This window comes from Cibotium barometz, chromosome 27 (assembly GCF_041138505.1).
Source record: "Cibotium barometz isolate CiBa-2024 chromosome 27, ASM4113850v1, whole genome shotgun sequence".
Classification (NCBI taxonomy): Eukaryota; Viridiplantae; Streptophyta; class Polypodiopsida; order Cyatheales; family Cibotiaceae; genus Cibotium; species Cibotium barometz.
In genome coordinates this window covers 45806299-45878387 of record NC_141072.1, presented here as the reverse complement: position 1 = coordinate 45878387, position 72089 = coordinate 45806299, and the positions used below count along the sequence as shown (strand labels likewise).

The 72089-nt window shown below is 45.1% G+C and overlaps 1 protein-coding gene across 1 annotated transcript; it reads right to left on the bottom strand.

The window, feature by feature from the left end:
* Window positions 1-13091: 13091 nt before the first annotated feature.
* Window positions 13092-70805, bottom strand: LOC147623445 (transcriptional adapter ADA2-like). The gene is made up of 13 exons (XM_086821606.1): window positions 70607-70805; window positions 69249-69295; window positions 68933-69105; window positions 61572-61637; window positions 61344-61469; window positions 61135-61210; window positions 60982-61051; window positions 60145-60200; window positions 46993-47142; window positions 46581-46815; window positions 27018-27237; window positions 14500-14775; window positions 13092-14080 (listed from the first exon to the last, which is right to left on the bottom strand). The coding sequence occupies exons 1-13, from the start codon at window positions 70648-70650 to the stop codon at window positions 13865-13867; spliced, it is 1755 nt and encodes a 584-aa protein (XP_086677732.1). The 5' UTR covers window positions 70651-70805; the 3' UTR covers window positions 13092-13864.
* Between the last annotated feature and the right edge of the window lie 1284 nt (window positions 70806-72089).

The window sequence follows — 72089 nt, the reverse complement described above, 5'->3', positions numbered from 1 at the left end:
AATTATTCAAAGATTTCTTGATTTGATTTAATTTCACAATTTTGATATTTTTGTATTATTTGCATACCTCATCACAATTATTAGCATGTTTGGCATGGCTTTCAATATTTGGTTTATAATGCATGCTCTATATGTGGGCCTGGATTAGAGACTTGATACTCAATAGCTTTTAAAAAGGTTGTCTATGAGGGCCACAGAAAGTATCTCCCCGACAACCATGAGTTGCGACGACGAGAGAGATTTCTGGGGAGGCCTCCTTGTGTGCTAAACCCAAGTGATTGGAGGAGGGCATGGGAAGTGGATCCATTAGGAGAAATATGGACTCTCCATTTTGTCCCTTAAGGAGTGAATAAAAAAAGATTGGCCTGACCAATAAGAGAGCTGGGATTCTAGATCCATGTAACATGGATCTTTTTGTCATATCTTTACCCAAATATCTTAAGACAATAAAATAATAGAGCCCATATCTTTAAAAAAAATTAGAGAAATGTCAAATTCTATATCTTTCATGTCAGATGTACCTTGTGGTCAGCACATGGAAGTTTGAAAATCGAATTTTATTTTTTTCCATCTTTTATGTTTAACTTTTTACTTTCCCTCCTTTTGAATTTCATTACCTTTCTATTTTTTTCCTTTTTTGACGGAATTCAATTTCGCCATATCTTCTACAACTCTAGTTCTTTCTTCACAAAAATTTACAGTCATCATGTTCTACACCATAGCTTTCTCCTCCTAAAATTTCATCTCACTTGGACAAAACGTATGTGAGTTATACCCATTTTCTCACATGAACTTTCTCCTCTGTACCATAGATAGCTATCTTGATGTGAAGCGGCTTCAAATTCTTGTGAGTAATTATCATATGTTTAGGGTTTGTCTATGTTTTATCTGGATGTGAGTAATAATCATAGGTTTAGAATTTGTTTATGTTTTGTCTTAATGTGTTGCTCTTTATTTTCTCAAGAGAAAGGTTGTGTAAATCAAAGAAGTAAGTTGTTGTTTATTTCTTGTTGTTTTAATCTTTATTTATTGCTTTCAATCTTCTTTGCATAGTATTGATTTGAAGTGGCATAAAATACCACAGTAATGATCATAGGTTTAGGATTTGTTTATGTTTTCTCTTGATACGTTACTGTTTATTTTCACAGGAACAACAAGGTTAGTGAATGAGCAGTAAGTTGTTATTTATTTCTTGTTTTTTTTATATTTATTTATTTATTACAATCTTCTCTGCACAATAATGATTTCAAGTGGCATAAAATACAACAGTAATGATCATAGGTTTAGGGTTTGTCTATGTTTTGTCTTAATGTAAGTAATGATCATAGGTTTAAGATTTGTTAATGTTTTGTCTTGATGTGTTTATGTTTATTTTCATAGGAGCAACAAGATTGTGTAAATCAAAGCAACAAGGCTATGAGCAACAAGGTTGTGTAAATCAAAGCAGTAAGTTGTATTTTATTTCTTGTTGTTTGTTTATTTGTTGCTTACAATCTAACATATATATTTATTAATCATGCACTCTAGCTTTATTAATTTAGATGTCTTCAAGGAGGAGGAATATCATTAATATTCACACAATGGAGGTGTCTGACAAGAGAGATGATGAAGGTAACTGGATCCCTGATCAATATACAGTAAGTTAAATTGGATTTTAATGCGACCAAGTACTCAAGTCAAGCTCAAAGATGTCACAGACCCCAACAAGCAATGGAAAGGTAGAATCATAGAGTTCAAGAGACGCACAAATGGTATGAGTATAATAACAGAGGCTTTCATTCAACATGTTTATATGCACAAAGAGATTTGAGTACATCATGATAACTTAAGTGAACGACATAAGCCTAACAATAAGTTTATATCTCTATGCTTTATGTCCTTCTGCTTTGAGTCCATCCACTCTGCATGTTTTAATACCACCATGTTTGTTGCTTGTGCAGCTTTATATCCATCCACTCTGCATGAATGACAGAATGTAGAATGTTTTAGTGGAAAGCTAAATGTTTTACATGCAGAGATAGGTGCCTTGATCTATGACAACATGAGTGCAAGCGAATTGGCATATCAGAATGTTTACTTTTATGATTCAGTGTATGATGTGGAGAGACATAGTTTGGAGTATATTCCACTACCAACGTTGTCTAGCCAAGGAATGGTATAATCCTAGCTTAGACATGTCAGAAGCATGTAGGGTAAAGATAAAAACTGATCTTCATGCTGCCATGAAACCAGCCACAAGCTATAGAGATGAGCATCTAAGTTAGTTTGTACCATTTGGTTTGTTTGCACATATGTTTGGATCCTATGAAGTAGTTAAGAAAACTAAGATTACTTATCAATGCAAGTGTCCATTTGAGAATTGGACGACTCAGTTACTGGGTGAGTCATGGCATCTCAAGAGAACTCACCATGATGATATCATTGAGTGCAGAATTATTGTGTCAGATGTTACCTTTAGGTAAGATTGCAAAACTACTGTGTCTGTTGATTTGTTGATGGTTTTTTTTCATAAGTACTTCATTGCAAGACACTAATTGTTTATTGTTTATTGTTGAATGTTGATTTTTAATTTTATGTTTTTATGTTGGTTGCTTGTGTTTTATGATAGGTACTTCATTGCAAGACAAACTTTGCTTCAAGTATAGGAGGTGGCGACTTCTACGAGAGGGGAGTGGCTCAGCTTGGACCAAGACATGCGAGATGACACGCAAATATTCTTTGGGAGGGTCATGACTCTTTTAGCGTTAATGTAGAAAGTCATTGGCCCCTTAGTTTTCTGAGAGGCAGAAAATCCAACTCATGTCCACCACCAATGATCCCCCTTGTAATTTTTATTTTAAGTTGGATGGTATGAAGGTTGGGAGTCGAAATGAACATTGCAAAACATGCAAGCAGTATGTTGCTCTCCACACACATCCTTGAAATTGTAGAGTCCATGTAATTCTTATTCTTTCAAGTGAATACTAAAAATTGTTTCTCTAAAAGTGTTGTAAATTTAATTTTATTTCATTTTCATAAATTATAGTGATTTTCTTAAGTCTACTATGTTTTGAACCCATTAATATGTAAGAAAATAAAGATAAGTATAAGTAAGTATAATTATAAATTTAAGTATAAGTATATATTTAAGTATAAACAATAATATAATTAATTATCCTAGAAAATTAAATATGATTTATGATTTCTTATATTTTAATGAAGTGTCATTAATTTTAAGTCTATGGATATAAGTATGAAAATAAATATGACTTTAAGTGTAAATAATAATAAAAGTAACTTTGTAAATAATAAAATATAATAATACTAATAATAATAATAATAATATATAACAAGAAATAGAAGTATAATTTATTATTTATTATATTTTATTAAAGTATCCTTTATTTACTAAAGTATAGACATAAGGTATTAAAATAAATATAAGTTAATAGATATTTTAAGTACAATAATAAACATAAGTATAAATTGCATCCATCCAGTCTTATGAAACCCAAAGTCATGACCCACCACTAGCTTCATTAAGTGCCATCACCTCCTCATAAGTTTTAATGAAATAAATATTACTCTATTAAAATTTTAATAAAATATATATTATTTTATTAAAGTTTTAATGAAATAATATATAACTTAAATTTTTAAGTATAAGTAGGGGTTATTTTCATTCACTTCTATTGCATTCTCTATCTCTCACTTTCTATCCACCTTGCTTGTTGCTCCCTTTACGCCTTCACCATGGCTTCTCATCATGATGCGTTCGCACAGTGGATGAGTGAAACCCATTACAGTCAAATAAGGGACCAGATTTACCCTAGGTTTTGTTAGAGTGTTGAGCTAGAGAATATATTTAGGACTCTAGAGCAGTGCTTGCATTGTTTTGGCGGGATGTGATGATATCACATTTTTAATCCCTAACTCCATTGCTTGGTGGATATCCCTAGAGTTTCTCTTCTCCATAAAGAATAGCGAAAACCATAGAAAGGTTATGCAAAGAGCACTTGCACATGTTCCCCCCCCCTTCCGATCTACCTCTGTGTCTCTCACTTTTGAGAAGGCATACCCGATCAATCTTCATCGAGCGGGATATTGCCTTTGCGATTTATATATTATGCTCTAATTTTGAAGAGGAGAATGATAAAGAGCCAGTGGTGCCTCTTCTCACCTACGAAGAGAAGAAGCCAAAGGAGACAATCCTGGACAAGCAAGAAGACGAGGCACATATCTTGTCTTTGGACTTGTCGACTATCCACCAAGAGACAGCCCATCCTACTGAGAATGCAAAACTTGCATCATTGAGTGTCATCACTATAGATGGTGTTGAGTACTTACTCATGCAAGATATCCTAGAGGTCTTGGATTTGAGGGAGGAAGAGCTCTACTGCCACCTTGTTCTTCGGGATGACCGATATAATGGCACGAGCATGGATGATATCTCTGCAATCATCCACATCCAAGTAAGTGCTACAGAAGCTGCTCCTAAGTATGGTATCTCAGATGCAGATTTTGAGAGACTGCACGAGGAACTCTTTGGATCTCGACCACGCATTGACCTCTCGGACCCTGTACATGGTGAAAGAGCGATCCCTAGGGGGTAGACCTAGATGCATCGAACGGAAAACAGAATGATGAGGCTGAGAAGGTACATAATTTTTTTTTAAATCTTCCAAAAAAAATTTGTGCGGAGCCTCAGGGACCTGAAAACCCCACACATGTAATCTGGGATGCATTAGGACCCTCCAGGCATGCCAGCTGAAGGCTAGCGAGGATGGCCCTGATGCATCCCAGATTACCTTTTCATATTAGTCTTTTGAGACTATTAGAGGACCACTACCTTCTCACCCTACATTAGAATAACCTCTTGAATTGGTAGATGAAGATCTTATGCTTGAGTCTATTAATTGACCATGAGAACATCACTATACACATAAGCAATACTTATGTTAAGTATCTTGTGACTTTCAACTATTATTGCAGATGCCAAGTAGATGCTATAAATTTTTTTTCATCCTTACCAAAATCTCATCCACTCTTACCATTCATATAATTGAGGTCAATTGCAACCTAAGCAAGTGGACATGTTAGTCATAACCTCTGTGGCAACACCCATTATTTTATTTTAAGATATTTTATTTCAATGCACCTTTTATTTATATCATCTACTAAGATTAATATATTTAATCATGTGTGCTGATATGATATCATCAAGATTAATGTGTTTAATCAGCTATGTGCACTGACTAATATTATTTTGGATATAGGTGATGATCGAATTATGTGTTAACCATGGGTGGAACATGTATTGGACCACTATGAGATGTTTTGGAAGACCTGTGAAGATCTTTTATGATTTCATATTTAGACTAAGACTAAGGCCTCGTGTTTTGTACACACCAAATAGTATTTTATACTTTTAGTAGACCCAAGACTTTATATTATTGCTTGCTATATTTTTGTAGAGCTTTTATGCTCAGAAACTCAAAAGCAATTGTGCTTTATTTTTTAGAAGTTATTTTTTTGAAAAGCAAGCTTTTTCTAATATATATAAATATGGATGAGTGGTACAAGGACCACAGTCATCCAAGGGAGATTCAACCCAATCTTATGTTGATGATAATCCCTAATCTATTTTCCATCTCTCTTTGTTTATTAAGGTTTATGCTTTTGATTTGTGTAAGTGTATGTTATGCTCTAATTTTTATGATTGATAATTAGAGTTTCTTCTCCAAGTGTCATAAAGGTCTTGACAATTGAGCTTCATTAGGTGTGAATTAGAGTGAGATAGTAAACTTAAATTCATGCATTCATATGTTTTCATGTATAATTAGAATTAGTAGACTGAAAACATGCAAAGCCAACCAAAAATAATCTAAAAACACTTAACTTAATTACTTGTATGACCATTAGAAAAGAAACTAATCACTCCCCATCAAGTTCAAAACTCTCAAAAAAAGCTTTTAATTTGTGCAAGTGTATGTTATGCTCTAATTTTTATGATTGATAATTAGAGTTTCTTCTCCAAGTGTCATAAAGGTCTTGACAATTGAGCTTCATTAGGTGTGAATTAGAGTGAGATAGTAAACTTAAATTCATGCATTCATATGTTTTCATGTATAATTAGAATTAGTAGATTGAAAACATGCAAAGCCAACCAAAAATAATCTAAAAACACTTAACTTAATTACTTGTATGACCATTAGAAAAGAAACTAATCACTCCCCAGCAAGTTCAAAACTCTCAAAAAAAGCTTTTAATTTGTACAAGTGTATGTTATGCTCTAGTTTTTATGATTGATAATTAGAGTTTCTCCAAGTGTCATAAAGGTCTTGACAATTCAGCTTCATTAGGTGCGGATTAGAGTGAAATAGTAAACTTATATTCATGCATTCATATGTTTTCATGTATTATTAGAATTAGTGGACTGAAAGCATGCAAATTCAACCAAAAATAATCTTAAAACACTTAACTTAATTACTTGTATAACCATTAGAAAAGAAACTAATCACTCCCCATCAAGTTCAAAACTCTCAAAAAACTGCAAAAACCAAGCAAAACCATTTCTTGGGTTAGGACGCATAAGCCCATAGTCTCGTGAACAAAAAAGATGAGTCTATCCATATATGAGCATTGACTTGGACATGTGAGATCTAGGAGTCTGGACATGTGAGAGACATGAGTCTCGAGGTATGAGTCAATAGACATCAACAACATGAGCCTAGAGGTAGGTCAACCTAATAACGTACTAGGCACTAAAAAAAGCCTTGAAGACTTGTAAAGACATGTCAACCCATGTCTTATAAAGATTTTACTATCATATAATCTGTCCTAGCAACAAATTCCAAGAAAAATTCTTTTCCTTTGTAATGATTGGGGTGTTATTACCTAATAATCGCTCACCAACCCCCTGTTAGGCCTATATCATAAAATCCATACCCAAGTAGTTATGTATCATAAAAATCCATACCCAAGAAGGCTTATTTAATGAAAATGAGCCTAGTTCATAGAAAAACACATGAGCCTATAAACGTGGCCCAAAAGTGTAGTGACATGAGTCCAGCTCTCACAAAACCTCTGTACACCTATTTCATACAAAAAAGATGTACGTCCACCAGATGTGACTGAGCCTAGAGACGTGGGCCCACTAGGTGTGATGTGAGTCTATCCGTACATCTATTTCATATAAAAAGCGCATAAGTCCACTAGATGTGAGTCTAGATGCATGAGCCCATAAATGTGAGCCATATACATGAGCCTAATGCCATCCTACCCAAATGTTGAAACTTTTCAAGCATGTGTGTGGGGCATCCCCCTCCACATGCTTGCAAAGCTTTATCACCATTGGACAATCTTTGATATCTCACATAGCACCAAGTGCATATTTTTTTCAAGCCTCCTAGTGCTCTACTAGAGACCTTGAAAAAAAACCATTATTTCCCATGCCATCATACCCAAACATCGTCCATCGGTGATGAAACTTTGTAATCATGTGCAGGGGGTTCTCCCCACATGCTTACAAAGATTGCTCAACATCACACAATGTTTGATGTGTCAAGTAACGCCCAGTGCACATTTTTTAAGTCCTAGTGCTCGAGAGGCCTTAAAAAAGTCCGCTCCTCCCCATGCCATCGTATCGAAACATCATTTGTTTGCTGATGAAACTTTGCAAGAATGTTGGGAGGTGCCCCCCATATGCTCACAAAGTTTGGTCACCATCAGGATGATGTTAAAAGTTCCTAGTGCACATTTTTCAAGTCTCCTAGTGCTCGAGAGACCTTGAAAAATCTCTTTCCCATGCCATCATACCCAAATATCATCCAATTGTCTATTGTTGGTGAGATGAAACTTTGCAAGCATGTGGGGGTGATCTCCCTCACAACATTCACATTTGGGCAATGTTTGATATGTCAAGTACGGCCCAGTGCACATTTTTCAAGTCCCCTAGTACTGGAGATGCCTTGAAAAGTCATGCTCTTCCCCATGCCATCATACCGAAACATCATCCATTAGTGATGAAACTTTGAAAGCATGTTGGGAGGTCCCCCAACATGCTTACAATAGACAATGTTTGATATGTCAAGAAGTATTTTTTAGGTCTCCTAGTGCTTGAGAGGTCTTGAAGAATCTAGTTCTTTTCCATGCCATCATATACGGGAACATCATCCATTGGTGAGATGAAGCTTTGCAAGAACGTGGGAAGTCTCCCTCTCCTCCCCATATGATGCTTCCAAGGTTTGATCAACATCGAAGATGTTTGATACGTCAAGTAGTGCCGAGTGTGCATTTTTCAAGTCTCCTAATGCTCTCAAGAGGGGTTGAAAATTCCCACTCTTCCCATGCTATCATACCCAAACATCATCTAGTGATGATGAAACTTTGCAAACATGTGGGGAGGGTCCCTCCCTCACAATCAGGCGATGTTTGATATATCTAGTAGTGCCCAATGTGTATTTTTCATGTCTCCTAGTGCTCAAGAGGCCTTAAAGAATCCCGCTTTTCTCCATGCCATTGTAGAGATCTAGTCATCAGCACAGCGAGCGAGATTCTCTCATGGTTATCCACTCGAAGCCAAAAATGCAAGCGAGATCTACTCTATACTCGATCAAGGGTGAGCTAGATGGTGAGCATGTGTGGGCATCAAAAGAAAACCCATGATCATTCATCGCATCCTAGTCAAGAATGTACTCAAAAAGAACGTGGAACGTGGAGCACCAAACAAACGAAGGCACAACACGTGGAAGATGGCCATCAATCAGTCGCGTCGCCCCCACCCAAACATCCCATGAGACCACCAAAATAAAGGTGGGGGATGAGGAGATGCTTTACTTGGTTGATGCTTATGTTTTATGAGATATTTCTTCATTGAGGGAACATTATGATGTACAAGTGTGTAGGGGATCACCACCATTAGATGTCGTTTATAGGAGTTATAGTGGTCCATCTCTCACATTTCTATGTGGGATTTCTCCAAGAGAGAGGTCACCATTAGATGTTCATATGAGATATGGTCCATCTCTCACGTTTCTATGTGGGACTTCTCCAAGAGGGCCCAAATAAACAAAATCTGGATTTTCTCGATCCCGTCAAGTCTGGCTAACCAAACATTGCGAGTGTGTGTGTGGTGTACCGCTTTCCACACACTTGCAAAGTTTGGTCACAATCAAATGTCATTCATGTGAGATATGGTATTCCATCTCACGTTTACTACACATGTTTCTCCAAGAGGACCCAAATGCATAAAATATGGGTTTTCATCATGCCCAAACGACATCCAATAATGGCCAAACTTTGTAAGTGTGTGGGGGATACCTATCTCCACACACTTACAAAGTTTAATGACCATAAAATGTCGTTCATGTGAGATATGGTGCTCCATCTCGCATTTTCTACATGGGTTTGTTCAACAGGGGGCCCAAAAACACACAAAATTTGGGTTTTTTGAATCTTGTCATGCTCGAAAAACATGTGACGGTGAGACTAAACTTTGCAAGTGTGTGCGTGATACTCCTCTCCACACACTTACAATGTTTGGTCTCACCATCGGACATTGTTCATGTGGGATATAGTGCTCCATCTCACGTTTTCTACACGGATTTCTCCAAGAGGACCCAAACGCAATATATATATATATATATATATATATATATATATATGGGTTTTCTTGACTCCACCATGCTTGAACGATATTTGATGGGAGGCGACTGAACTTTGTAAGTGTATAGGCATCTCAACATGCTTGAAAATTTTTGCCACCATCAAACATCGTTCATTTGAGATATGGTGCTTCATCTCACGTTTTCTATGTGGCTTTCTCCAATTGGGCCAAAGCGCACAAAATATGGCTTTTCTCAATCTCGTCTTGTCCAAATGATATCCAATGGTGAACCAAACTTTGTGCCTCTCCACACTTGTAAATTTTGTTCACGATCGGATATCTTTCATTTAAGATATGGTGCTCCATCTCATGTCTTCTATGCAGGTTTTTCCAAGAGGGCCCAAACACCCAAAATATGGTTTTTCATGACCCCATCATGCCTCACGATTTTTGAACACTTCAGCCTTGCAAGGTAGGAAGAGGGAGAGGAGAATGTAAGAGTCTTACCGACTGAAGATCTTTACACAAAGTGACGATTTAATCAACCAAGCTTTGTGTCTCCCTCTATGGCACAAAACTTGCCTACATCCATGCTAATCTAGCAAGGTAGAGATACCCACAAGGTCAAAGCAACACCACATGCCAAAAGGTCAGCATTGTCCGGGAATCCAAAATTTCACCACAAGCCGCGGAAGCACTGTAATGCTTCCCTTCTTCTCGCTGACATTGCCATGCTTCAAGCAAGTGGACCGATTAGCCATCAGCTTTTTCAAAGAGAGGCTAAAGAAGCACCTAGATCCATTCGGCCATTTCCCATAAGCCACCCATAGTTTACAGTTTATCAATGTACTTAACTAGACTGGGTGTCCTAAATTGGCCAGCCCCATGAAACATCAACAACCAAATCCCTATCTAAAACCATGTGCAAGAGTCCAAGAAAGCAAACTAAAAAGTATCAAAGAAAGCATAATGTTGTAGTTTTCATCAAAAAAAGCTTCTAAACCGGACCACCTGTTGCCCAATGTCCATGCACACCACCTGCAATATGTACACGGACTCTACACGCTATACACACATAGGCATTAATCATTCATAGTCTTGCATTGAGCCTCATCGTCGACAACCCTTATGGGGTTACCATGGTGGGCACAGCTTGGCCCATGGTACAATCCATTGCCTAGACCTTCCTACAATTAGCAAGAACCTTCCATGGCCTCACCTTCGACTACACCACCCAATGATCCACAATGCCTCTATCCCAAGTACTCGACAATGCCAAATCCCTCCAGCCAATGAGACCGTCCAACTCCATTGCAACTATGAGCACAACCATGCGCAAAGTCCATTGCCATGTCTCAAACAATATAATGGAGTCGAGAAAAGGGATGTCAAGTAAATGTCAAAGAAAGCAACAAAGAGACTTAAAGAAAACAGTTGAGTTGGAGAAGTGTACACACATGGACACACCTTCCACCCATTGCCCATTCATGTCACCTTCAATATTTCACTACCAGTATCACTTTTTTTTTCATTTCTTGCATCTCAAGGCATACACAAACGCATGCACTTGCAACTAACCTCGTCAACACCGACCCTCCAAGTACATCTCAGGATGGGAGAGACCATGGTGCGCATAAGCATGGCCCATGGTAGGACCCATCACGAGGAGAACCCTCGACCTTGCACGTACTTAACGAACTTCAAGGCATGCAACGTCTGCTTCGACTCTAATTCAACACCAATAAAACCTCGCCTTGGCCAACGTATTTACCGCAAAGAAGCTACAAGCATCGTGCTATGGATGCTTGCTTGAATAGGTTTGCTTGTTAAGTCTCCCTCTTCCATTAGCTGCTTCATTCCTCCACTCTTTTTTGTGAGAGAGAACCATCGTGGAGGACTCTCTTTTCGAAGGCATTAGGGAGCTCTTCCTTTACCCCATTGGCAAAGGAGCATTCCAACGTAACAACGGAGTGACAACGCGACGATCGAGCTCTCACATCTACACATGGAAGTTGCATTAACGGTTTGAAGGTAAGACCAACGACACGTGCTTTAGCAAGGCTAAGGTTAGCTCTTGACTTACCATGTCACTAAATCCAACTCCAAAGTACCTATAAACATATGGCCAAAAATTGGTGCTATGAAAGACAAATAACCACCACTTGAAACCAAAGGTGAGAGGTGCATTTACACCATCGTTGCCAAGCATTTCAGTTTCAAAGAGTCAATTTGCCAAGTCTTACACCAAACTTGGGACTCCAACACCATCATTCCTATCGAAAGAGCTCAAAATGGAATAGAACCAAATAACTATAAGTTGATCAACGTGGATCATACAATGTCTAAGATCTATGGCTCTACTCTAGTTTGGTTTGTGGGTAGCCCGATCTTGTAGAGATCCCCATCATGGACTAAGGGTCATTGCTGCAGAAGCACATGCCAAGTCTGACAGAGTTATTACTACTTAGTAGATTTTTTGGAAGGCCTTCAACAGTGTCCAATGTAAGGACCTAGCTGACTTCAGCATCTCGGTTTCACTGGAGGTGCATCAAGCTACTATGGCCTTGTATGGGCAGGTCAATTGACATCTCCAAAACTCTCCAAGGAATGAATGAGGGAATTTGTATCACACAAGGTTGTCCTCTTTCTCCAACCCACATTGGATTGTTTATTGATGAGGTAGCTTATTTGATTGACCAATCTGATGGAACCAGATCTAATTTAGCTCATGCCAGTGCTGTGATTCTTCTTCATGCAAATGATATTGTTTTGAATTGATCTTCCACTGCTAAGGCACTGCAAAAGCATCTTACAGCCCTTATGACCTTTTGTGACCAGAAACACTTCCACAAGTGGTTATATTGGCATAAGTTCACTTATAAAGTGGAGCCTTCAGAAGCAGTTGACACTTACACTTGTCTGGGCACGCCCGCAGTTAACAAGAAAAGCTGTACAAGATCAACTTCGCAAAGGCTATGGTTATTTGGCTAGGTTAGATAGAGACACAATGCTTTCAAGCACACTTTCTAGATTCAGAAATGAACACTATTACTCAAATCCTCAGTTTGACCAACAAACCGCGCAGGAAGATCCTTTTTGGGGACTTGACCTTTCAATGAAAGACTAGAGTAGGATGGGGATGTTATGCAAGCTGACCTGAAGTAAACCATCTGTATCGCCTTTGCTGAAACTGGGACTTCACCACTTGAGCAGATGCTACCTTGCAAAATGTCACTTCTCTTCATCAGATCAGATCTCTTGATGCTGACCACCTCCAGGTGACACTTCCTTAATGCAATTTGCAACTTCTAGGTGGGGATGGTCTTGCAAGATAACCAGATGGTTCCGCTATCTAGGTATCCACATGGACATATCACCACCGTTTCAGAACAGTGCAAATGCCTATCACTAGAACAAATTTCGTATAGCTCTACATCTGTCAAATTTGAATTGAGCCTACACATATCTACAAATATGAGCTTCTACAAACACGCGTTTTCCCATATTTCTTCAAATGGTTTTACCATCATGATTGGTTATATTCAATGGCACATCTCACACTCCATGAGGACAGGCATTGGTCAAATATGAGTCCGCTCACGTTGTCTGACGGTCTAGACAGGGCTTTATGGTGATCCAAAGTTGCAGGCAACCCTCGTCTTGATTGAGAACATAATAGTTCCTTTTGAACCTGCTGGATAAAGGCTTGTCCACAATCTCTTCAATCAAGACAAGGATGCAAGGTCTCTTTTCACTTATGATGTGGACATCAAATTCTGATCTTGAGATTGGCACATCAAGATTAGAGTATGCTGGCATTTTTTCCATTAGCTCACCCTTCAAAGCAATTAATTAAGGCTATTCTGCAAGGTCTTACCTAAGTAGACCCTCACATTAGGCCTCTACTTGGTACGCCAATGCATAGTCACAAGGAATGGGCATTTTTTGACTCGGGAATGTTGGGGATGGCAGCATCTTCCCGTTCCCATTCCCGTCCCATGTCACTCTAGTCACAGGGAATGGCCATTCTCAGTCTTCTCCGTCCCCCTCCCCGTCTCCATTTCGCATCCCATGTGACTATGCGCCAATGTCCTAACATGAACAAGCATGACAGCTCCAGACATACCAGAGACTAAATTGTCACCTTGCATAATTATGAGAAGGCTTTATTATTTTAAGACGATAAAAGAAGTTAGCCTTACTTTTCATCAGGTGGCATAATTGCACCCCTATTTATAAAAGAATTTTCATTTTTCATATTAAGGTGAAAGACTGGCATTACTTTAAGGAAAGAGGCACATCATCACTCTGAATCCAACCCATTTGGAGGAGAAGGTCAAAGACAACATCCACTTTGCTTGGGTATGCTTTGAGCAATTGTTGAGCATCTGACCGCTTGATTTGGCCACTTTTCAAACTCTCTAGCATCAGAACTTCCTTCATCTTGAGATAGCTTGCAGGAAAGATCTTGTTTTTACAGCACAGTTGCTGTTCCTGCAAGACCAGTACTAGTTCATTTTCATAATAACAGAAGGGTGATGAGTGGGTGAGTTATTACCATCACGGGTAATGATTTGCTATAAAGAGCCAATTATTTGATGAGTTGTAACCAAGCAATTAAATCCACAACCATTCATTATAAATGTATGTCATGCCTCCGGTATGCACATGCATGCGTGCGTGTGCGCGAGTGTGCATGGATTGCAAGAAGGCATGTGTATGCATATGCATGTGTGCTCGAGTCTCTCTATGTGGGTGTCTGCTCGTGCGTGTAGGGGTGTGCTCATGCATGTGGGTGTGTGCCAATGCCCCCATATGTACGCAGGCACACACGCGCGCATGTGTGTGTGTGTGCGCGCCTGCGTGCGTGAGAGAGAGAGAGAGGGAGAGAGAGAGAGAGAGAGAGAGATTACTGTTGATGATAACAAGTTGGTCCCTGGAAATCCTGTAATATCAAAGGTGCTCGCATAGTTCCCAATACCGCCCGATGCTATAACTTTGCCCAAAGGATTACCATCACCATCATTCCCCTCTTTGCTTAGATTTTTACTAGAGCGTTGCAGACCCTTTCCACTTGGAAGCGGTGCAGAACCATCCTTAGCTCTCCGTGTGCCTGCCTCTTGCCTTTGTTTCTCAACTTTATATTGTTCTGCTTCTGCTAACGTGTGGCATCCTGCTGATTGACATTCCTGAAAAGAACAAGGTCCACAAATGCAATTGTTGAGTCATGCATATGAACTTTGGGTAAATACATACATGACATGCACATAATTAGGCTCGTCTCTGGAAGGTAATCATCTGATACCACTAAACATGTCCCTTAGCTATGCAAGTACAGGGGACGCCAGGGCTGACCTGTGGAAGTGGAACCTTAGCCCCTGGCTTGGGGGTGGTTCGCAGTCGTGAACCTATAGTTGGGTGGTGAGCTTGCCTGCACCCCTTCTATTTGGTTTGCACTAATCTTATTTTGGCCTATGAATCAGGGTTGATCTATGGGAGGATCTCACACTTGGTATCAACGCCATCCTAATCGCGGAGGTGGAAGCAAAGCAAGGTTTGGGTGTCTTTGGCATCGTAGGAAATTATGTCTCGAAGCCCAAATATTCTTCTTGATGTTGTTTTTATGGTTTGGGCATTGGTGCTTTTATTGTCTTCTGTCACGTATGGTTCTGAGGGTTAGAGGGGCATGAGGAAGAGGGAGTATGCTGAATTCTGGATATGCAAAAACAAGGCCTTGGGTTGTGTGTTGGGATCCATGTGTAGCCGTCTCTCTCAAGAAGCCCACGGATTACATGCATATTGCTTCTCCACAAGACCATATGTACTCTATGTAGAACTGTAAGCATGCAGCCTGCAGACACATAGATAAGGCATGTGTGTAGAGGATTAAGAAGATGCACAAGAGAGCCAAGGAAACCACCATAGCCGGCAGTTCAGCTTTGGCCGGCAGAGAGAGGGAGAAGATGGTGCACAGGTAGGTTCAGCAGGAGACAGCTGTCGGGCAGCAGGACAAAAAAACAGTCGGGCAGAAGAAGGTGCAACGTTTTCTTTATCAAAAGCGTGCGCCAGGGGAGGGTAGTCCCCTCCATGGCTGGCCACTCTCGGAGCGAACTACCTCATACAAGAAGAGAGGGGGTGAAGCCAAACCGGTGGCCTGTAGTGCCAAGTGAAGTTGCTGCCACTGTCTGAGAGGAAGGGACCCTGCTGCCATATGCATAGGAAGGCCCCTTGACGTTTCCGCATGCGGTTGGAACATCCCCATAGCTTTGGAGGGTATGAATGATATATGTCCATATGGCACGGATGGACTCCGTTGGGGGGGTGAGGGCACCCTCAATGGTCTCGCTGCATCGTGCCCGCCGACTGTGCCATCCCATTATGCTGCTAATGATACCCCATCTCTAACGAGTTCCACTGGACCAAGCCTATACTGGAGAGTCGGGGGTGGGGATACACTCTATCCTGCATGTGTGAGCCTCAGGGCTAGGCTACGAATTCTCTCCTCATAGTGGAGGGTGAGCCCTAACTCTATCACCCAGGCGACTACCCCCCAAGTGATGATGCGGGAGGAAGCCAGAGAGGTGGTGAATAGTCGAAGAATCCTCTGCCAGACCTGCTGCACTTTCCGGCAATCCCAAAGGCAATATCGTTTGCGACTCCTGCGGGTGGCTGCATCTAATGCACTGCACTGGACGACCATGAATGGCCAGCCACGTGCCAACTGCTAAACTCCTAAAAGCAACCTACCATAGGAACAAAGCGGTAAACCATGAGACCTCCCAAGGCATCTCCTTGAAGATTTTTGAAAGCGTCTGTGGGACAGTTATCGGCCTGGGAACGTCATAGTCTTCCTCTCGCAATTAGCCAACTGCAGCCTTGCTCTGCTGTCAGCACTTGGGTGGCCATTGGAGGACAGCCGGCACAATGTGCGCGATGCAGCCACCCCATGGAGTGTAGCGGCATTGCCTTTGGAACTACCCCAAAGCACAACAAATTTGGCAAAGGATCCTTCACCTATACACAACAGTGCGTTCCACGCCAAGTACTATCGCTTGGGGGGGCAGTTGCCTTGGTGACTAAGGGGCAGGCCCTGCTTTGCACTACGAGGAGGGAGCAGGTGGGCAGTGTTACATCCCAAGGCTAACTAGGGTTAAGACCTTCACGTTAACCATAGGCCAGGGGTAAGGCATCTTCAGTGGAGGTAACTAGCTTTTATGAGACATGCTATATTTGGCTCCTAATTTATAGGAAGCATATAGAAGGACTTTATGAGTCACCCTGAGGGAGAGCTCTTCAGACCTGGACCATAGTCACAAGAAACGTTTCGAGGTTTTTTTTCGTTTTGAGATTTTTGGGGTTCTGTTTCGAAAGGTTTCGCCCTTCAGCTAAGAAACTGCGAGGTTTCAAAAAATCAATAATTTCATAAAGTATAAATACTTAAAGAACTTATAGTAGCCATCTAAAAACATAGTGTAATGATGAAAAAATAGTCTCTTCTCACCCATCTCAGGGAACCATCCTTATTTTGGTGAGGCATTATGGCAATTTTACTTGATTAGATGCCACAAGTGGTTCAGTCAAGGACTCTTAAGATTGAAGAAGAAAAGGTAGAAATTGGGAAATATTTAAGACATTGAAGAAAGAAAAAGGGGAAAGAAGAGAGGAGAAGAAGAGAAAAGGAGAAGAAGAGGAGAGACGAAGAGAAATGAAGAAGAAAAGGAGAGAAGAAGGGAATGAAGCAAGTAAGAGTAGAGGTGAAAGAAGTGGCAGAAGATGGAAAAGGGTAGGAGGGAGGCAGGAGAAGAAGAGGGAAGAAAGGTGATGTGGAGGCTATGGAAAAAAAACAAAATTAAAAAAATCCCAGAAAAATCAAGGAGAAAAAAAACAAAACCTGAAATTTGGACGAAACTTCGTACTAGAGAGGTTTCGAGGTTTTTAAAAACCGTTTCGAAGTTTCGATGTTTCGAGGTTTCGAAAGCTAGAAACGGGTTTTTTTGTTACTATGCTTGAGACTGCTCTGTGGTAACATCGGGTGGGTGTGTACTGGTTGGTATGGGATGCCAAGAACTTTGCATGTTGAGCCATGTCTATGATGCTAGCCTGATGGCAGTAAGCTAGATGCCTGAGTTTGTGTGTTTTCCTATTTGTTTATGCTTAATCGAGGGGCATGTTAGCCTAGGGGTTTGGCATTTGCATCAGAGCAAGACCTACGGGAATTAAGTGGAGGAAACCCTCCGGAAGGAGAGGAGAAAATCCATCATGCAGATCTTCCTCATTCTAATCTGTGGGCTGCTTTTTGTCTTCCAAGGCCCGGTGGTATGGGACACTTAGGGCGGAGGATGGAGTAGTGTCAAAGGTGAACGGGAAAGATGCCGTGGTTAGATGTGCACAGACAGTTCTCGGAATCGATGCATATCTATTGACATTGGAAAAAGCAGGAGCGTTTGTCGTGTTTGTCTCTGTGTTTCTTGTTCTCTACGAGTCACCATGTCAACATGTTTATGGGTGAAATCCTCGATCTTAGTTATTTTGGTGCTCAAGAGGTTTTATGGCTTCTGGTCATATGAAACAAAGACTGGCCGAGTTCTGCAGAGGGCTATAACCTGTGCGCTTTTGGTTGTGTGCAAGGGTTTGTGCTTTTTGCGACTCTTCTGCATGCTTGCCCTGCGAACAGCACAACCTTTTAGGCTGCCTACGGAGAAGAGAGGGAAGAAAACCCTAACATGGGACCAGTTTCGGAAGATACACGGATGGCTGAGAACTGTAGCGGGCCAAAAACTGTCGTACAGCGCTGACTTTAGAGACACATGATATGGGGCTAACTGTGGCACATGGGTACACAGTCTAGGCCCACACGTGTCAGTTTACAGGGTGCACAGCAGGGCTGGTATGGGTTGCAGGCATGGGCACACTAAATGGGTGACCCGCCATCTGGAAAAAGTATTTGTATGGGGTTTTTTGGGCAACTTTGACCATAAGTAGCCTTTATGCTAAAAAAGGGAAGAAGAAAGCTGAAACGCAAACACCCAGTTATTTTGGGGCTATACTTGCGATTTTGGCTGTTTGCTTGTGTTTTTGGGGGTACAAGCTCATAATAGCCTGCATCCTTGAAGGGTGAGCTGTAAGTCGACCTCTGTGAATTGTATCTACCCTAAAAGCTGAAGCTACAGTACCCTACCCATTCAAGGCAGCCATCTTAAGCCTTCTACACTCTTTGATTCCCTGCACCGTCGCTGAGATTTCTTTATCTTCTACTGCATGGTGGAACAAGAAGTAACTTCAGGGGTACATGTGGATGCTTTTGGTGGCCAGCCTACGACAGTGTCATCTATCTGTTTATAACCTCGTGAGCGATACTACCATGCAGTCCATAGAGGTGCCTCTCGGCCCTCAAGTACCATCTCAATATTTGGGACAGCAAGTTCCTATGGCAAGTTCTGGTCTTGATCCTAATCTTTACTCAGCTTTTTCTGTTGGGAACCAAGGTCTTACCTGTGTGAACCCGCTCTTATGAGTGAGGTAGTATGTTTGTGTGTGAACCACCGCTTAGAGGGATTATAATAATATCTGTGTGTTATGATGCAGTGATGTCACTGCGGCAACCTTTCTAACCTTCAAAGATACATGTACTTCATTGAATCAAAGGCATAACAATCACATCATTAAGTCATGTTCACATAGCTATAGCCATGAAGCTCTTCAAGCCTCCATAGCTTAGGACATTCAACATTTCGTATCAGAGGTCCAAGTTGATACTGCCCAAAATTTTTGTACATGTCAATACAGTCGCCAGCAATCCATACATCCGTACTGAGCAGATATGTACCTGTAGCTATTGTAGTACAGTCATACTACTATGCAACAGCTCCCAAACTTCATCCTGTCACCATGTCAACGCCGCCTTGAAAAAGCAACAACAGTAACCGCTGCCGTCGCTTCCGCCATCAGTGCTGTTGTACCCACGCCTGGCTGCTCCAACATGGCATCTTAAGAATTGTGGGTCCCTAAGCTTGCTGCCAGTCTCCATCTGCCCTTGCATATCAAAGAGAGAAAGAAAGATATATTACACGTCTACTAAAGACCCAATGGGCCTATGGGACCAAAGTGATACAATAATGTCCATGGCATATCTCTGTTAGAAGTCATCTCCTGTCTAGATTTATACACCAGGGCCTTTGTTGTGGGTGTGCCCACCCTTATGAGGTGTTTTATCATTTTTCCTCACTCCCCGCATTTTTCCCCTATTTTTTCTGTGGCTTGGGAGGCAGTTCTAAGCTGGCAGGAGCACTGAGTAGCTGGCCGACTGACCCAACAGCAGTCGTGCACCCCTGTGCTGCTGGCCGACTGGGCATATACAGTCGTGGGCTTCATCCAGTGCTGGCCGACTGATGCTACAGTCATGGAGGTCTTTTCAGCAAGCCGACTGCCTATCTAGGGGCATATAAATAGGCCCCCAGCCCCCATACCACACTTGTACCATATTCGGGATCTTCTTGTGTATATCAGAGCAGAGTTACACGCCTACATCTCTCTCTCTCTTGTGCTGTTTTTCTGCCTGCGTTTTTGCTCTTGTGTTCCCAGATCTGGTCATCATCTCCGCTGCGTATTCTAACAATCTCATCATGGAATGGAAAATAAAACAAAAAGAAAACATAAACATAGCTATCTCACTGGGCTGATACAAAATTGTCCATGGAAACTCATCATGGAATACTAAGAACATAGAAACATGAGAGCAACATCAGCTCCGAGTAGATGCTATACCACTCTCCAAAATATCAAACATGGGGCTAATGAGTATGGCCGAGAGGTCTCCATCAGCTATGTCACGTGGCAAGGTAGCTCGATGGCGGTGGAGCATGCCCTAGATCTGGAGCTCATGAGGTGATTGTGGTCAACGGGAAAGCCGAGGGTGTCGGGCACGCTTAAGTGCAAAGGCTCGGTCCGAGGTAACTCCTCTCGGGTGAGGTAGGTCCAGAGTAGCTCGTGGAGGGTCCACAAGATCCACTATGTTAGTGTCCTCCACCTCCTAGGTCTGGAAGAAACTTGTGATGGTTGACTGGTGAGGGAGGGGGCGGGGAAGGCTGGGACCGAAGCTCTCCCAAGAAGGTGTTCTTGTGTCTGCGGAGCTCAAGCAGGAAGAGGCCTAGGCAACGCTGGTCCTGGATGTCAATGATCCTGGAGAGTGGACCAAATCCCTCATGAAATAGACAGTGAAACCTCCCACGGATCTCATAGTATACTGGGCAACGGCATATGTAATGCTCCTCCGTCTTAACCTTTGTGTGGCATAGTCGGCAGATCCTCTCCTCTTTAGGTCTCCGTATGAGCCTCTCGGCTCTAAAGATGAGCTCAGCTCTACCTGTCTCCACTCTGAGGCGGTGGGATGAAACCCGTATCTAGCCAATCGCAATCCGCATGGCATGGGACATGTAAACACTCGAGTAGCCCGGCTATTGGATGAATCCATCCTCAATGAGTGTGAGGAAGTAATCTTTGTAGAAGTGCATCTTCGTGGGGAGCTCCGGAGGTGTGATCCATGTGCAATGTGTGTAGAGGCTAAGAAGATCTAACCGGATAACCCGGTTGGTATCCTTGTGAGACAGCCAGAGAAAAGGGGAGTTCAAACTGTACCGAAGAGGAGGTAGGCGGTCCATGCGGAGCCCATATACTGAGAACCAAGTGGAAACTAGTGCATACCATACTCCAGAGTGGCCCTCAAGTGCTAGCTGTCTGGAGGACTCCAGGGCAAACCTCGGGTACCTGTGGGGATCCATGTGACTGATGCGATGGAGGTATGTGACTATCTGGAAGAGTGCATCCACTACCATCGGGGCTATAACAAACTCAACCTTGATAATCTGCTTTGGGACTAATGGTTTGCTGCGGATCATACGGGAGAACATCATGACCTAGGGCCTCTCAACTCGCTACCAATCCTCATCACATAAATCTGGCCCCCAGAAGGCTGCTCCATACATCAAGGGTGTCAAAAAGCCACCCTTCATCCTGGGCTCCTGGAAATGAGCCTCGAAGCACTGCCGCTCAAGTAAGCTCAAGGCTGCATATCCCTGCGTCACTCTGGCATGTGTTGCGGGAACCATGGTAAAGCGTGGGCCACTGAAAGTGACACCAAGGTAGACATAGGATGAGACAATCTCCACAGGATTCCCTCTATGTGTGAAGCTCAATCTAGATGTGAAGAGGCAAGAGATATTCAAGACCATTACCTTAGTTTTACCAAGGTTAACATAGAGGTCCCGCTGAGTGCAAAAGTCATGTAAGGCATCCAACTGTCTCTGAAGCCCTTCGGCTGAGTTTGAGAGGAGGACCATGTCATCTGCATAAAGTAGTATGGGGATCAATATGCCTGCCAGTGTGGGACCAACCCCGCCTAATCTGTGAATGAAGCTCGAGATCTCATCAATGTAGAGGCCGAAAAGAGTGGGTGATAGAGGGCACCCCTGTTTCACCCCAATAGTGCTAGAAATCTCCTATGATGTACCTCCTGGGACTCTCACTCGTCCGGTGACAGACTCATAGAGGGCGATGATGCTCCAAACCATGTGAGATGGGACTCCGATCTCCTATAGACGGTATAGGAGGCGGGCTGAGGGTACAGTATCAAAAGCTTTACGGAAATCCACAACGCTGCTGTAAATCCTCTAATGCCGTGCTCTACCCTCCTCGATGATAGCACGGAGGGTGAAGATGTGGTCAAGGGTAGAATAGCTCCTCCGAAAACCAGCCTGTCCTAAGGCTCTGCATCCCTGGCTCTCTGCAAATGAATTGAGCTCCGCCTCTAGCACTGATCCATAGAGTTTGGCCAATGTGTGACCAATCATGATCGTCCTATAATTATTAGGATCAAGTGGATCTCCGGCTTTGAGAATGGGGGTGATGGTGTTGGTGGACCAAGAGGGTGGAAATCCTTCACAAAGGGCTCTATTGAACATGTAGGCTAGTAGGGGCGCCAGGGTATCATCAAAATGCGAGATGTACTCGGCAGTGAGTCCCTCATGATCCTAGACTCACCCTATCGCCTTGAGGACCATGCCCTTTGTGAAGAAGGTGGAGGTGGTGGGACAGGGATCTCGTGGTGGGGGTAGGGGTGGCTGATGGGAAATATGATAGAGGGAGCGTGCATAGGAGTGCCATGTGTCCGGACAGGTGATAGGTGTGGTAAGGCAATGTTCTCGGAGTTTCCTCCAAGCCTCTTTGCAATTCCGCCCTAAGAAAAGTCGGTTTCCGAGCATAGAACTCCCGTTTCTTGCGTGGGGTGAGCCATTGAGAAATCCGTTGCGCTTGGCGCTTCGTGATTTGCCCAATCCGTACCTCATGCTTAAGATGGGAGCGTGTGGCCTGGCATTCATCGTCATACCAACAGTTCTGGGGCATGGAATGGCAAGGTGGCTTGGCGGTAGACCGTCGCGTGCAGATGAAAGAAGCGGTGGCGGATGTGTGGAGTATGGTGGTGAGCTGTGCTGTGAGGGTGGATAGGGAGACAGTAGGTTCCACATCTTGGAGTTGGCGGTAGATGTGGTTGGAGTAAACAAGGTCAAGCTCGTAGTCAAAAAGGACCTCTGAGCTACATGTACCTGCAAAAAAGATCAAAATTCAGCTCTCCACATCAAACATTTTGGTAACAGTCACTTTTATTTTTATAAAGTCCCGCATGTTTATAGAATTTGAAAAAACCTTCAGCAATAGCAATAATAGAGGTACAATAAAATCCATCTAGGGTTTTTTCTTCTTCTCTGCAAGTCTATCTAATCAAAGTAATTACTCTTAATTAATTTGATTAAATTCAAAATTGAGGGTACATGACTTGCATTAAAGTGATGCTCTAGCCTTCTATAGCATCAATTTCAAAAAACACCTTGTTTGAAAAGCCTAATTTTAGAAAACCCTAATTTTTGGGAGGTTGATGCAATTGTTTCCCTCATATTTAGCATGTTCTGATGAAGCACCTAAAATTCAATCTCATGAGAGAAGGCCTTTGGCCTTTTGTCAAAGGGGAAGATAAGATGCCTAAACAAGAAGATGTTGCTCAACGAGCCTGGAAACTAAGGGATCAAAGAGCCTTTGGTCTAATAGTCCTTGGTCTCTCTAATAATTTCATACATCATGTAGCATATCTCTTGACATTCAAAGCGACCTATGAGAAGCTGGATATGCTTTTTTGGAGCACAGGGAAAGAACTCTAAAGCCTCATTGCAGATAGAATTTTGTGGACTTATCCTGCAACCACATGAGACTTCGACGTTCATGTGAACAAAATGAAGTCCCTCATGAACTAGCTTGCTACACTTAAAGCTAAAGTGGAAGAAGATGTGGCCGTAGCCATACTGATCATGTCAATGCCAAATGAGCCTTACGAAAACCTCATCGCCACTTTAAAGAACCTGCCTAGTCTTGCCTTGGAAGGGGACATAACCTCCTTCAAGGAAGAGGTGAAGAAGATGAAGAACAAAGAAGCAAGGGGAGACACCTCCTTCTTCACAAAGAACTTCAAAGGTATGGAATGTTCACTCTATGTTGAGAACAATCATACAAAAAAAGAATTGTTACTCAAAGAAGCCATGCAAACATTGCGGGAAAATAACCACAATGAGAAGAACTGCTTTCACAAAAAAGCAGAGGCCGATATCATGCAAAAGACAAAGCTTTCCACAGAGGAAGAAAACTGTTATTATGATAATTGGGCTTTTAAAAGTCCAAGTTATGTGTTGTTTTTTGTTCAGTTGTGTGCTGTTTTCTGTTGTGAGTGTGTGACCGAATCCTGTGTTGTCTCTACCCTTGGAACCCCATAACTGGCTTGTGAAACTAGAGCCATCTGGTTTATCCTTGACCAGGAAAACTGACATGAGAAACCATGAGCCTAGATTTATCCTTGACACAATATGAGGAAATCCCTTGAGGGGTTTGTTGGAGATCAAGGTCTTACTTGTGTGAAGCCACTCTTATGAGAGAGATAGTATGTTTGTGTGTGAACCACCTCTTAGAGGACTTTTAATAATATCTAGATATTTGTGTGTTATGAAATAAGCAGTGATGCCACTAAGGCAACCCTTGTAACCTATAGAGATACATGTACTTCATTGAATGAATGACATAACAATCACATCATTCAATTGTGTAGTACACTCTTGAGAAATGTCTTCTCTCTCTAACTCTCTCTCCTTGTTGCTGCTCACATAGCTATAGCCATGAAGCTCTTCAAGCCTCCATAGCTTAGGACGTTCAACAACTCACAGCCGTATCATCAATATGTGAGCTATGTGCAACCTTCTTTGCCATTCAGATAGCCATCACACGCTTCTCAACCTCATGCATCTCCTTTTGTGGATTCTTCGCATTCGCTTGATTTACAAAGAGTTGGCAAAACTATGCTTCTAGATTCCCCAAGCTACAACTAGTGATCCTCCTCCTCTGTAGGTTTCCTTCCATCCGAAACCTTTTCCTGGATGTGAGGAGGAGTGTGAGGAACTTTACTTAGAACTCGACCACTTTTTTTGATATGTACAAGTACACTAATGCTCACCGCATTAGTCAAATTTAAATTATGCTACAGCATAAAGCGTTCGCCTAGTAGAAGAACCTCCGCGTGAAACCAACAACATGGGCTGATTTTGAGCATGTGCTGCGAGATAGAAAAACCTCGGACGGTTGTTTAAGTTGAAGATGGGAAAGAAGCTCCTGGACAACTATTCCCAGGAGTTTAAAGATCTAGTGAGCCATTGTAAGGCCCTTGAGGACTCACCACGCACAGATCTTCTCTTGCCTCTAGAGCGCTTCTTGGGATTGCGTTGCGACAACGATTGACCCTCCTCAGATGCTGCAACGTGTCCATGCTTTTTGTCTTTAGAGGATTTTTGGCTCTTGCGTGAGGTATTACCTAGAGGCTCACCACCCCTTTGGACTGCAAGTTTATCATCAAATTTTTTGGCATAACGGTCGATGTCGTCCAGTGAGTGAATATTGTTCCAAAGAACCTCATTCTAATAATCTGGCAGAAGGCCGAATAAATATAGCATATAAGCCAACACATGCGGCGGCGTGAAAGGACAATTCATTCTCCAAGGTTCAGTAACGATGGAACCTTTGCTTCAAGTGCAACTAGCCCGGCCATCACTACAGGGAGTGTCTGAAGAAGAGATCTTTGGGGGGTAAGACCTCGGTACACATTATGGAACTACAAGTAAACTCTTTGATCTCTTCTGTTGAAATTCATCATCTCGATGGTAGTAGTTACAAGAGGTAATCTCCTTCGAGTTGAATGATCTACAAGAAGCCTTAGGATGTGGATTCTATTTAACAACGGCTCTACTCACAATTTTATTTCTTCGTGTTTGGTGCAGACACTCTAGCTACCCACGGTGGCAAGTGATCACCATTATGTGGCCAATCTTGCAAGGGGTACAAAGTTCAAAATGGAAGCATGGGATCGAACAGTGCCTAGGCTAGAAGTCCAGATTCAGAACTACCGAGAGGCTTTGGAATTCCACATCAAGAACCTTAACTCTTCGATCTCTTCTATTGAAATTCATCAGCTCGATAGTAGTAGTAGTAGTAGTAGTAGTAGTTGCCAGGGGTGTCATATTAGTGAGTGTACCTTTGGTCTAAGTGATCTCCTCCGAGCTGAGGGATCTATAGGCAGCCTTCTGAATCCTGATGCAAATTCTATTTAACAACGGCTCTACTCACAATTTTGTTTCCTCGTTTTTTGGTGCAAACACTCCGGCTGTCCACGATGGCAAGTGATCACTTGCAAGGAGTACGCACGTGGAAGTGTGGGATTGAACGGTGCCTAGGCTAGAAGTAGACTACCGGCAGGGTCTGGACTTCCATATTATGAACCTTGACAGGGTGGACATGATCTTGGGATGTCAAGGTTTTCTGATAAGAGCGAGACTCTCATTTGCTCATGACGGTGAATTGTATGGCCCGTGGATTTTGTGATGTAACTCAACTCAGGCTTTCGCCAAGGATCCAAATTCTGAATCATATTGTTGTTTTCATGATCTTTTCAATTCTGAAATTTTGTTAAGATCTTCTTCTTGTGAATGTAATTCCATCTCAAGCAGTGAGCTTTCTAAAGAAGAACAAATTTTGGATGATATTTTAAAAGAGTTTCGTGATGTATTTTCGAGTGAGTTACCAAATGATCCGCCACCCGAGACGGGCATCAATCATGCGATTGCACTATTGCCTAGTAGTGATCCCGTCTCCCGGCAACCGAACAATGTATATGCAAACAAGATACATTCTTCCAATTGGTAGAATGTATATGCAGAGAAGATACATTGAGGAAAAACATGTAGGCAGCATGAGTAAGAAAGTGTTGAAACCTTTACGTACATGTTCTTTTTTATAATTGCACAGAAATTATTAAGAAAGACATTTTAAAAAAAGTTCGTATAAAGGTCACCTGCAAATCTGAGATACGCTGTCTAATCCTTTGCTCTGCACACAGGCCCGCAAGTAACACTTCATGTTCCTCTGTAGAATGATATCGCAGAAACACACGCGCTTGTTGATAAAGTTTTCGCTCTTCTTCAGACCTCTGATTCTCCAACTCCTGCTGCCGCTTCACATCAAGTAACCCTCTCTCTAGAATAAAATCCTTGCGTCGTTTTCTTTCATCCAATCTGTCATCATGAACACAGACACACCCATTAGATGAAATTTTCCACAAATGAAAGAAAGATTGTTTTAAAATTATTTATAGGCCACCATGTCCTAAGGGAAATTGGTGGTCTAGTTAAGCACACTTTGCACGAAATGCATCATGGCTAGGCAAAAAAACCTAGCACACACCATGACATAGCTGACAATGTCCACCTTATATAAATCAAGTCCGGAAACCAACATTTTCAAGATCTTAATGACTGAATGAAAGCAACCGTGACAACTGTGCTTCTGAGGAGATTGTGGTTGGAGACATCTGTTTGTAAAGCACTCCAACCTAGTCCACCCTACTTCGTTTATCATGCACATTGCATTTTATTGATATGTCAACATTGCCGAACATATAATTTAAAAAACACAAGATTGTAGACTTTGTAGTCAGGATAGAGCACTTATCCTTTTCTTCATGCGCAGAGTGATTAGAAATGTTAGGTACAGTATGTATTGTTTACATATGGCACGAGTAAATAGTGATTGAGATAGTGTACGTTAGGCACATTACAAGTACAGAAAGTACTAATTGTTATAAGATACCTGTGACACATAAGGTAGTACATAATGCACACATATGCAAAGAGTACTAAAAGTACTGATAGGGAAAAGGTACATGCAACACATTAGGCATGAACAGTACTGATTGGGATAAGGTGGATTAGGTACAATACAGACATTCACCGTATGCAACTCTCACAAAATTATTCTTTTCCCATTTTAATGGCTGATGGATACTTGTTGATTATTTTTACAAGGCAAGATAAGGTATTCTTATCCTTTGATTGCAGAGCAACCTTAAGCTTGTATTTTGATGCAAAGAACTTACTCTGTTGTAGCGAGGGGATTAGAACAATAGAACAAATTTAGAAAAAGCATAGTGCTTTTACTAACCTTTGTCAAAAGAAATAAAGAGGAAAAGCATACGAGCGTATGCATATGATTCTAAGCCAGCTAGTCCTTAGCTAGAGGCATAAAAGCATTGTAACAAATGGCATGTATCCTATAAAATATGAGATACCTGACAGGAAAGCAACCAGTTCATCTTCCGCTCCCACAACACTGTACCTAGAAATCTGACTTATTTTTAAGAATCATTCTCTTTTCTTCTTTAATGAAAATAAGTTCTTGATGACAAGCCTATTTCAAGAAATCTTTCACAAGAAGATCACTTCCACTCACTAGGAAGTATAAATCTCACCATCTCCATGTAATTGCCCCAAACGGGGTTGAGTATAATCTTGCCACACTTAAATTATTAATACTATTAATTCATTTTCACCTCCTCTACCATATTTGCATGCATATGTGCTTGATCTCTAGCCAACTTTTTGAAGCGCCTTTCTTCCTTATGTCCAAGCTAACTGCATCTGATTCGTTGGCCTTCTTTCTTCCCCTTCCGGTTAACAGACATAGTATAGTCGGGGTTGAATGCTTTTTCAGCTTGCTCTTTAAGCCCCTGTCTTCTTCCACAAGTACTGTAGTTGTAGCTTCCGGGGGGCCCTGGGGTTTTGCAAAACACTTGACCATTAATGCAATTAAACACTGAAATCGGCCACAGTCTTGACACACATCCATCATCACTTTGCATAAAACATAAAAGCTGGAGAAAACATCCACAAATGCTGAAAGTGGAGCTTGCACATGTGACACCTCATAAAGGCCGGAATGGGCCGGAGACTCCCCCCCCCCCCCCCCCCCCCCCCCGAGCATTTTTTTTTTTCCGAGAAAAGATCCTTTCATTAGTTATATAAAAACGCCCGTAGGGCTACAAAAGATCTCTCCTGCTCCTAAGAGAGACAGAGCAGCGAATACAGCATGGCAGCCCGGGAGACTCTCCCTAGGTGCTGCAAAATACAAGCATTAGTACAAAGAACTGAGAGGCTAAATCATACAATAGGGGGGGGGGGGGGGGGGGGGGAAGAGCCAAACAGGTGGCCTGTAGTGCCAACGGGGGGATCCCGTGTGTAAGGTGTAGAAAGGGCCACAGCGCCAAGTGGTGTGAAAGGCCTGGCGCCGTAAGATCGCCTCATCCGAGTCTCCCCGGATGCGGTCGTACTGTCCTCGCAGGGTGTGGATCAACTCCTGCCAAATCCCCCGTACAGTCTCTGCTGGTGGCTCCAATCTCCCCTCAAAGGCCGTAAAGCACCGGGCCCTCCAGGTGAACCAGATGGTGAGGCTGCTGAGGAGCTCCCATCGTAAATCCCTCTCCTGTGTCCAGCTGGCGGACGAGAAATCCGGTGCCGGAACCAGGCGAGGCTGGCCCCTAATAAATCTGATGGCCTGACTGCCCTGCTCCATCTCATAGCCCATAGTAGGCCCTGACGAAGTCGACCAAGCAGCGGCACCCCACGTAAACATACCCTCTTGAGAGAGGGGGGCCAGAATACGCAGCATCCGCAGCCAAATCTGCTGTGCCTGAGGGCAATCCCAAAGGCAATGTCTCTATGTCTCCATAGGGTGGCCGCATCGGACGCAGGCCGCCGGAAGACCGCTGTAAACAAGCCAAGTGCCAACTGCTGAGCCCCTATGGGCGACCAGCCACTGAAAAGTCGAGATCCTGCGGGCCTGTCGACTAGCCCAGAGCCGAGCCCAGAAATCCTCCAGGAACTCCTGTGGGAGTCCCTGTAGTCGCCAATGCCCCGCTGCCGCTGGAGAAACCGTCCTCCTCGCCGTCAAAATATGCCGCCCTAGCCGAACAGTATACTGGAAAAAGGTGATCTCTGTGGCCTCAAGGGATGCATAAGGATCATGCCACTCGTACTTCCCGGGGTCCCACTGTAGCCGAGCCAAGGGGCGCGCTGCATATGCCCATATGCGCCAATCCGGGAGCACATCAGCAGGGTCGGGGTCAATATGCCACTTCCGAGAAGCGGCGGCCACTACCCGAATCCTCTGAAAGGTGCACTCTGTAACCAAAGGCGACTCCACCTCCACTCTCTGGAGTCTGCCCTCATCCTGAATCTCATAGTAGAGGCATCTGCCATCCTCAGTGCAAGCTCTGACAGCAATCAGGATCTCCAACTGTGTAAAGGCTCCCATCCACCGTGGGGCCACTGGCTCGAGAGGCGTGAACCACTCCTCTGTGAGTGCCTCCTGAATATCATCCCTCATAATAAACCCCCCTCTGAAGTGACTCAGCCTCTCCACCTGGATCTCCTCTGGTAGACTGCAGAAAGCCTGCCAGTCTCCAAAACTACGAGCTGGGCCTGCCGCTAAAGGTCCCCAGGCTAGACGAGGCCGAGAACCCAGCATATGACCCTGCTCCGTGCGAACCGCTAGGCTCCAGATGAGCGGCTGTCTGGCCCGCTCCTCAACACAAGAAGGAGGTCGCTGAGAGAGCCCCGGTCTCAGCAGCTCCCAAGCTCTCAGGATACTCAAAGCAAATCTGTCCTCCCATCCTCTACTGAGGCCTGTCCTCCTCATCTCTATGAAGATCCAGCGAATCTCTGGTGCCCAAGTACCCCCTGCTGGGGGTGCCCGAGCCTGCAGCCGCTGCAAGAGGAGCTCTTTCCAAGGCTCAGCGCCTGGAAGCAACCCCCGAACAATAAGCTTCCCCAATAAGGCTCTACTCTGATCGACTGGATCTATAATGCCCAAACCGCCTTGAGCCAGCGGAAGTGTAATAACTGCCCATGCAACCTTTGCCCGAGCTGGCTGACCGTCCCGCACAGACCACAGAAAGTTCCTGATCAGCCTCTGTACCTGGCTGATGCAAGAGCTCGAGAAAATCCAGCAAGACGTAATGTACCACATGGTCGCTAACAGCACCTAATTTGCCACCACCACCCTCCGAGCCAAGGATAGTCGAGCTGTACTCCAATACAATAGCTTCTTCCGAATGCTCAGAAGAAGCGGGGCAATCTGCTGCTCAGGTGACAAATCTAGGCCAATCTGGCATCCCAAATACCGCACTGCTGTGCCTGGAGGAATCCATCTAAAACCGGGGTCCGGGCTCCATGCCGGAGTGGGAGCACTACTGACCCAAAAGGCCACTGTCTTGCGCCAATTGATCAATGCTCCCGAAGCTGCACTAAAAACCTGGAGCGTCTGCTCAGCCCGAATAAGATTGGCCTCATGGCCATGCAAAATTAAGCCCGTGTCGTCTGCAAACTCAGCATCACGCAGGTCCTCCCCCCGGACTGGGAGCTGCAGTCCTCTCAAACCAACCTCTTCTGCCGTCAAATACATACTCATAGCCTCCGCAGAGAAGAGAAAAAGGAAAGGGGCGAGAGGACACCCCTGACGGACTGATCTGGTCAACTCAAAACTCGGCCCCCGTCCTCCTGCAATCAGCACCTGGCTGCGAGCTCTGGAATACAGAGTTGCCACCCCTCTGATCCATCCTGGCTCAAAGCCCAGGCGAAGCATAGTGCCCTCTAAGAAACCCCAATCAACTCGATCGTATGCCTTCTCAAAATCGAGAAGCATCACGACCAAGTCCTCGCCAAGAAATCTAGCTCGGGCCGTCGCCTCCCAGAAAGTAAAGATGTTGTCAAGGATACTGCGCTCCTTGACAAATCCTGTCTGAGTAGCATGAATCAACTCCCCCAAGAAGGGCTGGATCCTCAAACTCAAGGCCTTTGCTAAGACCTTGTAGACAATATTGAGGATCGTAATAGGCCTCCAGGCTCCAATGCCGAATGTCATCTGATACTCCCTCCCCCTTGGGGATAAGATAGATCAAGCCCTTTGAAAAGCTCTGCGGCATCACCCCAGTGTCCAAAACATGCTGAAAGCCCCTGCCGGAGGCCTGGCTCCAAAAGGTCCCAATAGCGCATAAAAAAGGCCGGCGTCAGTCCGTCCTGCCCTGGGCAACTATGTCGCGGCAGGACCCTCAAGGCCTCGGCAAGCTCAATCTCTGACAAAGGCGCACCTAGAACTGTACGCATATGGTCTGTGACCCTCCTCTGCACATGGGCCCACACAGTCTGTCTGCAAACATCTCGATCCTCAGTGGCTGGCTCCGCTGAAAGCAGGTCACTATAAAATGCAGTGGCAATGGCTCTGATCTCCCCGAGCTCAGTAGCTACCGATCCATCCGGTCTCCCAAGCTGGCGGACTCCTGCTCGCGCATGACGGGGTCCAGTGATCTCAAAAAACTCTCCAGTCACTCTATCACCAAGCTGCGTCCACTGAGAGGCCTGACGACGATAGTAAAACTCATGTCTCTGCTCCTCTACCTCTCTAACCTCCTGGCGTGCCTGGCTCAGCTCGGACGCCACCCACTCACATGCAGGCTGCTGCTCCTGAAGGCGCTGTAGCGAAGCAAGGCTGCGTCTCAGCCGTTGCTCCCGCTCGCGAATCTCTCCCAGTCGTGTCAAAGCTGCAGCGTGTAGAAAAGAGCTAAGATCAATGAGTCCCTGGGCACACTGGCCCGCTGCATCCTGGTTAGAGCACTGACTATCATGCCAGATCCTCTCAATGTCCTCAGCGAGACTGGAATCTGTAAGTACCCTCTCTGGGATCCTCACTGCAAGCTGGGCTCCCGTGTCCCCTCCTCCAATGTCAATATAACTGGCGCATGATCTGAAAATGAGGTGCCAGCGAGAATGCCGACGGAGCCCCCTCGCTCCCCTAACCAGTCGCCCACATAAAAGCGATCAATCCGTGATAGATTAGTCCCTCCCTGCCGGCGATCCGACCGAGAGAAACTAAGACTGTCCTGAGACCGGGAGAAAGCCCCATGCTGCCATGCATCGGTGATCCTCAGTGACATGCAAAACCGGTCCCAAGCTGCAAGCTCGGTGCCGTGCACTGTAACATGACTGCCTCCCACCCTATCTGCCGGGTCCTCAAGCATGTTGAAGTCTCCCCCAACACACCAATGTGCGGCCTCTGGCAATGCATCTGTAACCTGAGTCCAGAACTCTGCTCTGGCACTAGCATGATTGGGCGCATAGATGTTGAGCACACCCAATAGCTCATCATGCATCCTCAGAATGACATACTGTGCTCTACCAGGCACAATGATCCCTCGATCCACAATGGCCTGCCGCCATACATCTGCAATGACCATGCATACTCCTCCCTGTCCACCCAAAGGACCAAACCCTGCAGACCAAAAAGTGTCCCATCTACCAGGCATCACCGAACCATATCCGCGGATCCTGCTCTCACCCAAGTGGTGCTCCTGCATCATCAAAATATCAATGCTGCCACCAACCAGGCATCTCTGAAGCTCCTGCCTCAAGCAACCACGATAGCGTATAAAGTGTGCTCCGCCAAGGCCCTGTACATTCCATGAGATGATCCTCATGGATGCCCTGCTGAGGTGGGTGCTTTCTCAGCCGTACGGCGGGCCTTCGCAAGCGGCCTGGATGGAGAGTAGTCCCCATCCGAACGGCTGCGAATCTGCCCACCCGGTGTACTGCAAGAATCCCGGATCAGGCGCCAGTGGCTGTGGCCCATGGCGACTGCCTCCCGCTCTGACAGAGCAACCTCGTGTATACACACATATCCAGGGTCGCGTGCTAAGTCTGCCACTATGCGCACGACCAAATGCCGAATCCTTGAGGTATCCACACTCCCGGGATCCAAGAAAAAATGAGCCAACTCCCAAAGTCGGCCTATCACATCTGTCACCTCCAGATCGCTCATGTGATGAGAAAACTCAACTGCCTGAGTCTTCAAAGTGCTGAGAGCGAGCTCTAGAGTCCACTCCCGGTCGCAAGGGCCACATAGAGGGAACGAGAAGGCCACCGCTGAGTCTAGTGCCTCCTCCCCGCGGGCCGGAGGTATCACTACATGAACTCGGATGGGTGCTGGCTCATGGGGGCCCTCTGCTCCAAAAAGCCGTGTGAAGGTATAATCAAAAGCCTCCGAGCGCTGTCTAATGCCAAGGCGACTCAGCCGACGGCGGATAGATGAAATCCGTGAAGCCCTAATCGGCATAGGTCTCCTCTGTGATGCTCGAGCGAGGTCAGTGCTCAGCGCTCTCCGGACTGCAGGTGAGCGCCAGGGAACTGCCAGGGCCTCCCGGGAAGGTGAGGCGGGCGGAGGGGGAGGAGGGGGAGGCGAGGGAGGTGGAGAGGGAGCCGCTGCCGAAACCGGAGCGGAGACGGGAGGAGGCGATGGTGGAAGCGAGGCGGTGGGAGGGGACGGGGGTGGGGGGGGTGAAGGTGGGGGTGCTGGCATCTCCTGGTCCTTAGACGTCGCCGCGAGGGTCTCCTCCTGGAGGGGAGAAAAGCTGTTCCTCACGGGGACCCAGTGAGGCTGAGACTGTGGCTGCTGCTGCAGCGGTCTCTGGGCGTGCTGCTGTGGCTGTCTCCCTCGGCGGCGCCCCTGTCCAAGCTGCCACTCCGAGGTCTCTGTGGCCTGAGCAGGTGTCCCGGAGGCAGCCTGCCGAGCCGAATCTGTGGGCGGGCCATCAGTAGCATGCTGCTGTGGTGAGGGTCGGGGTCTCCTGCGAGGACAGGCCCTGGCCAGATGACCGACCTGCCTGCAAATGAAGCACTGGTTCGGGAGCCTTGAGAACTCCACTCTCTGATCTATCCACCCCCCCCTATCCTAGGTAGCTGAATGACCTTAGGAAGGGAGGAGATGTCAGACACCAACACTCTGACCGAAGGTAGCCCAGCTGCTCTGGCCACCACTGAAGCTGCTGAGGGGCCCGTCTCTAGTATCGAGCCCACCAATGCTCCGAGCCTGGAGAGGAGCGGAAGATACTCCCGGCGGAGACCAGGGGAACAAACTGTAACATGGAAGAGGCGCTCTCCCTGCTCCGCCGCTGCTGGGTCAAATCCATGCTGCCAAGGTCTGAAGAAAGCCCGAGCACCCCTGATGTCAAGGGGACTCATGGCAAGGACCTTGGCAACGTTCTGGGCGGCCTCGAACTCGATCTGATAATGTCCCCGGCCCAGGAGCTGTACATCCAGGATCTTGCCCACATCTGCAAGAAGACAGGCCTGAAGAAGATCCCTGATCTCCCCTCTACTGGGGCGAGTGCCGACTATACGGCAGATGGTGGAATGAGCCTGGAGGCGTTCCACCTCTGCGGTGAGGCTCGCTTCCTCTTCCGGCGAAAGAGAAAGCCTGATGGGGGTGACCTCAGGGGCGGGCGAGGGGGCTGCGGATGAGTCCCTCTGAGGCGGGGCGGGAGGAGCCTCCATCAGAGTCTGAAGCTGCAGCGAAGGCGAGGCGAAGGCGAGATCCTGCTGGAACCGAGCTGCACACAGAGAGGCGGGGTACGGAGCGAAAAAGGAAAACAAAACCCCACGGGGGGGGCGGAAGCAAGAAAAAGGAAGGAGGGGGGGGTGGGAGAGGGCGAAGGAGAAAAAAAGAAAAAAAACCCAAAAAAAGGGGGAAGGCGGGGGCTGCGCGCAAGAGGGATGGGAGGAGGCGAGCAGGCGGAGGGGGGGGGGATGAGGCGCTGCAGAGGGGAGGGGGGCGTGAAGACAAGGGAGGAGGGGCGAGGAGAGGAAGCGAGCAGAGCAAGGCGGCAAAAAAGGGGGGGGGGCGCAGCAGCGGAAGCAGGCAGGCCCCCCCGAGCATTTTATTACCCAAGGAGAATAATATCATGTACAAGCTTTGAGGGCCTTACTATCTTGGTTGGTACAATAGGTACAATGGCTGGTACATGAGGTACAATGGCTGGTACAACTGATACAATGGTTGTACAACTGGTACAAGGGCTAGCACAGTAAGAACAGTGGCTGGTACAGCCGGTATAGTGGCTGGTACAGTAGGTACAACAAGTACAATGGCTGGTACAATAGGTACAACAAGTACAATGGCTGGTACAGCAAGAACAATGGCTGGTAGGTAGGTACAAGTACAAGGGCTGTTACAACAAGTACAGTTGCCAAAAATCATAATAAAATGATTAAATACCCTTGCCTTCAGTATTTCTTCGCGATGGAAGCCTCCAAAACAATCCCCAACAGTGGGTATTCTTCATGGGCAGCCTTCAAGAGAGAGAGAAAGAGAGTACCCATCATTAGGGCAGCTTATAACGGTGGTAGAGGCTAGTGTACAACAAGAGAGCCTCCCAAATGAAGAGAGGGGCTCCAATTTATAGATTTGGGCCTCCCATGAGCTAAAATGGCAAGAGAAGGCTATAATGACAAGTGTGAGGCCACTTGTCTCACTTTGATCCACTTTCTTGCCACATGTCCCAATCTAAGAGATGGGTTCTCCTCTCTAAATAGCCCATTTGTCATAGGTAATTTGGCAACACTTAGTATCAGCTCAATTCCAGACGTAATGATGAGAATAGAATTTCCATCAGAGTCAGGCCAAAAATAGTAACTCTCCTAAATTGTAGGAGAATGATCATTTGTATTCTAGGATAATCCCCCATTCCCAAAGCTCGTTCTTTCCGAATATTTGGATGTCTTGGAGTCTACAAGACCCCTTTCATACTGGGGAATGTCGAGGCTAGTGACATCAATGAAGTCTTCAAAAGGTATCTCTCAAGCCACTCAGACATAGGTCATAATCTCAAAGTACTTGGAGACGATTTCTATGCCGGATAGAAGGATTGCCTTCTTTTTTTCCCCTTTTTTTTCAACTGGCTTTAGGCCCAAGATCCTCCCGCCGATTTTTCACCACCTGTAGGCGCTTAATTATCCGCCTGTAGGTGATGCCACCGAGGAAGCACCAAGGGGGGTTTTGAACCCAAGACCGCTTGGTCCTACGCAAACACCTTCACCACTTCAGCTATCACCTCATTGGCAGAAGGATTGCCTTCTTATCCTCTTCATCCATATTTACTCCCAAAGCAGAGAGTTGTTGTAGAATAGACCAAACATTTCTTAAGTGTTCTCCCAAAGTATCCTTCATTTTTAGACCAAAAAACTTATGCTTGAGAAAGACTTTGGAATTTGATAATTTTTTTGCCGAAAAGATTTTCCAACTTATCCCATACCTCTTTGGAGCTTTTGTCGAAGTCTATATGATGGATAAGATTGTCAGATAATCCGAGCCCAACGAGTGCTATTGCCATGTCATTGCAATCCTCCCACGTATGGATCTTCTCAGCAATATGGTCGTCTCCAGGTTTCTTGTCTTTGCGGTTGACCACATTCCAAACACCATCTCTCAATATGTCGAGATACACATCTTCGTCAGCCATTTCGGGAAATTCCTTCCATGAATTTCTCCATGGTGAATCCATTCTTGTTTGACTCCATGGAGGTCATTGATGCGGGAACTGCCATGTAAGAAAAATAAAGGCTATGGTGGATGGAGGATATCCGTGCATGCGTGCGTGCGTGCGGGGAGAAAAAGAAAGAAAGAAAGAAAAATATATTAAGCGTCTACTAAAGACCAAATGGGCCTATGAGACCAAAGTAATACAATAATGTCCATGGCATACCTCCTCATGGAACGGAAAATAAAATAGAACAAATCAAAACTATCGCACCAGAGCAATACAAAATTGTCCATGGAAACTTCATCATGGAATACCCACGAGCATGAAACATGAAACATGAGAGGAGTGTAGATGGTATACCAATCTCCAAAATATCAAGCATGGGGCTAATGAGTATGGCAGAGAGCTCTCCCTTAGCTACGTCACGTGCAAAGGTAGTTGGATGGTGATGGAGCATGTCCTAGATCTACTCCTCTCGCACGAGTTGGGTCCACCACAGCCCAAGGTGGGTCCATGTGATCCACTATATGGGTATCCTCCTCTTCCTGAGTACGAAAGAAGCAAGTGATAATTGACTGGCTAGGGAGGGGTCAAGGTGGAGCTCTCTCAAGAAAGTGTCCCTATGCCTGTGCAGCTCGAGCACGAAGAGCCCAAGACAACACTGGTATGGGAAGTCAATGATCTTGCAGAGTGGACCAAATTCCTCATGGTGAAACCTCACGCCATAGATATCATAGTATATTAGGCAGCATCATATGTAATGCTCCTTTGTCTCGACCTCTGTGTGGCATAATCGGCACATACCCTCCTCCTTGGGTCTCCATATGAGCTCGTTGGCACTAAAGACACGATCATCTCTCCTTGTCTCCACTCTAAGGCAACGGGATGAAACGCGTATCTGGCCAATTGCACCGCGCGGGGGGGGGGGGGGGGGGAGAAAGCTGTATTAGCGTCTACTAGAGGCAGAACTCGACCTATGAGACAAATCAATGTACAACTGTCAATGTCTTCTTGATGTCTAGAAAAAAAAAGGACAAAATGAACATGAAATAAACTATGTAAGTACTGAGCTAGTGGGGGGGTGTGATGGATGGAGCACTACTGCTAGAGGCTCAGTATGCAACCTATATGTGTAGGGTATACAAGAATGCAACGCAGATCTGTCTAGCTCCAACTAGTATCATAATGGGGGTGTAATATGTGATACATAGGCGATGGCGAGGCAAAAATACCTCGGAGCATGATCTCCGGGTGTGAGTGTAAGTGAGCTAGCCGCTCCTGGATATGGTGCTGATGTCAAGCCCGTATCTCTGTGATCTCCCTCTGATGTAGTCTGGGAGTCTGGTAGCCTGGTGATCTCGGTCTCCGTCTGCACTGAAGTGTAACCCCCTCCTGTGTCAGGGTAGGCACTGGGATAGATATCTGGAAGAAATCAGTGAGCTGGAGCTGTCACCCACCTCTCCCTGTGGTATGAGTCAGTAGCAGTGTCTCTCTGTGGCGATGTATCTCTAGCAAGAACTGGCCAAATCTACGCTGGTCTGCGGACTCCATGATCTAGCGGAGTGAGGGATGTCCACTGAAGATGGTGGTGTATCTCTCTCTAATGACACTATATGCTCTACATCTGCATACATAATGCTCCTCACTCTCAACCTCCTCCTGGCATAGTCTGCATATCCTATCTGCTCTGGGAATCCGTGCTGCCCTACCTACCTCAATCTCAAGCTGGTGTGATGACACTTTGAGCTGGTCAATCGCCACTCGGGCACCGTGAGGCCTAGGTCTCTGTATGAATCCATCCGTTGAGATACGCATAAACTAATCTCTATAGTATAGCATCTTCGACGGTAGAGGCTGACTGGGTGTAATCCAAGTCTCTTGAGTGTATCGCTGCCATAAATCCTACCGAAGGACTCTATTCCTCTCACTGTGAGAGAGCTGGATGTGTTGTGCATGTATATCATACTGGAAAGGTGGCAAGTGATCTATGTCAAGACCATGTTGAGTGAGCCACTGTATCATCAGTGAATACCATGATCTCCTATCTCCACTCTCTGCGAGCTGCCTCGACGCCTCAAAAGCTCTATGTGAGTCGATCTAATGACATATCTCTCATCCTCTGTATGAAGCAGATCCTCTGGAAGAGGGCCTCTACTAGCATAGGATGTGCAACAAACTCCGTCCGGACAATGTCATGTGGGACAGAGAGTTTGTTGCGGATCATCCGTGAGAGCATGAGAATCTGAGACCATGTGGAGGTGGCGAGCCCAGGTGTCCATACTGCTGTAGCATACATCAAAGCAGGGGTGACTAGTGTGTCAAACAACCACCCCTTCGTGCGGGGCTTTTGGAAGTGTGCTTGGTGACACTGTCTCTCTAGCATGGCCAGACCTGCATACCCTCGTGTGAGTCTATCCCTGGCTACCTGTGCCATAGTAAATCTTCCTGGCGGAGTCGTAAATGTAATCCCCAGGTACACATATGAGTCTACCACCTCTACCTGTCCTCCTGCTAGTGTGAAGATGACATGTCGTCGACCCGGCCCTAAGGTGTGGAAAATCATGGCCTTGGTTTTCCCAAGGTTCACTGTAAGTCCCCTCTGTGTGCAGAAGTCGTCGAGTGCATGGAGATGGTGCCGTAGTCCCATCCGCGACTCAGAGACCAGAATAATATCATCTACATATAGCATAATGTAGACTGTGGTACTTGAGATGTCCCAATGCTTTACGAGATGAGCAAACTCATGTGGTGTACATTAGAGAACATGAACATGTGGGACAGCCGTCCCGTGGCAAAGAGAAAATGCACGAAGAAGAGTCCATAGCCTTAAGGGCTGAACTTACTCGTATGCAGGCTCTTCTTTATGCACAACAAGAAGAATTGAGACTCTACCGCCGCGAGGATCCATTGGTACATGATCGTTTGAGCCAAGAAAGCTGAATCTTATATGGATTATGCAATGGCAACGATTGCTCAAGAGTTGCACATGCAACCGAGGGATGCGACACGCTACGGGTGAAAATGCACCAATATGTGTTGAGGGGCCAGCCATGCCTCATGCTTACAGGGCACATGTATCTATGCCTAATGCATTACCTTTTGTTCCTAAAATGATGCAGTCACAGGGGCTGTCCCAATGGACAAACATGCGGGAAAACATGTTGATATGCAAGCTAATGCATCAAAGGCTCGTGACTTCAAAGACGGAGACAAATCTGTGAAGTTTCACGCATATCATGGGGAATATGATGCATCAAAGGCACTTGCTTTTATTACCCAGTTTGATATTGCTTTTAGTGATGAGGATTTCACTCAGAAATCCATGATCCGGCGTGTAAGCACGTTCATGAAAGGCACTACTGCCCATTGGTGGCTAAAGAGAGGACTGTCCAAAACCTGCAAAATAATGGACGACCACCTAAAAAGGACCAAAACCAAGATAAAAATGATCCAAAGGCTAAAAATAAGTCTACCAAGAAGTGTCCCTTCCAAGTGAGAGACTATGCTCTCACTCCAGAGCAGAAAAAGTAATATATGAGTGATGAGAAATGCTGTACTTGTGGTAGCACTAAGCATATTGCAAATGCTGTACTTGTGGTAGCACTGAGCATATTGCAAATGCATGTCCAAACAAGAAAAAGCGTGATAATGTGAATGCATCAAAGCCCAATGTGCATATGGTTCCGATTGTGCAGAGCAACACTTCACATGATAGCAAAGACAGGGTTGTATGTAAAGCTTGGGGACAGCTTAAGGATCAGCCCGCTTTGTTCATGTTTGATGATTGTGCAACTTAGAACTTCATATCTACATAGATGGCAGTTGCTTTGGGTATTAAAGTGGAGGACATGGATCCTCAAATTGAAGCAGGGGCGCCTTTGTTGGTAGATAAGTGCAGGTTATGCCTATTATTGGCAAGTTGCGCATACACATTCAAGACTATATGGATCATGAGGACTTTCTTGTAGCGCCTTTGAATGGCTGTGGTGTATTGCTTGGAAAGCCTTGGCATACACACATTGATCCCTACAAGGCTTACAAGACCAACAGGATCACCTTCATGAATAAAGGCCGAGAGCATGTGATTGCTGCTGGTGAAGAGAATGATACCATTCCCCTTGTATCTCATGTACAAATTAAGAAAGTAATGAAAAAGAGTGTTGTTGCGTACTTGATTTTTGTATGGGATCATGTTGAAGAAAATAATGTGCATGTAAACACTCTTAGTAATGATAGGCTGAAATTCTTGCAAGCGTACAATGATTGTTTTGCTGATGAGTTACCAAATGAGTTGCCACCTATACGACTGGAAGATAATTGCATTGATCTTGTGCCGGGTAGCTCACCACCTAATAGGCCAACCTATCGTGTAAGTGCATCCCAAAAAGAGAAGATCATGAAGCATGTAAATGAGCTTCTTGAGAAGGGTTTGGTTCAGCAAAGCTCTTCCCCATACTGTTCACCCATCCTCTTGGTTCAAAAGAGAATGGATCTTTTCGTATGTGTGGATTATAGAGCTTTGCATAAGCTTACCATCAAGAATCGGTTTCCCATTCCACGCATAGACAACATCCTTGACAAGTTGGATAGATCGGTATGCTTTAGCCAAGGTGGAAAGGCACGGTGAGGTACACATTCAAGTACGGGTTGAGATTTTGAGGTATAATAATACGTAAGATCCATAAAAAAATAAAAAATATACTATATAGTGTACATATATATACAAAAAAATGAATGAAAAAACAATTCATTTCTAAACATTCAACAACAACACAATTACCAAAATGAGAGCTCCATCTCTCAACATGTTTCCTTCGCTATCATACCCTCAGCTCTGGCTCTACAATGGCAGTGACCCGCAACGGCTAGCACTGCATCAGCATCATCTCTCGCTGCAATGTTTGTATCAATGAGAGGAATGGCTAGTCAGAACCCTCTAGGATCCTCCTTAGGTGTCCTAGCACACTTCACTCAGGGACCGCTTCGTCGGTTCACACTTTACATAAGTCGGCTAAAATTGCCAATAGCGGCCGGCCTAGGTTTTTTTTTGGTCCAAAATGTATTTAAAAACTTCCATGTACTTGCCAATGAGATGATAGCTCAAGTGGTGAAGGTATTTGCCTAGGACCAAGAGGTCTTGGATTCAAAACCCCCCTTGGTGCTTCCTCGGCGGCATCGCTTACGGGTGGATAAATAAACGGCTACTACAGGTGGGCACCTACTACGGACGGTGAAAAAATCGGTAATTACGAGAGAATCTTGGGCCAAAGATCAGTTGGGAAGGTTGGGGGAAAACCAAAAAAAAAAAAAAAACCAAAAAAAAAAACTAATCACGTATGAATCCGTACAGTACCGTACTGTACACTAAAAAGTACCTTATAATAAGGTACGTACATACTGATGCAACCTTGGCTTTAGCCGAATTGATCTCAAGAGTGGGTATCATCAAGTGCGTGTGATGCCTGGGGATGTACATAAATGCCGAATGAACCTGCAATAGTAAGAGCATAATCCAAGAAAACTACAAATCTCATGCACTGATCTCAATTCGGGTCAATTCTAAATTGCATCGACCTTTGCAAGATCCATCCGCACTCCATCTTTGGACACAATATGCCCAAGATAATTTATCTCTGACAAGAAGAACTCACTCTTCTTTGAATTTATGAAGAGTTTATGCTTAAAGAGTTCTTCAAATATAATAGCCAAATGAGCTCTATGCTCTTCTTCGATCTTCGAGAAGACTAGGATGTCATCAAAGAAGACACCTATAAATTTCTTGTATCCACGGAATATGCGATTCATCATTCTATTGAATGTCACCAGGGCATTCATAAGACCAAAAGACATAACAAGATACTCATGAAGTCCAAATGTTGTCTTGAAAGCAATCTTTGCATAGATTGCTTCTCCTTTGCATGACATGACAAAGAAGAAGGCTACATTCAAATGGAGTGATATAGAAAGGGATGCATTCCTCAAACTAAAAGATGCAACTACACATGGTCCAATACTGAACATTCCGGATTTGCAAAAGCCATCCAGTGGGAAATGTGAATAGGAGCTGTCCTAAATCAAGAGGGACATGCCGTGGCTTATGAGAGCCGTAGATTGCATGATGCAGAGCTCTCTCTTGGTATTTATGAGAAAGAGCTCCTCGCTGTAATTCATGCACTTATTTTACTGTGAAAACAACTCACCAAAGTTTGAGGCATTTTCTTACCCAAACTAAATTGTCAGAGAAGCATATGAGGATGGCCAATTTCCTTTCAATGTTTCATTTTCAGATCTTGCACACCCTAGGAAAGAAGAATATAGTGGCAAATGCATTGTCACGAAGGCCGTATGTAGCAGCTATCTCACTTACCTCTCATGAGGACTTGTCTGCCATGTGTGATTTGTATCATACGGATGCTGATTTTACCACTATTTGAGCTGATTTGATGGCTGGTCATGCACATGCCTCATATGTGATCAAAGAGGGTTATCTCCAAGAGGACGGGTACCTATCGCCACCTATTCCACCCCGAGCAGTTAATAAGTGGCAAGTAAGACGTTGCGAACAACTTCGCGTGCGGCCACTACACCATTGGGAAAGAAATTGTCGATCTCTGCCTTGACCGCATAAGAAAACTTGCCGATAATTGCACCGGCCTATAAGGTTTCCTTGTATTTCACGCTGTGGGTGGAGGTACTGGTTCTGGCCTGGGCTCGCTTCTTCTTGAGCAACTTTCTGTGGACTGTATATTCTCTTCTATGGTGTGATTCCGCTTGCATTATGAAGCTTCAACGTCAACAAATAGCCTGGCTAAGCTTGGATAAAGCTTAACCAAGCCATAACACTCTACTCAGCATGGATTTGGGGTTATTTACATCAGCCATGGCATTTTTTTTTTCATTCGGTGTGGCTGCATGCGCTTTGGGACCTTTGAAGCTCCGGTTTTTTTTTCGTGGTAAGCATCTCCATTGCTTACTTAAGTTTCCAATGGTATGCAAGATCAAGCTTAATCTTCAAGTATAGTCAGGGTTTCGTATCAATAATCCAAGTATAAAGAATGATGCTAATGATCATTAGCAAGGCTTAATACTCCTTTAAGCTTGCAACCCTCTTAATCTCATTCATTGACATCACATAGCCTTGGACACTCTTGGAAGGCTACATATACCTCAGAGTGTATTTATGCAAGGCTAAGAGACTCATTGATGCTATGTGAATGTATTTTGATGCATTGGTGCATCTTGGTGAAATTGAAATGCATGTGATCTATGGGATGTGGTATTTGTTGGCTCTTTGATGTTGACTAATGCCTTGATTAGGGATTTTCTTGCATGATTCACACATATTAAGCAAGATGGAATCAATTGGTATATCTAATCAAGGGGATTTGGGAAAGCCTTCATCATACAAATACTTTGATGCAATCTATGTCTAATTGATGCTTTGTTGGACTGTCTATGCTTTTCTTGGTAAGGGCATACTATGGATACTTGATGTATTGAGATTACTTGGAATTTATGGTACTATACCTATGAGATGAGAAAAGCATGAGTATATGCTAATGTAATAATGGACTGTGAATGAGTTCATGTTTTTGATTGTGGATACATCTAGGCTATGAGTGTATTTTTTGGCTCTTTTATATAGTCTTTGTGCATGACCACCCTTCGATTTCGAGAACGAAATTATTGTAGGAGGGGATGGTTTGTAACGAAGTAGATTTGGTGTCACATGTACATGGGGGATGGGGCCTAGGCACTTTGGCTCAAGGTCATTTACTTGTATGTCTTTGGGGGCCTTGGACTATATGATACACAGGACTCATGGGCATTGTACACATTATTGATCATTTGACTATTACCTTTGTTGGAGCTCTCATGCCCAAGCTTTCATGGTGGACTTCTCCCATATGAGATGTTAGGATGGTGACCTACACCCATGTTGCCACTCCATGAATTGAGTGGCCAACCCCAGTTTCTTGCAGACGCACAATGAGCTGGAACAGCTGGCCCCTCCCTCAAACAAAGTATATTGACTCACCTCGTCTATCCAAGTAGGCTCTAGATCAAGGAAAATGGCGTGTGGCACATGCTTCCCTGCATAAGGTGATTTTTTGCAAAAACAAGCTATAGGAAAAAACGTGAAGACGGTCCTCAAACATTGAACATAGCCTTGATAGTGTTCTATGAGAAGCTTGAAGCATGGTTCATCAAAGCCCCAAGATTAGGAGAAGAAATGGCTACTCAATGATGAGCCCTAGCCATGGAGAGCTTGAGAAAGAAGGAGGAAAATTCAAAAACGTGATTAACAAGTGATTAGTGCTAATTTTCTCCCAAAAATTGATCCAATCGTCCAAAAATCTGATCCAAGGTCCAAAATTTGAACCTAGTAGATCAAAACGAACCATAATCCTTAAGGATCTAATGAGATCTCAATCAAAGCTCACTAAGGTAATAGTCAAATGATCAATAATGTGTACAATGCCCATGAGCCCTATGTATCATATAGCCCAAGGCACAGTCTCTTGTCAATTCAGCAAATTACTTCTTGTATTAAGCATGTTGTCCATTAAATCATTGCATATTTAAGTGTATTGATTAGCATTGTGTTCAAGCAAGTTACACCAACCAACACTTACGGGTGCTATATATACATGCAAGGGAAAATCATTAATCTCATCTGCATTCTCTCAACGTCGAAGCCTCACACAACAGTTCTCTGCAATCTGGGCTGGCCAAGGGGAAACTTCAGCAGAGCGTTGGGCTGCGAGCTGTGGTCTAATTCACAATCCTCCCTTGTACTTAAAATTCAGTTGTAACACTTTTTCATGTACATAATACAAATCAGCAGTCTAGGGCTACTGTGTGCCTGTGTGTTTGAATTCTCCTACTCTCTTCTCTCTCTACTCTCAAACCCTAGCACATGGGCACATGAGCTCTACAGTTGGTGTGTCTTTACCGTACTTGGTCTTAACATGTATACCATTGTCAGGGCTAGGGACTTTCCTTAAGTCTTGATGGTCGTTGCCACACGAAACACCTCCAAGAGACTCTAGGACTGATGAGCAAAAGCAAATGTGTGCAAGGATGGCTTTAAGCCATCCACAAACCTATTGACCTTGATGAACTTATGGAGCATGACTAACAACTTGAGAAAGCACGCCACATAGTCGGTTACCTCCTCACCTCATCATTATGGAACGTACTTAGAAAACCGACCTGGAAAGGTATATATGCAGCATGCGAAGCTTGAGTTCACGATCTGTGTCCGTATCGGTTTCTTTGAACTCCATCTCTGCTAGAGGAAGCTCAGCATCATTGTCATACTCTGGATCAAACTCTCTCCTTTTGGGATTGTAACCGCTTTGATCTAAATAAGTGGTGCCATCCTTACTGCCCTCAAGTAATGGCTTGGGTTTTTTCCCACCAATGCTACGATTACTCTGGCCTCCATCTGTAGTGAGAACAGGAATTTTTTAGGTTACCTTGCAGAAAAGATTGTTCGTTTGTAAACAAAACAAGGCCATGTCATTGGAACACCAGAACCAGGTGTTACATGTACAGACCAGATTTTACATGGCACTTGTTTGCACACACACACACACAATCAGTCTCCGAATAAAAGAGTTACCTTCAGCTCCCATGGCAGCAGAATCAGACGTTTCCTTGTGTTGTCCCATCACTGTAGGCTTCTTGTCAACACCTGTTACAGTATTTACTGCAGTCAAGGATTTGCTTTCAAACGTTCTTTCTTGTCCCTTCTCCCCCTCCGTTACAGAACCTGAAACATGTAAATTTGATAATTAGAAGGGTACAGCTTGCGTATAAACCTTTCATTCCCTCAGGTAAAATCAAAGGTTCTTGATTTATCATCTGGCATAACCTGCTTTGCATTTAGCATCTACCACAAAAAAGGCAGCTGCTTAAAAATTACATGATGATTGCCAAACACAAAATCGTCTGTTTTCTATTAGGCCTGCCCTTTGGAATTAGTGCAAGAACCACGGTATTTGGGTGGGAGAAATTATCTATGATTATTTCCATTCCCACCTACCATCATGGTTACATGATGCGAAAACCGAAATGGCAGCAAAACAGGACGGCCTAAAACTAGGAAATGGAAATGGCTACTAGGAAACAACAAGTGGTGAAATGTTTTGAAAATGAATATTTTGTTAAAATCGATAACATGGGAAATTTAGTACCATAAGAGGGGTAGGGTGGCGAGTATATAGTTGCTTAAGACTAGAACTAGTGCCAATGGACTATTTTTAAGTTTTACCCAGCCTAGCGTGAAAGCTAGTCATTTTTATAAAAGTCAATTTCGACATTAGGCAATACACATTTCTACTTCTGGATCCAGCATCTACCTTACGAGTGGATATCAAATATCTCGTTGACTACACATATTCACTGTGTGTCTTGCTTTCGAACTTAGAGATTATTGGATCTAGTTTTGGACTTGGGCTTTGATTTGGTTATTGGATTTGGTACTAGCCCGGTGAGAGATTCTTGTGGGCCATCCCCGTGGTGTGCTTGGCATCAGAAATCTCATGCCTCGACATCGACTCTGACTTGGATTTCTACATCAACATATTTGTTTGATCTTTGTATTCATTCATTGTATTGATCCTAGCTTGACAAGCCCGTGGACTGTTCGTGAATAAATTCCTGAAAGAGTGTGGGGCCTGTTCCCCTAGAAGAGAAAGAATACGCTAGTACTACAAAGAATGACTATGTCCACACAACTCCTGGTATCAGGGCTAGCAACACCTCAGGTTATGCAGAAAGCATTCATTGTATCCAAATCATAAGACCAAAGTGCCTGGATCAACAGGCAGAGTTGAGATAAGGGACCTTTTTCTTGCCAGAAGTTTTGCAAAAAAAGAGGAAGACAAATGGACATGGTTTGATCTCTCTCTCTCTCTCACTCTCTCTTTTCAGGATTTTATGGTAGGCACTAGGCCGGTTGGAGTAGCAGTGGATCATGCTATCTTGTCCTTCACTCTCACATTTCAGTTCAGCACAGATCCATTGGGACAGGTCTCCACACACACTCGTTATACCTTTACGAGGGAGACTGACACCGTGTACACGGATGAGATATACAGACGCTTATGTGCCGAGGAGCCGGGATGGCCATTAGATGAGCTCACTCAAATATTGATAGAGACACTTCATGCTGCAACATCAGAGGCATATCCCCATAGTCAGCCTACACGGAGACGATCTGGGAACATGCCCCAGAACAGCCAGAGGTGATGCAGTGAATGGAAAGGTGATCTCCATGAGGAGATATATATGCAACAGCCAGAGGGTTATGCAGTGAATGGAAAGGAGAAGCTTGTATGCAAGCTGAAAAAGAGTCTTTATGGGCTCAAACAGGCACCAAGGGAATGGTATCATAAATTTGATACATTCATGAAATCCCAGGATTTCAGGAGAAGTGACATAGATCACTGCTTATACACCAAGAAAGCTTTGGATGGCAGTCTATTGATCCTCATCTTGTATGTTGATGATATGTTGATTGCCGGGAAATCTCGTAAGAAGATGGATACCTTAAAGCAGAGGCTGCATCAAACCTTTGATATGAAGGATTTAGGGGATGCAAATCACATTTTGGGTATGCGGATACTTCGGGACAGAAATCAGCATGTGTTATATTTGTCTCAGAAGGAATACATTGGCAAAGTTTTGCAGAGGTTCAATATGGATGGGGGGAAGAAGACTAGTACTCCTTTGCCTCCATATGTGAAACTCAGTGCTATGGATAGCCCACAGTCGGATAGTGACAGGGCTGATATGGCCAAGATTCCGTATGCTTCAACTTGTGGCAGTCTCATGTATGCCATGGTTGCTACTAGGCCGGACATTGCATTTGCAGTGGGAGTGGTTTCTAGATACATGGCCAACCCTGGCAAGAAGCATTGGGAAGCAGTGAAAGGTGTCATGAGATACCTGAAGGGCACACAGGATATGTGCATTTGTTTTGGCAAACAGGATGCATTAGTGCATGGTTACACGGATTCGGATTATGGCGGTCATCCAGATAACCGGAAGTCTACTACCAGTTATGTGTTTACATTCATAGGAGGTGCTGTGTCATGGATATCCAGGATGCAGAAGTGCACTGCCTTATCTACTACAGAGGCCGAGTATATTGCAGCCACAGAGGCTTGCAAGGAGGCATTATGGCTATCTCGGTTAGTGGTTGATTTGGGTTATACAGGGGATATTCCATTGTTGCATTGTGACAGTCAGAGTGCCATCTAGTTGGCAAAGAACCCTGTCTTTCATGCAAAGACGAAGCATGTGGATGTGAAGTATCACTTCATCAGAGAGGTGATAGAGAACAAGCAAATTCAGCTTGTTAAGATTCATACGAATGACAACCCGGCTGATCTGTTGACAAAGAGTTTGCCTCCGGAGCGGTTTGCTCATTGCAGACACTTGATGGGCATTGCATGAGGCCAGTTTCAGCCTTGATATGGCCTTGTATATTATTATGTACATGCTGATTTTTTCTTTTCCTTCATTTAAGGGCATTTTGCCTTTAAGTGGGAGGTTGTTGGGGTAAAGGCATTATGCCCACCCTTATAGTGTGTACACGCCCATAAGTTATAGTACATAGTACACTTAGTACTTTTAATGTACTAAGTGCACTATGTGTACTAGTGCAATATACATGTGTGATAGGGGAGTCACACACTCACACTTTGTGAGTTGACTTATCCCCACAACTCTCTCTCTCTCTTTCTCCCTTGTTTCTCTGTGTATGTCTCCCACATGAAATCTAACCCTAATGAACTCTCCCATTCAGCGAGAAGAGATTATACTCCTGCTTTGTGGATTTCCGCAAAGCATTTGACACGGTGCCACGAGAGAGACTCTTGCAGCGCCTACACTCATCCCATCAGAGATGGTTTGGGGCATCTATGCTTTATATCAGCAGGTCCTCAAGCGCATACGATGCCCCGAGGAGCTATCTGATGTTATTCCTAGCACCATAGGTGTGAAGCAAGGATGCCCACTCTCTCCTACACTATTTGGGCTATACATCGATCAGGTGGCTGACATCATTGGTCACAGTGGTGGGGACGGGGTAGACATCTCAGGTACCACAATCCACATTATGATATATGCAGATGATATTATTCTGGTCTCTGAGTCGCGGATGGGACTACAGCGCCATCTCCATGCACTTGATGACTTCTACACACAGAGGGGGCTTACAGTGAACCTTGGGAAAACCAAGGCCATGATTTTCCACACCTCAAGGCCGGTTCGACGAGACAGGCCATCTTCACACTAGCAAGAAGACACGTAGAGGTGGTAGACTTATATGTGTACCTGGGGATTACATCTACGACTTCACCAGGAAGATTTACTATGGCACAGGCAGCTAGGGATAGACTCACACGAGGGTATGCAGCTCTGGCCATGCTAGAGAGAAAGTGTCACTAGGCACACTTCGAGGAGCCCCGCACGAAGGGGTGGTTGTTTGACACACTAGTCACCCCTGCTTTGATGTATGCTACAGCAGTATGGGCACCTGGGCTTGCCACCTCCACATGGTCTCAGATAGAGAGGCCTCCGGACGGAGTTTGCTGCACCTCCTATGCTAGTAGAGGCCCTCTTCCAGACGATCTGCTTCATACAGAGGATCAGAGATATGACATCAAATCGACTCTCACATAGAGCTTTTGAGGTGTCAAGGCAGCTCGCAGAGAGTGGAGATAGGAGATCATGGTATTCACAAATGATACAGTGGCTCACTCAGCATGGTCTCGACATAGATCACCTGCCACCTTTCCAGTATGATATATATGCACCACACATCCAGCGCTCTCACAGTGAGAGGAACAGAGTCCTTCGGCAAGATTTATGGCAGCGATACACTCAAGAGACTTGGATTACACCCAGTCAACCTGTACCGTCGAAGATGCTATACTACAGAGATCAATTTATGCTTATCTCAGTGGATGGATAAATACAGAGACCTGGATACATGGATGTGTACATGCCTCACAGTCCCCGAGTGGCGATTGGCCAGCTCAGAGTGTCATCACACCAGCTTGAGATTGAGGTAGGTAGGGCAGCACGGATCCCCAGGGCAGAGAGGATATGCAGCTATGCCAGGAGGAGGTTGAGAGTGAGGCACATTATGTATGCAGATGCAGAGCATACAGTGTCATTAGAGAGAGATACACCACCATCTTCAGTGGACATCCCTCACTCCACCAGATCATGGAGTCCACAGACCAGCGCAGATTTGGCCAGTTCTTGTTAGAGACAGCGCCACAGAGAGACACTGATACGGACTCATACCACAGGGAGAGGTGCAGGGAGAGGTGGGCGACAGCTCCAGCTCACTGATTTCTTCCAGAGATCTATCCCAGTGCCTACCCTGACACAAGAGGGGGTTACACTTCAGCGCGCTGTGGACCTCCGAGCCAGTCGAAGACCGAGAGCACCAAGCTACTAGACTCCCAGACTACATCAAAGGGAGATCACAGAGATACGGGCTCGACATCAGCACCATATCCAGGAGCGGCTAGCTCACTTACACTCACCCGGAGATCATGCTCCGAGGTATTTTTGCCTTGCCATCGCCTATGTATCACATATTACACCCCCATTATGGTACTGGTTGGAGCTAGACAGATCTGCATTGCATTCTTGTATACCCTGTGCATATAGGTTGCATACTGAGCCTCTAGCAATAGAGCTCCATCCCCACTAGCTCAGTACTTTCATAGTTTATTTCATGTTCATTTTGTCCTTTTTTTTCTGGACATCCAAAAGACATTGACAGTTGTACATTGATTTGATTTGTCTCATAGGTCAAGTTCGGCCTCTAGTAGACGTTAATACAGCTCTCTCTCTCTCTCTCTCTCTCTCTCTCTCTCTCTCTCTCTCTCTCTCTCTCTCTCTCACACCCCCCCCCACTAGCTCAGTACTTTCATAGTTTATTTCATGTTCATTTTGTCCTTTTTTTTCTGGACATCCAGAAGACATTGACAGTTGTACATTGATTTGTCTCATAGGTCGAGTTCGACCTCTCGTAGACGCCTCTCGTATATACGTTAATACAGCTCTCTCTCTCTCTCTCTCTCTCTCTCTCTCTCTCTCTCTCTCTCTCTCTCCTTTTTTTCCATGAGGGGAGCAGCAGAGGCCAGATTGACTAGAGGATATGCAGCACTCGGAGGTCTAGAGAGGATGTGCTCACAGGTACAGTTTCAGGAGCCACGCACTAAGCTGTGGCTTTTTAACACGCTGGTCACATCGGCTATGCTATATGGAGTACAGATCTGGGGGCCTAGCCTAGATCGTCACAGTCGATCAGGATGCACATACGATGGATGGAGATCGATGGAGAGACCACTTACACAGACATTGTATCAGATCCACCAATTGTTGTAACCTTTTTGGTCTCATAGGTCATTTTGGCCTTCTGAAGACGTTAATATATCATATCATTTCATTCTCTCTCTCTCTCTCTCTCTCTCTCTCTCTCTCTCTCTCTCTCTCTCTCTCTCTCTATATATATATATATATATATATATATATATATGCAGATTGTGCAGAGAGGAGGTGGAGAGTGAGGAGCATTATGTATGCAGATGCAGAGCATATACAGCCATGAGAGAGAGAGAGATCGAGAGCCACATTCCCTACGCAAAATCTTTAAGGCAGCAGACTAGCGCATACTGGGGAGATTCATTCTAGACATACAGCGTCACAGAGAGACATCAATCGTTACAGGCTCAGACAACTCCACAAGGGGAATGACAGACACAGATCACTACATTTTTTCAGAGATCCATCCCACTCCCAGCCCCTACACAACAGGGAATTACTCTCCAGAGAACAGAGACACTCAGAGCCCGCAGGAGACAGAGGACACCTGGCTTTCGGACACCACGCCTATACCAAAGAGAGATGACAGAGATCAGAGCTCAGTTTCACAGAGAGGGTGCGGAGCGACTGGCTCGCTTCAGAGCAGACCTAGGCATGTTCTTCAGGGAGTTGTGGACACCCCCTTCATTGATGTATACCATTTTATACCCCCAGTATGGTACAGGATGGAGCTAGCTAGGTTGCATATCATGATTGTATACTCCATGCATATAGCTTTGCATTCTCCTAGTAGTAGAGCTCCATTCCCTCCCCCACTCATTGTACTTATTGCACACCCAGATTCAGCTTTTTAGTTCAGTACTTTTTCATTTTGTCGGGTTCCCAGAGCTGAGCGGATATGCAGATTGTGCCGCGAGGAGGTGGAGACTGAGGATCACTTTGTATGTAGATGTAGAGCCCACCAGGGGGTCAGAGATAGATATGCAGGATTGTTTGAGGAGCACTCTTCACTACATCAGTTGATGGAGGCCTCGAACCAACGACAGCTTGGCAGACTACTACTAGAGCTTCATAGTTCTCGAGAGAGACTCCTCCAGACACCCGCTCCCACTAGAGGTGGGAGACAGTCCCAGCTCACAGATTTCTTCCAGAGAGCTATGCCAGTGCCAGCTGATGTACCACGTGGGGTGACCGCACAGAGAGCAGAGGAATTGAGAGCCAAGAGGAGACCTAGACAGACTGGACATAGAGCACCCCGCTCCGTCACCGAGAGATAGCGGCTATCCGAATGAGACACCAGATGGAGACACAGGAGAGGGTAGCTCGCTTTCGTTCAGACTCAGGGTACATGTTCACGCCATTCACAGCCTCAGCATCGGCGATGTATGATATCTTATATCCCTCTTATGGCACTGGATGGAGTTAGACATAGATCTGCATAGCATGCTTGTACTACCCCTTCAGCATGCATCTTGCCTTAGCACTCCATCCACATCCCCACCCCCCCTTATATTGTTTGTATATGGGCTCCACCGATCCATGATGATTCACAGTTGTATCCAAACACATGCACACTTTTTCTTTTCTTTCTTTTCTTCCAATGACCGGAAGAACACAGTTGTATTATTTTTTGTCTCATAGGCCGACTTTGGCCTCTTGTAGACGTTAATGTATCTTTCTTTCTTTCTCTCCACATTGCTGTGTGTTATTTTGCAACACGCCACTCCCCTTACGCCGCAGAGCATGGCCAGTCACCGTACTTACCATTATATGAGGATATCGTGGAATTCTCACAGCTGGGGGAAGTCCTACTACTCGGGGATTAAGTCAGCAGGTCCCACTACTCGATCTAGACGACCCTATCAGACTATAGGAGATGGCATCACTGACACAGGGCTGCAGCGATCATCACAGGACCGTGAGGAGGTCACAATGTCAGGGAGATACTTCTTAGAGCTGGGAGGTGCACATGGTCTCGTTATCTATAGCGGGATGTCCCGATGGCCCTCCTCCGACGCCCTCACCTCCTTCCCTCGCTCAAGAGGTACTAGCACTGTGGACTACCTTATGGGATCTCCGACTTTGGCACACCTTATCCCCGACTTCTCCATTCCGCCACCCCCTTTTGAAGCTGACCATGCCTACCTCTCTTTCACTCTTACATGCACACCACCCGTCCCTCCACCACCTCCCCCCATCTCACATTACACTCAGGTCCTCTTTGATCGTGAGCTTGACCTTGTTTACTCCAACCACATCTACCGCCAACTCCAAGATGTGGAACCTACTGTCCCACTATCCACCCTCACAACACAACTCACCACCATACTCCACACATCCACCACAGCTTCCTTCATATGCACGCGGCGGTCTACCGCCAAGCCACCTTGCCCCAGAACTGTTGGTATGATGACGAATGTCGGACCACACGCTCCCGTCTTAAGCATGAAGTACGGATTGGGCAAATCACGAAGCGCCAAGCACGACGGATTTCTCAACGGCTCACCCGATGCAAGAAACGGGATTTCTATGCTCGGAAAGAGGATGAATTATACCGACTTTTCTTAGGGCCGAACTGCAAAGAGGCATGGAGGAAACTCCGAGAACATTGCCCTCCCACACCTATCACCTGCCCAGACACATGGCACTCCTATGCACGCTCCCTCTATCATATCCCCCATCAGCCACCCCTACCCCCACCACCAGACCCCCGCCCCAGCACCTCCACCTTCTTCACAAAGGGCATGGTCCTCAAGGCCATTCGTAGACTACACAATGGGCGAGCCCAAGATCATGAGGGACTCACTGCCAAGTACATCTCGCATGCCCATGATACCCTAGCGCCCCTACTAGCCTACATGTTGAATAGAGCCCTTTGTGAAAGATTTCCACCCTCTTGGTACACCAACACCATCACCCCCATCCTCAAAGCCGGAGATCCACTTGATCCTAATAACTACAAGACGATCATGATTGCCCACACATTGGCCAAGCTCTATGGATCAGTGCTAGAGGCCGAGCTCAGTTCATTTGCAGAGAGCCAGGGATGCAGAGCCTCGGAACAGGCTGGCTTTCGGAGGAGCTACTCTACCCTTGACCACATCTTCACCCTCCGTCCATCATCGAGGAGGGTAAAGCACCACACCAAAGGATTTACTGCTGCTTTGTGGATTTCCGCAAAGCTTTTGATACTGTACCCCAGGCCCGCCTCTTACACCGTCTACAAGAGATTAGAGTCCCATCTGACATGGTTTGGAGCATCATCGCCCTCTACGAGTCCGTCACCGGAAGAGTGAGAGCCCCAGGAGGTACATCACGAGATTTCCAGCACCATTGGGGTGAAACAGGGCTGCCCTCTATCACCCACTCTTTTTGGCCTCTACATTGACGAGATCTCGAGCTTCATTGATGGATTAGGCGGGGCTGGTCCCACACTAGCAGGCATATTGATCCCCATACTACTTTATGCAGATGACATCGTCCTCCTCTCAGACTCAGCCGAAGGGCTTCAAAGACAGTTCGATGCCTTACATGACTTTTGCACTCAGCGGGACTTCTCTGTTAACCTTGGTAAAACCAAGGTAATGGTCTTCAATACCTCCCCACATCCAGATTGAGCTTCACATATAGAGGGGATCCTGTGGAGATTGTCTCATCCTATGTCTATCTTGGTGTCACTTTCAGTGGCCCGCGCTTGACCATGCTTCCTGCAGCACATGCCAGAGTGACGCGGGGATATGCAACCTTGAGCTTACTTGAGCGGCAATGCTTCTAGGCTCATTTCTAGGAGCCCAGGACGAAGGGTTGGCTTTTTGACACCCTCGTCACACCAGCCTTGATGTATGGAGCAGCTTTCTAGGGGCCAGATTTATCCGATGAGGATTGGCAGCGAGTTGAGAGGCCCCGGGTCATGATGTTCTCTCGTATGATCCGCAGCAAACCATCAGTCCCACACCAAAGTCAGTTTTTGCTGCAGCCCCGATGGTAGTGGAGGCACTCTTCCAGACAGTCACGTACCTTCATCGCATCAGTCACATGGATCCCCACAGGTACCCAAGGCTTGCCCTAGAGTCCTCCAGACAGCTAGTACTTGAGGGGCACTCTGGAGTATGGTATGCACTGGTTTCCACTTGGTTCTCAGTATACGGGCTCTGCATGGACCACCTACCCTCCCTTCAGTACAGTTTGGACTCCCCTTTTTCCGGCTGTCTCACGAGGATACCGACCGGGTTATCTGGTCAGGTCTTCTTAGCCTCTACACACATTGCACATGGATCACATCCCCAGAGCTCCCCACGAAGATGCACTTTTACAGAGACCACTTCCTCACACTCACTAAGGATGGATTCATCCAGCAGCCGGGCTACTTGAGTGTTCACATGTCCCATGCCATGCGGATTGCGATTGGCCAAATACGGGTTTCTTCCCACCGCCTCAGAGTGGAGACAAGTAGAGCTGAGCGCATCTTCAGAGCCGGGAAGCTCGTACGGACACCGAGAGAGGAGAGGATCTCCCGACTATGCCACACACACGTTGAGTCGGAGGAGCATTACATATGCCGCTGCCCAGTATACTATGAGATCCGCGGGAGGTTTCACTGTGTATTTCATGAGGGATTTGGTCCACTCTCCAGGATCATTGACTTCCAGGACCAGCGTTGCCTAGGCCTCTTCCTGCTTGAGCTCCGCAAACACAGGAACACCTTGGGAGAGCTTCGGTCCCAACCACCCGCCCCCTCCCTCACCAGCCAACCATCACCAGTTTCTTCCGGACCTAGGAGGTAGAGGACACCTTCTTGGGAGAGCTTCGGTCCCAACCACCCGCCCCCTCCCTCACCAGCCAACCATCACCAGTTTCTTCCGGACCTAGGAGGTAGAGGACACTGACATAGTGGATCTTGTGTACCCTCCACGAGCTGCTCTGGACCTACCTCACCCGAAAGGAGTTACCTCACACCAAGCCTTTGCACTCAAGCGTGCCCGACGCCCTCGGCTCCCCCGTTGGCCACAATCACCTCATCAACTCCAGATCCAGGACATGCTCCACCGCCATCGAGCTACCTTTCCACGTGACATAGCTGAGGGAGACCTCTCCGCCATACTCGTCAACATTTTGTAGAGTGGTATACCATCTACTCAGAGCCGATGTTGCTCCCATGTTTTTATGTTCTTAGTTTTCCATGACGAGTTTCCATGGACAGTTTTGTATCACCCCAGTGAGATAACTATATTTATGTTTTCATTCTGTTTTATTTTTCATTCCATGATGAAATATGCCATGGACATTATTGTACCACTTTGGTCTCATAGGCCCATTGGGTCTTTAGTAGACGCTTAATATATCCGTCGGCCACGATCACCTCATCAACTCCAAATCCAGGACATGCTCCACTGCCATCGAGCTACCTTTCCACGTGACATAGCTGAGGGAGACCTCTCGGCCATACTCGTCAACCCCATGCTTCACATTTTGGAGAGTGGTATACCATCTACTCAGAGCTGATGTTGCTCCCATGTTTTTATGTTCTTAGTTTTCCATGACGTGTTTCCATGGACAGTTTTGTATCACCCCATTATTTATGTTTTCATTCTGTTTTATTTTCCATTCCATGATGAGATATGCCATGGACATTATTGTACCACTTTGGTCTCATAGGCCCATTGGGTCTTTAGTAGACGCTCTCTCTCTCTCTCTCTCTCTCTCTCTCTCTCTCTCTCTCTCTCTCTCTCTCTCTCTCGCCTTCTCTGTCTACGCACCCACCCTCTTCGCTTCTCTCTGCGCGCTCCCTTCTCTCTCCCCACCCACTTTGCTTCTCTCTCTGGGCTCCCTTCTCTCTTCCGACCCGCCTTCTCTCTCTTCGCCCCCTTTATCTTCTAGAGCTCCGCAGACACAGGGAGTCCTTAGTGAGATCTAGATCAGTTGTACTTGCTCGAGGACCAGCATAGAGAGCTCTCACCAACTTCTTCCATACCAGCACTCCGAGGGCCGATCCACCCATCATACCCAGACCACAGCTAGTGTAGGAGCTCGGTCGAGAGGTGTGACACTCAACAGAGCCAGTGAGTTATGCAGAGCTCGACGCCCCAAACCCCATGGCCCTCGCCCACGGCCACGCCACCACAAGAAGATCCGGGCCATCATCTCCCATCATCACAGGACCTTCTCACGCCAGCTCAGTTTTACCACCTTTAGCACCATGTCACAGCGGCCCATGAGGGATGTATTAGGGTGATATGAGAGCTCTCTGCTCATGTACCTAGATCAGATTTTAAAGTTCTAGATTTTTTGTTATCTTTCTTTATTACTATTTTGTACCCAGGATGATGTACCTCATGGATATGATGTAACCTTTTGATCTCATAGGTCATTTTGGCCTTTTGAAGACGTTAATACAACTTTCTTTCTTTCTCTCTCTCTCTCAAAAAACGGAATTGCCTACTCTCATGGGTATAAAGAAGGCTTTGTTGCGTGTTACGACAATCAATATATTGCATGCTACATTGGTATCAAAGTTACAGGTTGTAACCCAACTTGGCTACCTTGTGGGCGGTCAAAAAAAACCACCCAGGCCTCCACAATGTCAAGAGAGACATCAGGAGAAAACTACAAGGAAGATATGGAAGGAAAGATTAACAAGGAAAACACACACTTCAGTACGCTTCCGCAAAAAAAAAAAAAAATGAATCAGATTACTCTTGGAGCAGAACGGATTGCTAAGGCAACAGATAGAGGCCAAAGAAAGAAAAAAAAAAAGCTGAGGAGGAGGCTGAAAAAGCCAATTAAGCAGCTGAAAAGGCCAAAGCAGCAACAGAAAAGCCAAAAGCACTCTCAAAATTGAAAATTTTATTCCTTCTCACTGAGCAACAACGGCAAAAAGAAGATGCCAAAAAGGCGGAGGAATGAAGGGCCCAAAAAGCTCGGCATGAGGATGATCAAAGGGCCCAAGAAGCTCGGCATGAGCCAAAGTTCCCGTAAGCTTCCGCATGTTACAAAAGGACCTATAGGTGAGGATGCACAACTGAAGGAAGCAGGTTCCATCTCGCAAGCTGGGGGTCCACTAGGAGTGGGGACCCTCATGAGACCAAGGGGCTAGACAGTAGAACTTGTGATAAATCATCATCACAGTTCTGATTAAAAATAAATGCCCTGGGTCCTATGCTTGGGGAGCCTCACACTGGGCTGAGTGCACATCTTCGCTGCCATTCTGCCAACCTTACTAGGGAGGTGGGAGGCTTCACCTCCCGCCTATGGCTGCCTGGGGGTTAGAGCCAGGGAGGTGGGCGAGGGCGAGGATGCTCACGTGTGAGGCCTCCTCTTGAGCAGGGCCATCCAGTCACATATAATGTCAGTTTTCTAAAATACCAACCCTTGTTTGGAAAAAAACCAGAAAAACAGAAGAAGGTTTAAGCATAATCATTACCTACACTGATATTAGATGGAGACCTTCCGTCTCGTGGAGCATCCCTCTCCTCCATTCTGCAAAAATATGATAAAAATAAAAATAAAAAGAGGATAGCAGACTATAATGATCAGCCAAAACATATTGGAATCTAAAAATAAAAATAAAAAGAGGATAGCAGACTATAATGGTCAGCCAATACATATTGGAATCTAAAAAAAGTCTCTAAACAAGAGAACATTGTCATCAATCTTAAGTTTGCCTTCAGTTTGCAAGTATGATATAGAGAAGGGAGCACACCATTTCATGCAGTGCGTGGACTGATAGCTCGGACGTTAAGGAGCATCGTGCCTCTCTACACAAACTTTTGGGATATAAATTAGCTATTTTGGTTTCAGGGATCCAACTCAACCCCCCTCCCCCCTTGTGGGCAGCATGGTGGGATAGCCACTCCAGCAAGAGCCCCGCCAAGATATATACCAAAGGAAAGATCATGTTGTTTCCAAAACTAAATAAAAACCTAAGTGCAATCTTGACTCCAAAAGGATCTATTCAAAAAGCTTCAAATCATCAATTCCATCCTGCAATGCATAGACTAGGTGACATGACATCCCCACTCACGTCATCGGCGCCCAAGAGTAGGTACAGATTCATGTATAACCATAGTAGACAAATCTTCCTAGATAAACCATCAAACTGACTTTCTATCACTTCTCCGGTGAGAGGAGACAAACTCAGCCATGACGAAGCTATAACTACATAATACACATCCAACAAAAAAATTGAACTCCACACAAATCGCAATCAAAGGTGAAGCCCACTTTGCACACAAAAGAAAGCCAAACCAAGACTTCTTACTTGACTCTAATGGGAGAAACTGATGGCTCCTGCTTTGGGGGCTTCAATGCCATTCCTTCCCCAACAACACCTACGCAAGGATAGATCAAGGTCAAAAAAGTTAAATAAACAGATGCCCTAAAACCACAGGCACAAACCAAAACAATTGTTCACCTTTCCTTCCCTCTGGATGCACCTTCACCATAGCCAGAAGGTCTGCCCTTGTTTTTCCATGAAGATGCACCAGGTCCTGCAATCAAAACTCACAGAGGAAGGAACAAAACACCAAGCTCTCAGAGAAATGCAAGTCTGTGTAGCATGATATACCCTTGTAAAAAGTTTCAAAGAAAATGATCACCATAGTTGTGCTTCCAGCAAAGTACCGGAAGAGGTGAACATGGAGAGTTCATGTATGAGGACATGTAGTGATTGTAACATTGAGCTTTTGTCTTTGTGGCTACATGCTCCGCAACCTCTGCCCAGTTGCCTAATCCATGTGTTTCCACCCCCTAGCAGAGTTTTGCATGGAAACAAAAAAATTAGTAGCCTATAAACTATTTTATTGACGGTAGATACTCATAGATACAGGCATTGCAGTTGTAGTATTATACCTCCAGCAACAATATTTCCTCATCTGCATTCCAATCTGGATGAATAAGAGGAAAACACAAGTTCTCCTGCCAGAATCAAGAATGCCTTTACATGAGTATAGCAGACATTTTGTCCAACTGAACTCCGACTTTGAAAGAATCAGTGAGTGAGTGGGTATTCCTGCTTCTAAAGCCACCTGCCAAGTGAGTGAGAGAGATGTGTGCATATGTGTGTACACAGAAACCGATACAAAAGCGAAATACACAAGGTTAGAACAACATAGAAAGGTGCAGGCACACTCATCTCCAAACCATAGATTCATCCAGAATCTCCCCCGAGCCAAGGGCTAAGGTTCCACCCCCCACATGCCAAACCAATCAGCTTTGGCATCCCATACCACCAAAGCATGTCCTAAGGGACTCTCAACAAGACTGCTTGTGAACCGCCATGTTCATGGCAGGAATAAGACTACTCTAATCCACATACAGACCAACTATCAAGAATATTAATATATAACCACAATAACCAATAAGTCACTTAAACAGTGACTACTTCCGCCATAAATCCACTCATAAAAAGCCAATTACCATGGATTATCAATAATTATGAACCCTACTAACCACAGATTATCAATAATAATGAACCCCCCCTATAACCTGCCTGCTACCTGATAGAATGTGCAGTAAAAGAAGGGAAAGTGCAAACACAAGAGAGAGAGTGAGAAAGAGAGATGGAGAGGAAACACAGGTGAGAACCTGCTCTCAATATGATCATCCAAAGGAATACATGTCCCGAGCAAGAGGGGAGAAAACCTCGTATGTGAGGGACTACAACAAACAATGCTAAGCAAGTAGTGAAGAATGAGGGAGGCAAGCCAGCTATATATACGCCCATATAATGGCAACCAACTAGGGAAAAAGGTCCTCCACGAGTAGGGAAAGAAGCCCAAGACTCCATAAAATGGGGAATAATATGGGAAAACATATGTGAGGGGTGACCAGTCCCTCTAGCTAACATGGTCAATCATAGAGGCTAAAATAGGACACCAAACAAGAAGCCAACAAGAAGGGGATGATGTCTAACACCCCCGCTCAACACCGGATGTTGAGTGAACTCCAAGAAGCCAGAGACGCCGTACTCGATCAAAGATAAAAGACTGCAGAAATAAGTACCAAGAAAGCTCCACAAGCAAACTCCTCAGCAACTCAACTACAAAAGCAACAGAACAAGCTGCCAGGTACACCGCTCCTCTGGAAGAAAACAACCAAGTAGGTTGCGACGTGCTGCTCCAAATAATGGTTCCAAACCCAAGTGTAAGAACACTCCCCGAAGTCAAATGTCGTGTATTCAGCCTGGAGAAGGTATGAAAAACCTCATAACCAACCAAGATCAGATCCTGTAGATAATCAATCCTGGGAGAAGCAAACTGCTCCTCACTGGAACCCTCAAAAGAAAAGTCAATCTGCTCCAACTATGTACCAAGAGTAGCCAAATGCTGTATAAAAGCATCCTCTGAAAAGGTCGGCATTGCAAGAATCTATCTCTGCATCTCTTTGTGATGCTTTTGAGGATGCCCCTCCCCCTGCCAGTTCTGCAGGTTTGTTGTTTTGGAGGATGGTTTTGGACTCAGTGGGATGCTTTGGATTTGTGGTTGCTAACCGTGCCTGGGGCACAGTGGTACTTCCATAGTTTTTTGGATTTGGATCAGAATCAGGTTGGGCTTGTACCAATCCCGACGACATTTATTTGAGGGGAATGTGTAGTCCTTTCATCTTGCGATGCCCACCTCAGTGGCGTGTACTTATGTACAGCATTGGGCAACTCATGGTACGGAGTTTAAGCAGATGGACCCCATCTTTACTACACAATGAGGAAGGGAAACAGGAATATAAACTGCAATGGTAACAAGATCCCAAGAATCATCAACAAATAAATGATCCATGTGAGAGGATCACACCTCAAGGGCAAAACACCCTCCTTGTTCTGCAAACACTGCAAAGAACACAGGCTCGGACAAAATAAACTCTGCTCAGGATCTCTGAAAAGATCACTTCTCTCCTCCAAAATCTGTAAACTCCTGTCACAAAAGAAAGTCTCCACAAATACAAAACAACTACCACAACAGATCCATCAGGTATGGTCTAAATTGGAGGATCTCTTTACTCCAACTTCATCAATGAGGGCAGTTACTTTGCAAGGGCAATTCTACGCTTTGTTATTTCCTGCAGCAATTCTATGCAGTCATTCCTCATGAAGGCCATGGTTATCCATGACCAATTACTAGCAATGGGTGTTGCTTTGTCCTATGCTCAGTTGGCTGCACTTATTCTCACCAAGCTTCCCCCAGAGTATGATGTGGTTTCTCGAGCTTTGCGGTGCCACATCACAACCACTCAGTTGGATTTTGATGATCTTAGCTCCCTACTCTTGGAGAAAGAGTCTGTCCTCTTTCTCACGATAAGATAAAGGTGTCTCTTAACATTTCTGATTAGGCACTTACTTCAGTTCGAAAGAAAGGTCGGAGTCGTTGCTTCTCTTGTGGGAAGCAAGGACATCTGTCCAAGGATTGTTTGTCCAAGAAGAAGAACAAGACCGAGGACAAGTCTTCATCTCAGAAAAAGAGTAAAGACACGACAAATGACAGTGATACAGATTCCTCTAATAACACATCTAGGGCTCTCGGCTCAAGAGGACCCAGATGCTGTACTTCTCTAGTATACATGTAGTTCCCCCCATGCCGGAGAGAGGGCTGATTGCAGCTCCACTTACTGGTGCATGGGGACCGTGATTCGGAGTTCCAAGCATTAGACATCTAGCAGGACATGGTTATCTTTGATGTAGCAGAGATTATGAATTGGATCTGTTCCGAGTTCATTGTTCAAGGCTTTTGGGGCGTGATGTGTTTTCCGTCCACTGTTGGGGATTATGGGCGCGGTGTGTCCAGTAGCTCATCATCTATTCTTGGAGTTCACTGCACACTTGTGTGGAAATTCGTAGCCAAGCAAAGTTCCTTGCTGTTCGTGGTGGCATTTTGTTTCGAGGAAACAGGTTGGCGGGTGCTCTCTCCGAGGTGATTCCAATATTCGCGATGCTGGAGGATCCATGGTTGCATTTTCATCAACTTATCTTCTTCAGACTCTTGCACACTATGAGCTACAAAGGGGATGTTAGAATTAGTGCACCTCAGTGTATTTATGGACTCTACCCATTTTGGGTATTTTATCTATTTTCTCCTTCTAGTGAGGAGGTCGGCCTGCTTCAGAGCATTCGGCCAGGTTCACATCTTCACTATATAAGAAGCCTCCCCATTATTCACTTCTCCATCCAGTCCCTTGCATTTTGTTCAACATCTCTTGCTGGCTATTGCCATTGTAAAGTTGTTTGCTATTATAAAAGGTGATCTTGTCCACAAGCTCTCTCTACTCTCTCTCTTGTTCAATTCATGCTTCCGCCTATGCATTCTCCAACACAATCCCCCTCCTTCGCCTTCGCCCCCTCCTTCCTTGCCACCTAGCGTCTCTGCGTTGTCCCCCCCCCCCCCCCCCCCCCACGTCTGCCCACCTCCACCCCAATCCCCCCCCTCACGCCCTTGTTTCGCCCCCCGCCCCTTGCGTCTTCCCCTCCTACTAGCCGCCACCCCCTCCTCCCCTGAGCCTACCCGTTGCCCCCTCTTTGATAGAATGCACAACAGAAGATGGAAAGTGGAAACACAGGAGAGAGTATGCCCATGTAGAGGTAGCCCGACCAACTCATGACCAACGATAAATGTCCATGACTCCATAAAATAGAAAAATAGGTGGGTAAATGATGTGAGGGGTGACCAGCCCCTCTAGCTAACATGGTCAACGCTAAAGGCTAAAATAGGACACCACACCGGATGCTAAGTGAACTCCAAGAAGCCAAAGACGCCATCCTCGATCATAGATGAAAGACTGCAGAAACATGTACCAAGAAAGCTCCACAAGCAATCTCCTCAACAACTTAACTACAAAAGCAACAGAACAAGGTGCTAGGTACACCGCTCCTCTGGAAGAAAACAACCAAGTAGGTTGCGACGTGCTGCTCCAAATAATGGTGCCAAACCCAAGTGTAAGAACACTCCCCGAAGTCGTATGTTGTGTTTTCCAATCCTGGGAGAGGCAGGCTGCTCCTAACTGGAACCCTCTAGAGTCCATCTGCTCAAACTCTGTAACAAGAGTTGCCAAATGTTGAAAAGGAGCATCCTTTGGAAAGGTCGGCATCGCAAGATATAAAGACTCTAAAGAAAAGATGGGGTCCATCTGCGCAAACTCCGTACCATGAGTTGCCCAATGCTATACACAAGCACACTCCACTGAGGTGGGCATCACCAGATGAAAGGACTCCACATCCCCCTCTATAAAATTATGTCGTCGGACTGGTACAAGCCCAATTTGATTTTGATCCAAATCCAAAAAACTCTGGAAGTACCGCTGTGCCCCAGGCACGGTTAGCAACCACAAATCCAAAGCATCCCACTGGGTCCAAAAGTCCATCCTCCGAAACAACAAACATGCACACCGCATCAAACAAAATGCAGAACTGGCAAGGGGAGAGGCATCCTCAGAAGCATCACAAAGAGAGGCAGAGGTAGACTCCTCACAATGAGGAAGGGAAGCAAGAATATAAATTGCAGTGGTAACAAAGTCCTCAAGAGCATCACTGATAGCAGAAGACTCTTCCATAAGTAGAATCAAATCCCAAGAATCAACAATAAACAAGTGATCCATGTGAAAGGATCACACCTCACAAGAAAAACACCCTCATTTCTCTGCAAACACTGCAAAGAACACTTTTTGGGGTCTGGATGGCTAGACCAATTTGTAGAACACCATAGTTAAGCGCGCTTGCGCAGGAACACAACTGGGATGGGTGACCTCCCGGGAAGTGGGAGGATCCATATTTCCAATAGAAAACTCCTGTGGGGAAAAAAAACAACCAAAAACACAACAAGCCAGCAAAAAACAGTAGTCCACCGCCAACAGAAGGCAAGGAACATGAAGAAACCGGGTAACTGTGAAGGCCAGGAACAAAACGCATGTATAGATGCTCCAAAATCAGCAAAACGCTGTCTGAAATCACAAAATCAGTGTCCTCAAGTACCAAACTGCCAACAAGCCACAAACCACATAAAACCCCCTTTGCATGTGATATGTGTCCACTAGAGAAGAAAACGCAGCCAACCAGAGGGCTGCAAACCTGAAAATTCAGGCCGACCAGCTTCCACACCTCATATGAGGAAAAACGCTGAAGAGAAGGCACCTTCGGGTCCAACTGAAGAAGCCCAGATGAAGGTAGAGCTACCAGCAGAATCAGTGCAGAAAACACAGCAAAACAAGGCTGGAAATCTGAAAACGCAGAGGTAAAAGGGGCAACAGATAGGGCAGATTCTGGAAACGCAGAAGAAAAAAAGTACCACCAAGCCTCAGATGAACCAATCGGCAAACCGACTGCTGCAAACCACCTGTAGATGAAGAAACACAGCACCAACAGTGCTGCTGCCCTGAAACAGAGCAGGCCGACAGCTGTACAGGGGGTCTCGGGTCAAAAACGACGATGGATGACCATAAGCTGCAGTGGAGACGCGCCTGGAAGAGGCAGACTGTCCGGCAGCAAAACTAAGAAAAAAAACACAGGTGGGAGAGGAGGAAGCATCCAACACTGCTAGTCACCGGCGCTCTGATGCCGTAATAGAATGCACAGCAGAAGATGGAAAGTGGAAACACGAGAGAGAGTGAGAGAGAGAGAGATGGAGAGGAAACCCAGGTGTATACCTACTCTCAATATCACCAAACAAGAATACAAGTCCCGAGCTATAAAAGCTTTACACTGACCCCTGTTTGCCAGCACATTTAGGTTATCTACAAGCTCAGATAAGCACCAAGAAGTACAAGATTTAATCAGCATCTTGCATAGGACAGTCGGCAACAATATATCCACACGTGACATTAAATGCAGCATTTAATACTGGTTTCAGATCGATCAGTAAGTAGACATCTTTCAGCAACAATCCTCCAACACTTGTTAGAATCATTTCAAAGAAGAGCCTAGGATTCCACATAATTCCTCGTGAGGGATTTCTTCTTCGACCAAAAAAACTGTCATCCCCTCTTGGAAGCCTTGGCTGAATTAGTACATTTTGCCACATCTTGCTTCAGCTGAATCACCCTTGTATTCAAGCTTGATCCGGGATATGTGCCCTCTGAGCATCAATGTCCTTTTCCCTTGAGGCAAACTTCGCACTTGTCAAATCATTGTCCTATTCTAACTCCTTGATTTTACCTTTGAGTGCTTTCTGTTCCATGTGCTTGTGTTGTGGTCTTCTCTGCCACCATCACCTTTTGAAGCTCCAAGTCTTTCTCTTTGAGAGAGTCCATTAACCTGCTTATCATCTGCTTATGGAGCGTTTTGTTTTTGTCTACGCGATATGCTAATAAAATGTTGCAGTCTGCTACCCAACTCTCACAAGATGACGTCAGGCAGTGTTGGATACCTTCGAGCATTGATGTCAACACTCCCTATGTGACCTTGATAGGCAGTTTGATGCATGAGAGGGAGGTCATGCATTCTTAGGCCTTCATCATATCCCATTAGTTTAGTTAGGGGTATCCGCCCACTTAATAAGCTGGATTTTACACCTATCAGTGTGAGAAAAAGATTTCATAGGACCTTCATAAATTGACCTGACTCTGTAAGATATTTGATTCTGTTCTGAAGATAGTGCACACATGGGGAAGAAGAAAGGAGAGGGGGGGGGGGGGATTGGCATCATGCAGATTAACCATCCTCCAAGCTATGGAACGTGTGTGTGAACTGGTAATTGGACTGTCCAGTGTCTAGGAAGTGCACAGAAGAGCAAGAAATTAGTCATGAACGCTTGAAAAAGCATTTGAATGTTAAATGCTCAAATAAGGCAGGCCAGAATAAAACTAGCCACAAATTGTGTGTGATAAATTGATAATACTTGAAAATGCATCCAGATATTGAAAGCCTGGAGGAAAGTGCACTACAGCCTTGAAAGACACAAATACAGTTTCCTTCCATGATAGTGCAATGTAATGAAGCCAAACCATAAAGCATACATAGATTAAAGCTCTTTACAGACAGATCCCCCGCCCATGAGGGACCGGCAAGCGAGATCTCCCCTCAAATAGGAGGGTGGTATGTCTGTATAGACTCTAAGCCAAAATCTATGGTCTACATGTGACTATATAGGACAGTTTATGATTCAAGACAATAAGCAATAGTAAAAAGCTGAGTTGATAATAAAAGAAGGTATCCAATGTGGCTGAAACCTCCTAAATTAGTTAGCAATATTTCTTGTTAATATGTAACTGAATCTCCCAAAGCAAAAATAACTTACAATTACTCTGTAAGGATGATTGGACTTATGAGGGGTAACCTCCGCCCCAACAGAGAAGCACTCCATGCATAGATCGAAATCAGGACACTTTGCACATCGTATGCGAATGATACCCGAAATGTCCTTGTTGCAGTAGTTACAATGATACAATGCTTTTTTAGCCTCATGGCTACCTGCAAGGTTGTAGCTTAGATTTCAAGAATATAAGGAAATCCTTAAACCCTATGGAGACTCTACAATCACCACACTTAGACATCCCTTCAAGCATACTCATCTGCCTCTATAAAATCTGCAAAATTTGAATGAGACAGCTGACCTGTTGCCCCCGAATCCACATTGTGTCCTGGGCGCCGTCTTTTCGATCTGAATAAAGGAATTAATCTTTCAAACGACCTGAATAAAAAGACTCTTTCCTAGCATACAAAGAGAATGCTACAATAAATGAAATCATCCTTGGCTTCTATTGACTATTGTGGCACTATGCTTCAAATCCTTTCTGCAGACCTTATGCACATAACTTGCACAAAAAGAGCACCAAACACATTGGCATGAAAAGACCCAAGGGTGCCGAGGCAGCTGGAGCTTTGGCTGGCCAGCCAGCTGTGTGGACACCCATGGGAGGCAAATGTTTTCATTCAAGGAGCCTGTAACACAGTAAACTCACAAATTCCCTTTGCAGATCCCTCCAATGGAGAAGAGGAAGGGTATAGGAGCTGGGATGCCCATACTGCGTTCTCCAGGCAAGGACACTAGCAGGCATGGGTGGAGAACACACATTCATTGACATCATGGTTGCAAGAACGCGGCCACATCGCCAATGAGGTGATAGCTCAAGTGGTGAAGGTGTTTGCCTAGAACCAAGAGGTCCTGGGTTCACAACCCCCCTTGGTGCTTCCTCGGCGGCATCGCCAATGGGTAACTACAGGGAGGATCTTGGGCCTAAGGCCAGTTGGAAAAAAAAATGCTGCCACATCAGCATATGTTTGAAAATCCCCAACCATTGGAGGCACCGGCTCCACTTGGCACATCGGCAACTAAAATGCCTTGCAAGTCTCCCAATGATTTTTTACCTACAGGAAAGGTGCTTGACCGGCCACCATGATCAACGAAGTCCAAACCATTCTATGGACAAGCATGAGGGTAAAGGACACGCATCGTTCCATGGAATCCTGTTTGAGAGGCACCCCTTGAGAGTCAAAACCCCGTGGTAGAGGAAAATGCTCTTCAGATAGCAATACAGCAGCCTTGCAGACCTCTAATGTGCCTCTGCATTTACGTTAAAGATTTGGATGTCCACCATCAGCAGAACATCTTTTTCTACAGCCATAGCCAACGATTGTGATGATGAGCTGAGTTCATTGGAACAATACATTGAATGAAAAGGAGGATTAATACTATGGGATGTCTTGTTTCGATGATAATTTAATAAAGGTGTGTTAAGCTAATAATTCATCTAATCATGGCATACACATGGGTGGATGGGTGGGTAGGTGGGGCTGTCGGCACAGCAGGCTGTAGGGGGTGATTGTTAAGCTAAGACTTCATCAATACATGGCATATACACATGATTTTTTGGGCAATAACACCAGGTGACAAAAAGTGTACGGCAATGACGTCAAGGAAGTGCCGTTATTTCCCCTACCGTGGCGGATCAGCAGACAGATAAAAACACACCTGCTGTCTTCGGCAGCTGCGGTAGGAGCTCGATAACGGCCCATAGGTCCAACGTCTGATGTGATCTCAGCTCAGCCTCACCGTAACTTCATGGCGTTAAGTACACCTTTTGAAGTCCTACTGGGATGCCGTGTGCGCCTGGCTAGGTTACACACGTGCCACGGGCACCGTGTTCAGATCTTGTGAGCCAAAAGTGCTCAAAATAGTAGTGGAAAAAAATGGCTGTGTATTATGACACATTTTTTTTTAAATTGTGCACACACATTTTATAAATATAGGCTTAGTATTTTCTTGTTCCTCTTCATAAGTACGGCTATCTATTGATACAAATATATCATTAAATGCATAATAATATGGCGCAAGAACAAAACAAAAACTTACTAGGCAATTCCCTTTGGAGGTGTTGGACCTTGTGTTAGAAATCAATGCTCTAGGCACTTTGTGGGTGGCACCGTGACGGATTGCTCTATTTTGTAAGGCTCCCATGTACAGGGAGTAGGCCATCTGTGGTCGGATAGTTAGGAGATGGCTTACGTAGACTTGAAAGTAGGATGTATAAACACAAGTGTGAGCCGATTGGTGGCCACACTCTTGGGTTTAAGAAGATCTTCTCGAGGACATATAATCATCGGGTTGGGGGCTCAAACGGAGGCTCGGATAACCTCGTGTGGGTTTGGAAGTTGCACCAACACCTTAGGTCCGTTATTTACTCTAATAGAGTCATGTGGTCTGTAAGATCCCACTTAATTGTGCATTAAATTAAAGATTTTTGGCCCAAAACGATAAATTGTGTACTTTTGAAGAAGGGGAAAATGTGTAAATAGAGTAAACACATGGAAAAAATATTCTGAGATGGGTAAAAGTCCTTGAAAAATTAATAATTGTGTGGGAGTTTCCCTAAATGCTAAGGTTCACATGTCCTGCAAAATTATTGATGAAATATGGGAGCACTTGTACACACGTGTGTATGTGTACCCTTGTGTGAAAGCACCTAGAACCCAAGAGAATTTTAAAAATCTGAGTCTATATTTAAATCCAAAATGTGGAGTTTACCCAAGAAAAGACATAAGCCTAACAATAAGTTTATATCTCTATGCTTTGTGTCCTTGTGCTTTGAGTCCATCCACTCTGCATGTTTGTTGCTTGTGCAGCTTTATATCCATCCACTCTGCATGAATGGCAGAATGTAGAATGTTTTAGTGGAAAGCTAAATGTTTTACATTCAGAGATAGGTGCCTTGATCTTATTATTGACACATTGGAAAAATAAAGTAAATTGGTTTAGCCAGAGTGTGTGTACCCTTGCATAAATTAATTAAATAGTCTAAGGTGCTAAGGTTTGGGTAAAAACCATGGTTTACTGAAACTAGGAGGATTTGAGGTGAGTAGTAAATGGGAAATGGTAAGTAGATTGGCCACACATGGTTTTTGCTACAGGTTTTGGGTAGACCATGGGTTTTGGCTAATGGTTTATTGATGCATGG

What these genes read in the sequence shown, in the direction of transcription:
- LOC147623445 (XM_086821606.1), bottom strand. Translation starts at nt 70,650, where the DNA reads ATGGGCCGTTATCGAGCTCCTACCGCAGCTGCCGAAGACAGCAG. An exon ending in ATCATCCTTACAGAGTAATT is followed by an intron (nt 61,638 to 68,932) that starts GTAAGTTATTTT and finishes TGATTCTGGCAG; the next exon opens with GAGAACTTGTGTTTTCCTCT. An exon ending in GCATCCAGAGGGAAGGAAAG is followed by an intron (nt 61,052 to 61,134) that starts GTGAACAATTGT and finishes ATCCTTGCGTAG; the next exon opens with GTGTTGTTGGGGAAGGAATG.